At 45.4% G+C, this 72089-nt stretch overlaps 1 protein-coding gene across 1 annotated transcript; it reads right to left on the bottom strand.

The window, feature by feature from the left end:
- Positions 1-15752: 15752 nt before the first annotated feature.
- On the bottom strand, positions 15753-65379 carry LOC146799904 (uncharacterized). The gene is made up of 2 exons (XM_085620832.1): positions 65225-65379; positions 15753-21118 (listed from the first exon to the last, which is right to left on the bottom strand). Exon 2 carries the CDS (start codon positions 19867-19869, stop codon positions 18895-18897), a length of 975 nt encoding a protein of 324 aa, XP_085476958.1. The 5' UTR covers positions 19870-21118; positions 65225-65379; the 3' UTR covers positions 15753-18894.
- Positions 65380-72089: the final 6710 nt, after the last annotated feature.

Genomic DNA, 72089 nt, shown 5'->3' with positions numbered 1-72089 from the left:
TAAGTGACGAAACCGAGCTGCACATTATATTTTTTTGTCCGGGCTATAGTGAGGCGCGCAGAAAATGGATCATTCCCATTTGTAGGAATTTGGGTTTTACTAGGTGTCATGAAGCCTTCAGAATTCTCAAGAGTGAAATGGCTGCTCATATTGTGTTTGCTGTGGCCAAATTTCTGGGGGCTTTCTGGCATACGAGAAGACGGTACCTGAAAACGCTTACCTGATTTAATTTGTACCGGGTTAAATTGTACATGACTTCTGTAACTAGCGGACATATAGATGTCCTGGTGTTTTTAATGTTGTAACCATTTTTACCACTTTTTAACTATCAAATGTATGTTTTAAACGTTCTTTTATATTTTTATCTTATGTACCTTTTATGGAGACCCTCTCCGAAATAAAGTTCTTTTGACTTGACTTGACTTGAAAAAAGCAAGTCCAGGACCGAAAAGTGGAGCTGGTGTGATATGGAGTCATCTGGTCCCTCTACATGCATGGATTACTACAATAGAAAAAATATTTTTAAAAAGATTGGTTCTATTAACCTTAAAATACTACACTCTATAATTTACAAGCATACATAATATCCAAATCTGACTCATGACACAACAAACCATAGTATAAAAATATGCAACAGGTGATATGATCTGAAACTTCCTTCTCAGTGCTGATGCGGACATTTACAATTCTCTCCGCCTTTGACCATGTGGTTAATCTTGGCACAAGAACTCCTTGATGGCAATATAGGGCCATATTAAGCAGAGACTGAATATATATATTTCGTATATATTACAGATGATTGCTTTTATTACACAAATGCAGCAGTATTAAAACCCATAATTCATGAAAACCTACAGAAAATGGTTTTTGTTACAATAATGACAGCAGGGTACCCCGCTCTTCTAATCAGGGCATCTTGTCTATTCCCAGGGTCCGCAAATCTAGATCAGGTGGAAAATCCTTTTCTCTTTGAGTGGCCATGGTGTGGAATTCCATTTCGGGATATGAAATAGGAATCTGCATTTAAATCCTGGCTAAAGATGTTCCTCTTTTAGAGAGGTGTATTCAGGCTCCTTCAGGATGTTAGTTTAACGCCAGGACACTTCCTTTGGAAGTAGCTGCTTGCGCTCCAAAAACAGATTTTTAATTTTTGTATTCTTTTATTCCAAATCACTATGCAGGGCTTTAATATTACCCATGGTTTAATCAATCTTCTATTCATGAAAGGTATTCAAAAACTAAACATTCTAATTGCAATCAGTAGCCACTGTTAAGTGCAATTGTTTAAACCATTGCTACCTTCTAAAGACAGAATTTGTTTTTTTACCTAGAATTGTATTTTATTAAACTACACAATTACATATTTTTCTCCTGTTTATATTACAGACAGTCAAAAGAAACCCATAAAATATGGAAGCTAGTTCACTGTGCCTGTGAAATATGTAAAATATTTCATGGGTCCCTGTCAAATATGGTTTGATCAACACAATGAAAGCCACAATCCATTTGCAGAGCTTAAATCTTGCCCTTGGTTGATTCAATATTCTATCCATGAATGTTAAACAAAACATGTACATTCTTATTCTAATCAATGCCCATTCATGTCAGACCTTGGAGATAACAGCTGTAAAAATATGTCCTTTCTGCAGACTTCATTTACTGTTTTTTTTGTTTTTTTTAAAGTCCTCATTTGAGCAACAAAAGTTCAGTTCCCGACTTTGCATTCTACATGGGATAAAAAAAATCAACAATGATTATACGATGAAATATCCTTGAACCATAATACTTACCCAATTCATTAATTCATCTACTACACTAATGTGCATAGAAAGAACAGAAAAAAGTGCAGACAGTCAACAGGGTTATATCTTAGGGGCTCGAGAGAGCACGGGTCGCTGAAGTGATGGAAGGACAGTGGGCCCCTTCCCCTGACCAGAGATACTGGTGGCTCCAGGAGGACTGAACCTTGGGGTCACAGAGGCTGTGGGTTCTAAAGTATGAGCTCTGTCCAAACCTCAGGAGGAGTGGCGCTAGAGTCGGGCTCCCGCCCCTAAGTCCTAAGAACAGTAGGGCCAAGTCGTAAGAACAGTAGGGAGGTAGTAAAAGAATCTACACAGCCTGCTGAAGTGGGCGCAGGCCTGCAAAATAGTAGAGCGGGCAGAAGTAATAGTCAAAGCGACAAACACGCCCAGATCTGGGAGTAGGGCCTAGCGCCATATGAAAGAGAAGTGCTGGCAGTCTCACCAGGAAAAAAACAGTTACTTGGCAGAATCAAGAAAGAGCACTGCAGGAAGCTAAGGCAGCACCTTACTGCCAGCCAGGAGACTTTTGGAAACATATTAGAGAGGGGCTTTGAAGTCTGATAAACCGGCTCCTGCTGTGCCATGGGTGGATAACAGTGAAGTGGGAAAGCGGGTGGACAACAAGTGAGTTGGGGGTCCCCAAGAGAATAACATGAGGGAGGTACCACCCTTAGCAATTCGAGGCTTACACTGATGTCAAGAAGCTGACTGCCACCCACCCTCAGTGCGGTATTGGCAAACCAAGACCTCGTCATCAGTATACCAATTACTCCCCAAAAGCGCTTGGCAGCTCAAGTGAGTGGTAGCAGAATATAAGAATGCAACTGTGACCGCGCACCCCAAAGGTGTTGTAGTGGGGCCTTGTCCCCGGAGCCTGGTGACCTGACGTTATAAGCATGCACAGATATCCTTGAAAGCCAAGCACCTGATGAAGAGATGGAGGGAAGATGATCATCTCACAGTAGCAGCAAAGACGCATTAGCTTTGAGGTGCCTGGAGAGCCCGCAGACTTACCTGACTGCACTTGCAGCGAAGTGGTGACTGGAGAATGCTGGGCCTACTATGTGCCAAAAAAGCATTTATCAGAGGGTGAGTGATGACGAGTGTCCCCACTAACGGCAATAATATTAACGGCCAAGGAGAAGGCTCTCCCCAAGCAAGGGAAGTTGGACAAGTTTTCTGAAGTCCGACCTTAGAATGGAAATGGCACAGCGATCTCCTTGATGGTCCCATTCTAGCATGGATGGCATCCTTCAAGCAGTACATTCTTCCCAGCAAGCACTCAAAATCGACTAAGTCTGAGCAGAAGTAGCTCTACGTAAACAGGATCTCCGCAACACCATAGGCCGCGTCCTTGACGTCTAGAGCCACATTGCAGCCCTGGAAGGCACTGTCAACGTCCTCTGCAGGGCAGCTCAAAAACTGAAAAGCTTAAATGGGGATATGATGGTGAGAGAAGAAGACGCTAACAGCTGCTAGAGACGCAACATCGTCTGCTTCGTGGGACTTCAGGAGGGTTTTAAGTGCACAAATCTGGAGAAGTTCCCGAAAACCTGGATCCAAAACTTCCTACCAGCAGACCGGATCTCGTCCCGCTTCTTGAGTGCGCCCACCCGTGGGACACTCATGCAAAAGCCTCTGCCAGGAGGCTCTTCTAGGCCCCTAATCGGCTGCTTCTTTATCTACAGGAACCTCCTCCTCCAGACAGTGAAAAGCCTGGGAGGAGTAATGCAGATTTCGCAGAAGATACTAATCTTCCCAGTCTACACTAAGCTTGCACAAAAGCAAAGAAAATCCTACGCACTGGTAAAGCAGAAGCTCTGCGGAATGAAGATAAAATATATCCCACTGTACCTGACAAAACTGAAGGTCATTCACCAGGGGAAAGCACAACTGTTTGACTACCGAGACCAAGTCTGGTAGTGGGTGGAGGAGCATGCCCACTGCCATCCGGACAAGACCAGAAATTTCAGTCATCTGAGAAGCAGGACAGGTCAATGTATGACCCGAAAGACAGGAAAGGCCTGCACTGCCAGAGATCAAAATGCACACCAAAGGCACTGATGACAGCGATGACACTGGAATGCAGCAATGAAGTGCCAAGCGTCGAAAGCACAAACTCAGGCTCTGACTGGCATCCAGCCAGGGTATTGAACACCAGCGCAAGGCAGACTGTATCCAACCAAGGTGCCACCCTATGCACTTGCTTAAATAGTGCTTTAGTTCTATTGCAAAGCAAGCGGGCGAGGGGAGTAAGTGTCTCTCCTGTTCACTAACAGGGAGTTTATAAAAGTTAGGGCAACATATGCTTCTAGATAGGAATTATGGTGTGGCGGGCTGTTAAGAAAGTAATTCGGTTGAGCTCAGATGGATTTAATAAGGCAGAAGAGGGGCCCTAGACTAGACGATGAGGCAGACACACATTACTCTGTTAGGAAAGAAGCAACAAGCAGAGGCATAATAAAATTGTGATGTGAAAATTAAATGGGACCGTGGAGATGATCAAATGAAGGACTGTCAATCTGTATACACAACACAAGCCCCACATTCTATTACAGGAAATGCACCTTCAGGCACCAAGCGAGACTTCTTTGGGAGGCATGGATCTAAACACAGAGCACCACACAGGGTCCGCAAAGGTTCTCACGAGGTGGCAATCCTACTGCACAGATCATTACCACAGGTGGTCTAAAAAAGATCAATGTGGTAAAATAGGTTGGTCTGTAGCAATACAGGGGATATCATTGTCAATATGCAGTGTTCACGTTCCTCCTACCCTGATCAACAGCGTGGTTCAGATAGTCTCTCAGTTCTACTCCACAATCTGTTGGTGATGATATTGGTCAGATAGGACTTTAATGCTATCATGAATAAAGCCCTTGACATAGACACCCACTCACAATCTGTCAGATCAACACCCTATACAAATAGGTGATCTCCTAGGGGCTAGGCGACGCTCGGCATAAGTGTCACCACGGAATTAAACAGTAAGCGCATTATTCAGCAACCCATGAACGCTTTTCCTGACTAGATTATTTATTGATCCCAGCTGCCAACCTCATTGTCATCCTAGGCACCTGCATATTAACCATACGGTTTTCTGATTATGCCCTGGTAGAGTTACTGCTATGCCACCCACAACCTGGTCCTAGGGGCACTTGGAAACTCAGTGCTTGGTGGCTAAAAGACGAGGCATCCATAGACTTTCTCCCAGATGCAACTGAAGATTACTGTAACCAAAACAGTTCATCAGTATCCTCCCAGGTCACCCTATTTTGAGGCTCTTAAGACAGTAATCAAAGAAATGGCATTCTCCTACGTTCGGGGTAAATAAAGAGACAGTGAGCAAGACATTGTTGAACTCAAGGACATGTTTTTTTACAATGACAATTTTTATTGTTTTTTAATATGCTTGCACCCGTCTTAGACAAGAGCTGTCTGCTAGTCAAAGTCTAAGCGTAAATTGTTGAGGAGGAAATAACAGATACATTGCAAGGTGTTCCTTGGTAATACTATAGAACTGTCCGCTCATTATCTTAATGCAGCTTGCACAAATACTTTTAAGTGAGTAAGTAACGTCCCTTCTGGTTCCCCACGCACACATCCCACCACACCGGATATGCCAATGATGTATAGCTACACTACACAAAGTATCTTATAGCCCATTGCCCCATCAAGGAGTAGCAATTTAAAGGAAGAGTGATCAGCACTGCCACAGGTTTCTCCCATCACATTCATCTACATTTCACAGTATAGAATTAAGCACACAGGGGATTGCATGTATAAATAGAAAACAGTAAGTAGGTTCAGTTTCCTCATCACACTCTTAGACAGATGGAAGCTTGATCCCCTTTACCCATTTCCATGATGGGTTGAGTTGCTGTTTATAAAATGATTACGTTGTCAGGCTTCCTATACATACTACAGAAGTAGCCCTTCATTATCCTCCAACCTTCTTCTCAGACCTGCAATCAATGAACACAAAATACTGGTGCTCAGCAAATATCCTAGAGTATCCTAGCTAAAGAGTATCCTGTTGGCATAAGACAGGGGACTAGAGGTTCGCAACCTTCGTCTTAACTACAGGGCAGCACAGATGGTCACGATTGTGGACTGGGTGTTTCAGGATAGGCAGGACCCGATCCTGCAGCTGGAATGGAAGCTCTTAAAAAACTAGGTACTTTCAATTTTCTATATGATGCCTCCCTCTCCCGTACACACTCCCCACAACCCTCCTACCCCCTGCCCCTCCAGCAGTCATGTCCAACAAACTATGAGACTCCCATTCTTGAGCTGGCGAGAGTTCCTCAAACACATCAAAGGGATCGATATGAGAGCTGGAAGACATCTATATACAACAATGGGCATTTACGTGGTTTGGTGCACCCATTGGATCAGGCCTGGGCTGAAACAGTGAAAATTATTGCCCCAAACACCCTTGAGGATTATGATTTACCTGGTCAGATGTTAGGGGTCTTTAATTATTAGTGCGGAAAATGATGGAGTTATTACGGGGATGGACGGGCACTTAGATAGTGGTAGAAAGGTAGATCCAGCAATGGCAAGTAACTCAGATCTTAACAACAGGGAGTTGAGTCTACCGAGTTGAAATGCTGCTGGGACGAGAACAAAGATTGTTGCACCTTCATTTTCATGTAGTGTGCTTTCAGGAAACTTGGATGACGATTCCCTTCCATATGGAGGGTTACAGTATCATCTGTACCTCAGCTACTGCATCCAATAAAAGGAGGGCAAGGGGCGGCTTGGCATTTCTCATCTAGAACAGTATGCTGGGCAGACTAAGCCATAAATGTACCAAGCTTCCAAATTTTCTGTTATGATTGGAAAGGGGGAAGGCAGTTCATGATCATCTATTTTTATAATAATATTTTTGATAGCTCTCGCATTGATTTGGTCTTTGAATTGGAAATGGAACTGAAAATATTTTTTAAATATCGTTGTTCAGATATTTATATAGTTTGGGTGGGTGATTTTAATATGCATTGTTGCACTTTAAATGCCAGGGGGTCTGCAGTATGTTTAGCAGCAATGATGAGGAAATTTCACACTTTATCCACTCAAGGTATGGGGAGGCTTTAAACAATCTTTTATTAAGTATAATGATCTTTTTGCTTCGGATATTTCCAGCACCTTAAAGGTGAGGTGTCCTTTGTTTTTCTGAATGGTAAATGTAGTACCATTGACTTTATAATAGTATCACACAGCTTAAGCTGTCATGTTACAGGTTTCAGGTTCTCTGTGATCACAATCCCCTTGGTGTGGACTTTGACAGTCCAGTTGGGAAGGACGGGCTGTCATTATTGGGGAAAGATCTAATACTTAGCAGAAGTAATGGTGTTACTGTGTAAGAGAAAAAGATTGACACAGAGACATTTTTAATTGACTAGGTGAGCTAGCATAAGGTAGAGACGTCTCTGGATAATAATACCCAGGGTGTACTAAGTTACAGCCTTTTACCTCTTTAACATCAAATATAAAGGCAGGACTAATGGGAAGCCCACAGACACTAGTAAAGTGGAGCAGGGGTATTGGTTTGATCCAGAATTAGAAAAGTACATAAGGCCTTCAGACAAATGCTTAACATCGTTCTGAGAGCAGATCCCATTATAAGAAAACACTAACACAAAGGAAACAACAAAATAGGAATGAGGCCTTGGATGCTGTAATAGAAGCAAGTAGGCAATCTGCTAAAGTTGCATTCTGGAAAATTATCAATAATCCTTCTTTTCAGAAGGCATCAGGTCATACACTAGAATCTATTATCCCACCGAAGAGCGGGTGACTCATTTCTGTGCTACTTTTAATTCAGAGTTGGATACTTTGGCATGTAGGTCAGTCAAGCAGGAAGAGGGTGGGGGGGTCTGGTATTGCCTTTAAAGTTGAAGGACTTAGTACTGCATTTTATATTTGTTGTAGGGGCAAACCCCAGGGCCAGGTGGGGTGCCCTTAGATTTGTTTCTAGGCTATATGGACTTGTGCTCCCCGCTTACTAACGTTTTAAATGTGTACGCGAAAGTGGGTCCTCCTACGTCTTGGAAAAAGTCGGCGCTTTGTCCCCTTATTTAAAAAAATGGAAAAAAACTGACCTGTTCTCATACAGGCCAATATCCCCCCTAGATTCCTCCATTAAGGTGGCAGAAAGGATACTTTTACTAAGACTGGGCAATGGAAAAGAATATAGTGTGTAATGTTCAATATGACTTAAGAAAAAACATTGATAACACCTGATTTATATATTTGGTGCGGTTCTGTGGTGCTACAATAACCAGTCGTTCACATTCAGTGCTGGTGCATTGAACTATGTTCACTCGGGTCACCCGTGGGTGTGAAACAAAACCTTGTAGAGCTGAGGCATTCGGATTTTCTGGACTTTTTAGTAGTTTCTGATTCCACGCTCAAAAGTCCAATTTTATGCTTAAAAACTGATGTACGGACCATCCACCAAAATATTGGTGTTACCTCCTACTTGTTATATAGGGAGCAATATTTAACATCGATTTATTAAGCACTTGACTGATAAAAGGTTATTCCCCATCAGACTACAGAGTATGAATCTCATGTTTATTGAATCTGTTTGCCAACATGGCACAAACAGCTTCTACTGTGATAGCATTTATTTCAGGGCACACATAACACTTCGCTAAATGAATTCCTAACAGGAAAAGATGCTGAATGAACATATTGAATACCTCTTTGAAATATTTGTAAATTCATATTCTATTGCAAATATTTTCACTAGTGGGTGGAGTTTTGGAGTTTGATTATATAGTTCCCAACACTGGTAGCTTTTAAATGTACAGACTTACACAGTTCTTTGTTGAATAGGTAGTCTACTGAGACCTAGAAGTCTCTTTGAAATATCAAGTACACCAGACATGGTTTGGTGGTCAATTGCCCCATACAGCACAGAATGCTAGAAGGAGTTTGCTAAATAATGACAGTCACCTGTTACGTGTTTGTTGGGTTTTAACCATGTGCTGACATACACATTTTTACACTTCCACAAGTAACACACTTACTGAACTAAGTAATATTAGTCTATAGGCAACTTAGACAATAGGTCATACAAATGGCTTTCATAGGACTAGTTCCTAGACCTTCACAACATGTGCACACATGCAATACATACAATACATGTAAGTAATCCATAAATAGCGCTTTGAGCTAACACAACAGAGTGACAACAAGTCAATGAATCTTGTAAGATTGTAAGAACATTTGGTGGTAAATTGAACTAAACCATATACAGACTGAAATGGGCATACCACTCAAAATTTAAGCAGCACTCTAGCTGCATTTATCTGATGTTTGTAACATCTTTTTTTAAATAATTCTTTTCAGAGGTGGACTGGCATCCAGTCTTTATAAAGAGATGGATCTCAAAGTGAGGTTGTAATAATATTGCCATTTATTCCTCCTTACTACCTGAAGAACTCAGGGGAAACTATTCAAGCAAGTGGGTTTTTAACATAGGCTCCTGCCCATACAAATCAGGGTAGGATTAAAAAAAAAAAAAAAACACACAGTGCCACATGACATTCCTTTAAGGTGTAAGCCCCAAGGGAAGGCTTAATATTTTCAGAAGACTGAAGCTAAACATGACATAAAAGCGGTTTTAAACTAGCTACAATGTCAAGGCATTAGTCTTGCAGATCTATAATGAACACTTCTCCTTTTTTCTAGTTTTAATAAACCTGACAGACCCTATAAAATAGTATTGGACTATAAAAAATTAGACATGCATGTACATAGGTATGCTAAATCACAACACAATTAAAAATCAACCTAATAGGAAATGTACATTTAAAATAACCCTGGATATTTATTTCCATTGGGTTTTACAGCTAAAACAAGGCACCCAAAAAACAGTTTCTAACCGCGTTTCTTGTTCAAATAGGTTTTGGTATAAATATATTCCTATATAAAATAATGTATGGGCTAGTAGTAGTCCTAATTTGTTTGCAGTGAAACAATGGATATCTCACAGGAAGATCCATACTTTAAAATATTTACATAACAAATGATAACTGGCTTTTCTAAATGCCTGACTAGGGGAAAACATTGCTGACTACACAGTTACAAAATTAACTCTTACAAAATACAAATGTGGGCATTTTTAGATAATTTCACAAAGCGGTGATCTATCCAGCACCGGACTATGTGATTATTTCATAGTCTATGCTAAAAAATATATATAATCCCGGCTGTGGATTTCATACTACATTAGATTGACCAAGGGAAGCCTTTTGTAATGGTTTATTTTTTTTCATGTTTTCTGAAATACATTGAACGAAAATGCGTGCAGTAATCTCACATGAACTGTAAATGGACATGTTAGAGACCAAAATAAACCGAGAATTGTTTTTCTTTCTCAGCACTTTTAGGCTACATGCACATCATTCACACTATTGTTGTAAAGAAATTCCATTCCAGTACTAATCACATTTCCACAGCTGAAAGCAATCTTCACTCCCACACAGAGAATTCTGTGGTGTAGTAAATTCCTTCTTTTAAACGCTGTTTGAAGTTTGCAACTCAACTCACGCAGTGCAAGCAGCAATTTTTTATGCAATGTCTTTACAACCCTAATATTAATAAATCATTACATATAATTAACAACTCCTAAAAGTTTAACCATAAAAGTACTACAGAGCTGTTGTATTTGAATGGCTCCACAGTAAGTTGCGGCTAGTTTTGCAGTGCAGGAAATGTTTGGTGCCAGCAACTGCGAGACAGGCAGACACACACTTTTTTGTGTCTCCCCTGGCACAGCAATACCCAATCCCAGCTACTTTCATTATGTAAAGCTGACCCTTTCAGTTCCCAAACTACAGCAGAGTAGGATTCAGTTGTAATGCCCTTTGCAGATTACAATGTACATTGCTTACATTAGCACCTAAACAAATTCAGAGATTCAGAAGAGAAGTCAATAAAGGAATAGAAGTTCTGGGGAAGGTGGCTGTCTTTCAGAGACAAGCTTCCAATGGTCTATGCCACACAACATAAACCATGAACGCAAAGAAATTCACATTTAAGGGAAATGTGTGGCAAACTTTGCTTTGCTGCAGATGATACCTTTCTAAGGAATCTGCAGGTACCCCGATCTCACGCCAAGATCAGCACAGATATTTTAGAAGTGACTTAAGTACCTTCAAAAGGAGACAAGTCTTCAGTTCACTCCTACACCCTCAATTCAAATAACACTTTACTATTTTTATGAACCGGAAGTGAAAGAGAAACATGCTCTCAGATGAGCAAACTACGTTATATTGAATCACTGCAGCTCAGGCATATAATCTGCAGTGTCTAAACTAATACACCGAAATGGGTGTCTAAGGTAGCCATCCTCAATTAAACACACTAGAGGAAAAAGAAATATGTGATGTAATGTTTTTGCCAATAAATGACACCATTTATTTTTTTCAAGACCCGTGAAGACTCCCTACACTATTTTGATTGCCCTTTACGGTGATCTTTTCCTTGACAATTTCAGGGTTAATCATAGATGTAACTATTATTATTTTATATTAGGTTCTGTTGATTCAGGCTCCAGCATCTTATGGGCTCGGGCCACAAAGAAATACTGATATGGTTAGGCGGTCAAAAGGACTTCTAATATCAAAGCCACTGGAGCAGTTTTTGTTCTTCTCATTCAGACAGTGGCCCTGCAGTCGCTTCAATGTTACGTCTGCTATGGGTGTTTATCTGTAATTCCCAATATATTCAAACTAGTAAGCAAATGCTTAGGTGTACGAGCTTTGATATATTCAACAAGTCCTGAGCGCTGGGGTATTTAATGCAGGACTGAGATGGTTGAATGAGCTGTAGGCAGTCTAGAGAGCATTAAATAGTCTGCCTAGAGGAGCAACCAGTGGTTGTACTTTATATTATATGCTCTCTGGAGTATATACCTGTTCAGGACCTCCAGGGGAAGGAGGCAGAAGCAGAACTGTCTGACCCAGAAACTGAACAAACGCGGTTGCCAAACATTCAAGAAGTCAGAACTTAAATATCCAAGGTGATGCATTGCACCTCTACCACCTGTGAAGTTATGGTTTCCAAATCTGCAGCTGGTTGTCTCAAAGTTTGAGAAATGATTCCTGATAAACATGTATTTGAGTTCCTACAGACCGGTCGTTCCAGTTCTTGGGTAGGACTCAGATGGACTGTAATCCTGCTTTCACTGCCTGATTCAAAGTAAAAGAAGTAGTCCATCGCTCACAAGAAAAGCATCATATGCCCGATTCAGTTCAACAGATTCAACAGACCCCTTTTGACAGCAAAGAGTACAACCTCCCAGTCTCTCCCTGCTCTGGAAAAACGACCCCAGGAAAACTACAGTGATACTGGTATCCTGAGTCCCAATCCAGGAACTACAGAGCCTACTATGTCTCCAGCTTTACACCAAGTTCCAGAGGAACCTGTGGCTGCAATTTCTGCAATTCTACGCTCTCAACTACCACTCTGGTTTACCATGAACCCCAACACAAGTCAACATCGATATTCTTAATGCCTTTTGAGCAACAACACTTTCACAATTGAAAGTCTTGAAAGTCACTCAACAGCAATTTCTTCTTGCATATCATTGGTTTTGTGAGAGGCACCTGATACCTCCGTGGTCCTGTGTTTGGATTACTACAACAGTGTTTCTTTTTCATCATGTGGCTGAGAACACTGGCCGTTGTTCTACTGCTACTGAATGGACACTTAACGAACTGTTCCACAACCTGTGGTTCTAGAACTTCAACTGAATCTGTCATGCCATAGAGCTCAACAAGATCTCTAAGCAGGCCCGCATTACCGCATACCCTGTGCTTGAGGGCATAGTCTGGGAAAGGATTCCTTATTAAGGTAAGGGACCCACTGAGACACTGCAATTGCCATATGTGTTGAAAATGTTGATGAATTATATGATTACTACTCATTCCTTTTCAGGTCCATGGGACCCAGATACTGTACAATAAGTTACTGATTGATTTCTCTGTTAATGCTACCGTTGTTAATAAAAGTTCATGTTTTCATGTTCTAAATTATAAAGAAATGTACTGTTTTTAAAATTGTGGTTATTATGAAATTTACAAAATCACTGAATCCTGAGAAATGTACAATTATACACACTATACACGATAGGAACACTGCAAGGCCTTGCACATAAATAAAACTTTCAGAGAAAGTTTTGTTGCTGACGTGTCGAGGACATCTGCTTTTTACTACTCCGCAAAAAACAGAGAAACTTCAGAGAATTTTGATTAAACTTAATTGACACTCACCGACTGCACATTTTCGTTGAAACTCTTACTGTTCAAGGCTACAAACAGTGGAAAGATAACATTACTGATAATAATTTAACTGAAACTATTTACTATGGCATTTTCAATGTGGTTGTATTTGGAATGGTATTTTCCTATTAGACCGTATTTAATGTAAAGCCTTATGGCTTCAACATACATACATATGCTTCAAGGCAATGATTCATGGCTTATTATGCCTATATGCTAACTGTTGCAAACACAAACGAAAAAGTGTGATATTATTTTATTTTTGCTTGTGAAAAAGATTATTTTGAAAGTGTGCCTTGGCACAAAACTAGATTTGATCGATTATGCGCATTAAGTAAAAAATAGCTTGTTAAGACCTGAATTCAAAAAGACATATTTTAACCTCAAGCGGCAAGAAGATCATTTTTTTCCTGCAAAGAGCTTATTTTTCATCTGAGCATGGCGGACTTTCAAAGACAGGATTTCCTACTGATTTGGGTGCCCTGTTGCACAACAACAACCATTTTTTAAACCTGCAACATGGAATACAGTTATCTACAGAGAAGCAGTGCCATAAAGGTGGAATTCTGGTTTTGGGGCAACTATCTGTGAGCACTTGACTTTTGTACAAGCAAAGCAACTGTTTCTAACAAATAGGTTGCACTAACCTGTTGCACAGCACTGCAGTTGCCAATCCTGAAGCATGCAGAAGTTGATGGGTCACCAAAATCACCAAATACTAATCCAAAACCTGCTCTTGCCAGAGAAATGCCACAGACTTCTCTTCTTCATTGGATTCCATCAACAGCAAGGTTGTGCTTCGTCTGCTCCAGCAACATCGGAAAATGATGTGCTTTCTCTGCTCCTTTCAAATCAAGAGCTGTGCTGTCTAATCCAGCAGCTCCTGTTCTATTTGCTCCACTGTGTTTTCACAAACCATCACCGAAGACTAAACAAGGTCAACCTTCGAATTCAGTGAAGAGTGGACATCCACATCACCAATGGAAAGAAACATAGGTGACCCGGATTGCATCCCTATGAATGAAGAAAGTAACTGTACCTGGATTTTTTTTATAAACAGAGTTTTAAATAAGACTGGTTAAACTTTCTTTGCTTTCTTTATATTTTTCTTTCTTTTTGACCCCAATTGCCAAAATCCGAAAATGAAAAAACTTGTCTAGTTCTCTTTTATTGTTCATTATGCATAAACCCCTTGTTTATATTCCTTGCATTTGATGTTGCACATATTAGTGAAAAAAATGTAATGCATATTTCTTATCGAATGTGGGCTGGTGTAAGTATCATGTCTTGCAGACCACTTTTTCACTTCAGTTTGAAGACGTATTATTAAACATGTAACAAGTGATGAATTGCTATCTTTTTAAATGCACATTTCTGGCCTGTGCTTTTATTCTGTAAGTGTATAATAAATATGTCCGATAAGCAAGATCAATCAAAATTGCATTCATTGATCATTTTGACACAATTTGCTTAGAAATTATTCCAGGAATGTCCTAAATCGTATGACTCTTTCCCTTCACAATTCTATTCGATCTATTTCAATCAGTTGCTTTTAGGCTTCTTGTAGTTTTAGGTTCTTAAGCACATACAGGAGAGTTTCATTTTAGGTATAGTCTCCATTTCAGTTAGCCTGTTGAGTTGGTTTGCCTTTGGCCCAGAATCCATCCAAAGTACCATGTTAGACCACAGAGGCTGCCATCTTTGACAATGGAGGCTGCCATTTTTCCTCAAATTGTACAGAATCTTCAACTTGTCTCACTTCGATGCAGATGTCCCCTGTGCCTATCTTTTTAGGAACTGTTATTCAGACACAGACAATAACACAATCCCAAGTGTGATATCAGTCTGGGGCTGGTGCCTTTTTAAAGTCAAATAAGAACAAATTCAGACATATAGCCAAAATAGTGTAGTCTGAATTGACATTCTCTCACCTAATATGTCCATAAGAAAAATCTGGGACACACATCTTGAAGCACATAATCTAGATCAGACATTCCTCACCTTATGTCAGGAATTTCAATCGATGATAAGATTCAGTATATAAGGACTGTCACTTGACCACTTAAGTGAGAAACGTCACCCAGGTCGTAGAAGCAGATCCAGATAAGCACGGCACCCAATTCCATCTAGACTGAATAAGCCTCCAGGTGGACCCCCTGAAGCTCTGAGAAGCATTCCATTCTGCCTTCACATACTGATGCCGGCATTGTGTTTTCTCGTAGACACAATATCCTAGTGCTTGGCCTTGTGCTCGAAATAGCTGAGAAGCTATTCCAAGCAGACAACAAACTCTGTTGTCTGGGTATGTACACTACCTCTGAAACTCAGGCTTATTATTTATTCATCTGCTTGAACTAACACAGCGCTTACAGATGATGCGGTGCTGGTGTAAGGGCTATAAATTGGAACGTTACGATTTTTCCCTGTTTTCATTGTTATTGAAACGTTCAGCTACGTTTTATTATTTTCGTGTGATGTTATCAATATTATTTGCCCAGCATGTACCCTTTCTTGTGATCTTGAGTGTGTAAATCATTAATGAACGATTATTTTGATTATTCTTGTGAGAGGAGGAGCGGCAATGTTTGATTAAGTAACTCTCTAAGACAAAAAAGTTCTTGTAGTAATCAGTCCTCAAACAATAAAGTTCAGGTTTCTTCTTTATTTGGATTTCCAACAACAGTTCATAAGAAGTATAATCCAGTAGATTTTGAACAACCAAATTTTAAATTAATTTCACAGTCCCCCATTTTTTTTTTTATATCAGCCTAATTATTTGGATTGCCATTGCTCCACGTTATATTTTGGATGGAGTTCTGTGGGGCTACAATAACAAGTCTTTCACATTCAGCATTGGTGCATTGAACTAAGTTCACTCGTTTTACCGTAGGTGCGAAACCAAACCTTCTACAGCTGACCAGGAGACTCAGGTTCCACAACAATCCGAGTCTGATTTTGTTTGCTTTAATGGGTCTGTCCACTTTACCACTGCTAACCATTGCCAAAGTGCATCGTTTCAACATGATGAAATAGGCTTACACCCAATTGCCACATTTAATTTACTTGTAAGTCACTAGTAAAGTGGCTCTTTATGTACCCAGGGCCTGTAAATTATATGCTACTAGTGGGCTTGCAGCACTGATATCGCCACTCACTTAAGTAGCCATTTAAACCGGTCTCAGGCCTTCCATTGCAGCCCATGTTTAATGTATAAAACTGCCATTTGAGCTGGCAAAATAAACCTTTTGCTAGCCCTAAACCTTCCTTTTTAATACTTTCAGTCAACTCCTAGGATAGCTCCTAAACGGCCCCCAAGGCTTGAGAGCAAAAAGGAAAGTCATGTTTGGTGTCTAGAGAATTGTAATTTAAGACCTCCTCTAGTGGTAAAGTCAGACTTGAAGTCACAATTCTGAAAACACTTTTGGAAAGTTGGCATTTTTTCGTCCTAAACATTTAGTGCATGCAGCCTGTTCCTGGGTCACATGACTAGGTGTAGTTAGCAGTTGGCCTTTGTGTATTCCTCCAGACAGTATCCCAATAGAGGGTCTGGGTGTTGGCAGGATGGGCCATCTAGGCTCAATGGGGTCAAGGGGGCGGGTGACACCTACCATACCTGCAATGCAAATGCAAATGCTCTGACCCAGCACACCCACTAAGGGTTTTACACTAGTCTAATGTAACCCCAGACAATTAGAAGCCAGGGTAAGGAGGACAGAAATTCGACATATCTGTGTTGGGAAAACTCTAGAACCTTCTCCCACTTCAATGTGGGCACCAGGTATAAATATTGGACCCTCGGACCCAACTCATCGATACACTCCTGGACCTCTGTATACTACAGAAGAAGGATGCCCTGCTGCTTGACGCTTACCCTACATGCTGAGAAGGAAAGCTGGGCCTGCACCCAGGCTGAATGACTCTAAAGGTCAGCTAACTGGACTTCTGTTCTGAGCTACAGGGACACAACACGCTCCAGAGCCTCCCCGCAACTGCCCAGCTGACCTGCTGCCTTGGACTAGAGGGACAAACACAGGTTAATTTAGTGATGTTTGTGTTTCATCCCAACAAGGACTGTGGCTGGCCATTTACTACCTCCTTGAAGCTGGTTGCAAAACCTGTGGGCCTTTTTTTTATGAGCAATGGCTGGGTCAATGGGGTATGGGAAATGTCAAGGGGGAACAGCTTCTTTTACTTCAGCTGGGGGCCAGAAGTATGAGAGAAGACTGTGGCCTGGCACAGAAACATCCTGCAGCCTCCACAGCTCCTCTTAGGTCTTGCGGTCCGGTGGCTCTGGGCCCAGAACCATCGGGTCCAGAGTTTGAGGGTGCAATAACTCAGGGTCTGGAGGCACCTGAGAACTTGTAGTTGCCTGGAACTGTATCACCTGTGGAGATACAGTGACAGGCAAATCATGAGGGCATTAATGTGTGCATAATGTACATTTGAGATATTGGAGGGGTTGGTGGCAGGCTACTATGTATAACTCATCTTATATTAAATACAGGTGTCCTTGGTTGTTTAGCATTTAAATTTGAGAATTCAGGCCTGTCCTTCCATTTTCTTAGAGATCATTCAAAGTCTTGAAGGTACTACTTCAAACAGACACTACCACTGTAACTGCAGGGGAGAAATGGTCTTCACTGAAAGTACATCTCTAAAACAAGCAAAGTATGCATGAGGTGAAAGCTGGCATCCTGAAAACCATGCTTTGGATATACAGTGAATGATCAGTATGCTCGTGGAAAACCCGCAGAGTATCTATCAAAGAAACATCTAAATCTGTAACAACCTCATCTCTAGAATATGCGTCTTCGCTGGTCGTTGACTAGGTACTTCAAAGGTTCCTCTTTGCAGTCTGGCATGATGTAACATGGTAAGAACATGGCTCATGTGCTACATCTCTAAACTCTCAGGTGGACTGTAAGTTCTGTTTTTAGTTCTGGTGTGGGCAAATATAACATCTTTCCAGAGTTCATAAGGAGACTTATACAGCTCGCTCATCTAGGGGTGGATAAGCAGGGTAGCACTGGATAGGAATAACCAAATATCTTTGTTTTTTATTCCATATTTGTCAACATCTTGTGGTACTCCAAAACAGCATACACTGGGATCTGTGCGAAGATTACCTGTTTTTGTTGTTTCTTCACAACTATTATGTCTATGAATGCTAAGAAACAAATAAAAAGTATGCCACATTTGCTATGCATGAAATCATTTTTTTGCTTAAAGTTTGTCTTTGCTGATGGCAAGTTATTGATGACAAACTGCAACTCACTCTATATATGTTTCATATATGTGCTTTCCCCTGTGTATACTCTCTGATGCCCAATTAGATTTGAAAACTCACAGAGGCTCTTTCCACAGCCACTGAAAAAGTATGTTTGTCTCCTTTGTGTGTTTGCTAATGTGCCAGGAGGATAATAAATCAGAGAAGTCCTTACTATATTACTATCTGTGTGGATTTACAGATCAGAGCAAGGGATGACAAACTTATCCTACATGTTTTACTCCCCGCACCCCAGCATGTTTGTGTTGGGCTAATGGCATTTTAGATGTAATGAAGGCTAAAACTATTTTCACATTCACTGCAAGTTTATGCCTTTTCTCCTGCATGCTTTCACTGGTGGCCCTTAAGCCAATAAAGCCCTTTCCACATTTACTGCAGGAGCACTGTTTTATTCCTGTGTTTTCACTGTTCGATCTTTAATTTTCATGAGTCAATAAATATTTTGCCACATTCACTGGAAGGCGGAGTTCTTCTCCAGTCTGCATTTGCTGAAGGGTATTTAGCTTCACTGGTTCAATAAAGCTTTTTCCGCATTCACTGCTGGTGTATGGTTTTTTCCATGTGTTTGCTGATGGATCTTTAGATGCGCTAGTTGACTAAAGCTCTTTCCACATTCACATCTGTATGGTTTTTCTTCTGAATGTGTTCGTTGATGGATCTTTAGGGTTCCTGATTGCATAAAAGTCTTTCCACATTCACTACATGTGTATGGTTTTTCTCCTGTATGGATTCGCTGGTGGGTCTTTAGGTTTCCTGAGTGATGAAAACTCTTTCCACATTCACTGCATGTGTATGGTTCTTCCCCTGTGTGAGTTCGCCAATGTAATTTTAGATTGAATGACTTATGAAAGCTCCTGCCACATTCAGTGCAACTATACAGTTTTTCACCAGTGTGCATTCGTTGGTGGTATTTTAAGGTTGTTGGTTGATAAAAGCTCTTTCCGCATTCCTTGCAGGTGTATGGTTTTTCCCCCGTGTGTATTCGGCAATGTAGTTTTAGATTGAATGACTTATTAAAGCTCCTGCCACATTCAGTGCAGCTGTACAGTTTTTCACCTGTGTGCATTCGTTGGTGGTATTTTAAGGTTGTTAACTGCTTAAGGTTCTTTCCACATTCACTGCAACTGTATGGTTTTTCTCCTGAGTGTGTTCGTTGGTGGTATTTTAAGGTTGATGAGTGAGCAAAGTTCTTTCCACATTCACTGCATGTGTAGGGCTTTTCTCCTGTATGTGTTCGCTCATGGGTCTTTAGGTGTGCTGATTGAATAAAGCATTTTCCACATTCGCTGCATATGTATGGTTTTTCACCTGTGTGTGTTCTTTGGTGGTATTTTAAGGTTGCTGAATGAGCAAAACACTTTCCACATACACTGCATATGTATGTTTTTTCACCTGTGTGTATTTCCTGGTGCAACTTTAGCTTGTATGACTTACTAAAGCTCTTGCCACATTCAATGCAACTGTATGGTTTCTCATCCATATGTGTTTGTTGGTGGTATTTTAATGTTGATGCGCGAGCAGAGTGTTTATCGCATTCACTGCATGTATGTAGTTTTTCTATTGTGTGTGTTCACTGGTGGTTCTTTAAGACTGGCGAATGAGTAAATCTCTATCCACATTCACTGCATTTAAATGGGTTTCCCCCCTGTGTGTGTTCTCTGATGGCTCTTATGACTTACTGACTCAGTAAAGCTCTTTCCACATTCGCTGCATGTCTATGTGTTTTGTGCTGCATGAATTGACTGATGGCACAATCAACCTGTTTCTGCATTCACTCTATATGAATGAGGTTTCCCTGTGTGTGTTTGCTTATAGATCTTTAGGTTTGATGAAGCTGTTTCCACATTCCCTGCATGTGTATGGTTTGTCTTCTGCGTGTGTTCATGGAAGCAGTTTTAGATGAACTAAATGAATACAACTCTCTTCACATTTACTGCATTTGTAGGTCTTTCTCCTGTATGTACTCGCTGATGGCTATTTAGATTTGATGAGTGACTAAAGCTTTTTTCACATTCATTACAGGTGTATGATTTATTCTGTGTTTGGTGATGGCTTTTTAGGTGTGAAGAGTGGGTAAAGCTCATTCCACATTCACTGCATGTGTTTGCTTTATCTCCTGTATGAGTCTTTTAAAGCACCCTGTTGAACTGATTACTCATTAGAAATCTTTTTACATGATTTAAAACTGAATGTTTTTTGATCATGTGATTTGCTGAAAATAGTGTAGCATTAATAGGTGATTAAAATCCTTCTTTCAAGTACTGCACAGGAAAGGTTTTTCTTCTCTCTTTGTTTGCGAGAGGACTCTTGGTTGTGATGGTTGATCAACAGTCTTGTCACATTCATGTGGCCTTTAAAGGTCTGCTCTTTTCCAGTAGTTTGTATGGTAGAGCCAAAATAGCATTTATGATGGACTAACAACACAGCAAGGTTGTTTTTAGCCGAAGGGTGTTATGTGGTATCTCTTATTATCTTGCCCTGGTGTTAACGTTGTAACTTTATTTTATTCAAATGTTATCGATCTAGTAGCATGGGGATCCTTAGCCCCTTGAAACCACGATTGTTCTTGATGTTTCTTCATGTAAGAGATTCTCTGCCTCCCAATTCATATTCTATTTCCTTATTGCTGTTTGCAATCAGTTCTGGCTCTTCTTGAATATAGGATTTATTTCCGGTACTAAAGTATTTTCTTCATGATTTTCCCTCTTATGTATTCATGAATCTGGTTTCTGTGGGTTTAAAGAAATTAGTAATCACTTAATGTACATGTTACGTCATAGCTACATAACTTTTAGTAAATGCAGACTTTGACCCGGATGTCTTAGCCATTAATTACTCTGGGCCACAATTCAGTTCATCATTTTGCTCACTGTACAACTTGATAAAGGAACCATCCTTATGCAAATCCACATTGTTTTGCTCCAAAAGAAATAGTCTAATCTGAACTAACAGGCCAGGTTTCCTCTGAACAGGCACAAAGCAACACCAGAGAGGGTTTTACCTTCTCGTCTAGTCAGTGAGATGCAGCTTATGGCCTTTAGCAGAGCACGCCAATTATTAAAAATGCCTCTACTTCAACACATGTATATGCGAGCAAAGAATAAGCAGTAAACTAAATGAATAAAATAAATCTATTTACGACAAGAGTGTCTGAACAGTAGAATCATTTTCAAGACAGAAGTCAAAATGCAGGGACTAAATAGGAATTAATTGGTATAATTTTGTGGTTTAGGATATTGTAATATTCATCATCTAAGACAGCGACCAGATATTGCCCATTTCACCCCAAGGCACTGTTAGGAAGACCGACATACTTTAGTGTGTTACTAACAGATGCTGCTATGATCATGCAGATACAAAACGGATGTACAGAGTTTGAACATATATGTGATAATGGTCAGTTTATTAGGTGCACGATAGCACACAAATAGTTTAGGATTCAGGGTGGGATCTTCTTGATATCAACTGCTTGTGCCCTACTGGGAAACAGTAAACTGAATCATGGTATTAGATGGATGGGTGGATGTTTTAATAGGAACTGTGTGCTGAGCCGGATTAAAACACCTAGCAAGGGAAAGATGAGACTCAAACGTGGTGTAATGAGCCTGCAATTAGCCAGAAATTGAAGTGTCCCTGAAAAGATTCACAAGCAGCTCACAAAAAGGGTGCTAAACTAAATGAGGACCTGGGAAGAGGACACAAAATGTGGCGTAATGTGCTGTATTCCTCAGATATGTTGCCCTCTAAAACATGACAGAATTTGATTATGTAACTGTCACTCTTGTCGGTGCTTAATTTGTAAAACAATAGCTAGAGCTCTTCTCAGGAGGCCACTGCAGCTTGCACCACACATTGCTCCTGCCATGCTGCCAATGATCGTACCAACTCAACTGCTAGCCATCACACTCCTATAAGTGTAATAATTCAGACCATTCCAGGCCCCCAGTGCTATAAGAATGGCTTTGGTGGCAAGTAATAGTCTTTTTTAATGTATATTGAGTTACTAATTAACTGTTGTTGTGGTCATCTCTAAATTAAGCAGACTGTCACATGGGCCGGTGTTGACAGTCAAGTGTCAGTGCTAAGCAGCCAAAACCACCAGCTCAAATTAAGCACTGGTCTTGCTGCAGAGTACCCTAGTAGATGTTGGTGTAAATGACTGAGAAGTATTGCAATTTTCAAATATGTATTAATATGTAATTGATGCTTTGCAGAGTCAGAATATTGCCTTACTTTAAAAATAAAAGCATATTTTTATTTTAAAATAAAATCTGTACATTCACTGACACATCTCTTGAAAGTAGGAGCTCACTGTTCAACACAAAAAATGGAGAATAAATAAACCACAACAATAAAAAGAATCTCAAAAAGAGTAGGGGGTCTACGGGATATAAGTTTAAAGACTCAAACAGAAAAGATCCCAATCCACAATATAAGTACAAAACTAACTGTGAGTCTATAGGGCAAGGTGAACTTCATACAACAGCACTATCAAAATACGTTCCTACCAAGATATCACTATAGATATGTGCATGCATTATGAGATCGCATGAATGCATCAAAGGTTCCCATCACCCACATAGAGTGGCTTGCCTCATCATTTGGGAAACCAGGGACTTTTATCTAAGAACCGGATGCCACCAGGTTGTCATGAGGCAAGGTTCAGGATACGTCCCGGATGCTCGTATGGCAATGTTGTAAAAAATGAGAGGATCACTCTAGGACATTGTGTGGGGTGATGTGTGCAGTGCAATAAAGTGAATGTGTATAATAAAATTGGGAGCAAGGCACAAAGATAAGTTTAATAAAGTGCTGCCTTGATACCAAATTAAAACAGTGCTAATGACAGCTTTAACAAATAACTGTGATGGAAGTGGTCGACATGTTTCAGCCTTGGGTAAATATGCCCTGGCTTTCGTCAGGACCAAGTAAGCTACTGCAACTATAATTGTGAAAAAAAGGTAAAACATACAACCTGCACCTGAAATAGGTGTGGAAGAAATTACCTGTGAAATGAGGACAAACATAATGAATAATGCTGTTTAAAAGTGAACCCTTATGAATGATAGGTCACACAATGCATCAAATTAATGCTCAATTATGCCCAATACATATTAGTAGAGACACCTTTTCAGCAGGATAAAGGTACAAAAAGTTTTATTCACTTACCCGAATAAATCTGGGTATTAGCCTCACCTCACCTGGCAACTGCTCAGGAAATAGGAGGCCCCGCTCTGAAATAATAAATGAGAGGCATGGTCCATCGTATAATGTGGCACACTACCTTCAAAAAGTGGGAGACGCTTATCCTTAAAAACCAAGGGCAGAAACACATGGGCGTAGTCCTGTGGCCGAGGTAGAGCCCTACCTGGGCCAAATGTTACTAACGGTTATCTTGAAGTAAGTACAGAAAAAGCGTGGCGTTGTTGCCTAGTGTACTTGCATTCAGCAATGATGTTCAACTGCGCTCATCTCTACTGATAAATCTAGTTTTATCTCTCGTGATAAATGCATGTACACAAAGTGCCAAAGGAAACAAAATAAGGATCGAAATCTCGTTTGAGAAGGAGCTAGCTTAAAGCCCTTCTCATGTGACCGCAGCGGCATGACCAAATAGAAAAAGTATCATATGCATGACATCGCTAGCGTGCAACTCAATTCACGCATGCAGCCCCTCTCGTTATATTTCGACAGTATTGCAAAATAGTGCACCGATCTTACCTCTCCGTCGGTACCTCGGGCAACTGCTGAGCCGGAGGGGAGGTAAGCGGTCTTCATGCCTCTAGGCACTCTAGGTAGCGAATTGTATAAGAAACCTCAGACAAAAAATTCCCTTCTGAGTTTTCAAAGCTACCATCCTAAATCACTCCGACAGAATTTACCAATAGGACAGTTCCTTAGAATTCGCAGGAATTGTTCTACGAAAGACAGTTTCTTGTCCCATGCTGACCAACTCTCAAAACAATTGAAAGCCAGACATTATCCATCCCACCTGGTGAAAAAAGCTTATAAACGAGCGTCCAACAACAACAGAGACGCCTTACTTGAACCTCCAGTTCCTAAGGAACCATTGTCTAGAATGACAATAGTTACCACTTTTAGCACATTTTCCAACAGTGTCCAAAAGTCGGTACGTAGACACTGGCATATTTTGAATGTTGCAAACGAGAAGATTCCACCTCCTTTGTTCTCTTTTAAGCGAGGGATGAGTTTGCGCGATAACCTCGTGCACACAAGACCCAAAAGTAAGCCACCCTCAGTAGTGTCAACACTGTGGGACCTTCCACCAGTACAGGGCCACTACCCTTGTGGTTCCTGTTCTGTATGTCCCCAGACACAACAAGCGAAATCAATTGATCTAGGGTTGGCAAAACCTTGGATCTTACGAAAACATACAAACTGCAATTCTGACAGGGTGATTTATCAGATAACATGCCCTTGCTCACTTCGATACATTGGTATGACCACACGTAAGATCAAGACTCGTATCAGTGAGCATAAGAGCACTATAAGGCGCAACAAACAAGCCACCAGATTGACTAGTCACTTCCTTGCTCTTAATCACAAACCTGAGGACTTGAGATGGACCATTTTGGAACAACCTTTCATTCCATCGCATATTAGTGACATTACGCAATTTCTTTTCCTCAAAGAGCAGAAATGGGTGTTTAAATTGAAGAGCGATGTCCAAGGTTTGAATGACCAGATACCTTGGACATCTTTGTGATGACCAGTAATCTAAGTACCAGTGTGGTTGGTCGGGAGTTTCCCTATATAACATGTGTAGATATTCTTGCTAATATTCAGTAGTCTGGAGTGTCAGCGCGATTCCCTGTGAGACTTATACCAACACTGTTACATTATTGTTTATACAACGGCCTCAGAACTGCTGGCAGAAAGTACTAGTTTTCTTTATGCACTCATGTGCCACAAAAGTATAAGCGCGCACCACTTGGTATACTCCCACAATCAAGCTGTAAGCGTCCCTACACGTTATTACACTCTGGGGTCGAACCTTCACTGACTAGGCTACTGGATTGCTTGGCACTCTAACTACATTTCCCAGGATGCCCAGATCACGTGTGCCCTTGTGTAATTCTGATCTAGGGCGATTTCCCCTCAGTTCTAGAAAATTATGTGTATACCTCCTGCTGTTGGTCACCGGGTCATTATAGTCGGGTAATTTTTAAGCAGACCATGTTACCTCTCCGGTACATCTACACGCGTATTTAAAACACTATACGCGCGTTTTACTGAGCACACTTTGATCAGTTTTAATGTCTTGTACAATTATAATTAGGGATCTGGTGTTCGAACAAGACATGTTAGTATTCCGTAATACTAATTTTAGTTCTAGAGACAGACTATTACTGATCAGGTTTTTGCACAGTTCTATATCTGAACTACAACCCCCATGATGCCTGGATCACGTGCTATCGCGTCATCAGTAGGTGCCCACTGTGGACGCTGTTCCGGCATTTTTGGCATCCGGAGAGGTTAAATGACTGAAGGCATGAAGACCGCTTACCTCCCCTCCGGCTCAGCAGTTGCCCGAGGTACCGACGGAGAGGTAAGATCGGTGCACTATTTTGCAATACTGTCGAAATATAACGAGAGGGGCTGCATGCGTGAATTGAGTTGCACGCTAGCGATGTCATGCATATGATACTTTTTCTATTTGGTCATGCCGCTGCGGTCACATGAGAAGGGCTTTAAGCTAGCTCCTTCTCAAACGAGATTTCGATCCTTATTTTGTTTCCTTTGGCACTTTGTGTACATGCATTTATCACGAGAGATAAAACTAGATTTATCAGTAGAGATGAGCGCAGTTGAACATCATTGCTGAATGCAAGTACACTAGGCAACAACGCCACGCTTTTTCTGTACTTACTTCAAGATAACCGTTAGTAACATTTGGCCCAGGTAGGGCTCTACCTCGGCCACAGGACTACGCCCATGTGTTTCTGCCCTTGGTTTTTAAGGATAAGCGTCTCCCACTTTTTGAAGGTAGTGTGCCACATTATACGATGGACCATGCCTCTCATTTATTATTTCAGAGCGGGGCCTCCTATTTCCTGAGCAGTTGCCAGGTGAGGTGAGGCTAATACCCAGATTTATTCGGGTAAGTGAATAAAACTTTTTGTACCTTTATCCTGCTGAAAAGGTGTCTCTACTAATATGTATTGGGCATAATTGAGCATTAATTTGATGCATTGTGTGACCTATCATTCATAAGGGTTCACTTTTAAACAGCATTATTCATTATGTTTGTCCTCATTTCACAGGTAATTTCTTCCACACCTATTTCAGGTGCAGGTTGTATGTTTTACCTTTTTTTCACAATTATAGTTGCAGTAGCTTACTTGGTCCTGACGAAAGCCAGGGCATATTTACCCAAGGCTGAAACATGTCGACCACTTCCATCACAGTTATTTGTTAAAACTGTCATTAGCACTGTTTTAATTTGGTATCAAGGCAGCACTTTATTAAACTTATCTTTGTGCCTTGCTCCCAATTTTATTATACACATTCACTTTATTGCACTGCACACATCACCCCACACAATGTCCTAGAGTGATCCTCTCATTTTTTACAACATTGCCATACGAGCATCCGGGACGTATCCTGAACCTTGCCTCATGACAACCTGGTGGCATCCGGTTCTTAGATAAAAGTCCCTGGTTTCCCAAATGATGAGGCAAGCCACTCTATGTGGGTGATGGGAACCTTTGATGCATTCATGCGATCTCATAATGCATGCACATATCTATAGTGATATCTTGGTAGGAACGTATTTTGATAGTGCTGTTGTATGAAGTTCACCTTGCCCTATAGACTCACAGTTAGTTTTGTATGAATAAATAAACCAGCCACTGAGTACAGTTGGCGTCAAATGTTGTGTTGAATCAATCAATCAAGAAAGCTTTGGAAAAAAAAAAAGACTCAAACCTCTTAATTGTGCAATTCTTACTGTTTTCCATCGCTTTGGTGATTATCTAGAGTTTTTTTTCCTACCTTTATTTTAACTTTCAACATCTTTGCGGCAGATGTACACAGACATTTGGCAAGATAAGCAGCAATCAACAGAGCACTCATTAGTAAGTTGACTAGCATGGCATAGAACTTTACTGTTCACAGCAGCACACTGGGATGCTTCACCCCAGCCAGTATCACTCATTGTCCCTATTTGGCCCACTCCTGCTAATATCGGAGTCATGTGAGTCACTCTCATCCTGATTGTCGTTCAAAAACACCTCACACATTTCCCTCCATTCCCTGAGGCTGTCTAGCAATTTCTCATCCCTTCGGCTGGTGATTATCTACAGTTGATCTGAAACCTGAACATAACAAAATTAGCATTGCTTTAAGAGAACCTTCTGAGGAGTACAAAGCACCTGCTTCCTAGTTCATTCTGTGCATTTAAATTTGTGAAATAGAAAACCTATAGTGAATTATGCTGGTAACTGGACAGAATACTTTACACAAATATTTAGCTAACAATTGTGTTTAACATGGTGCATCTCATTTACTTTAGAATCATGATTACTACAGTGTATGAGTAGAGTGCACGGCTATAGGATATACAAAAGTTCAAAAGTTTTTTAAATTTTATTCCCCAACTATAACGTCCCTGTAACCTTTGTCTTTTTCAGTGAATTTCTATGGTTTTAAAAAATGTATTTCCTAACTATAACATCTCAGTATGTAACCTTTGTTTTTTTCAGTGAATTTCTCAGTTTAAAAAAAATATGTATTTCTTCACTGTAACCTTTGAGTGCGAGTGGCTGCATAGGTCAGTTAGCGGGGGTGTGAATGTTTGAGTAGGTCTGTGAGAGGGTGCATGAGTTAGAGTGGGTCTGTGAATGGTAACTAGGGCTGGGAGTAAAATTCTGCTTCACTCGCAGGGTTTGCAGAATTCGGCAGAACGCGGAGTTACCGATAATCTCCGCACTGGAGCACAGTTTTTTTGTGCCACAATTAAGCACGAGCGACTGCGGCTGCAACCTGTAATGTCCGGGAGGCCTGGGCCCTTTGCAGACTGGTTGAGAAAGGGGGCGGACCTTTGACGTCCATGCAATCTGGCTGTGGGTGACTTACCTATGGCAACAACAGGGGTTCTTGGTACCCAATAACCCTCAGCAGCCACGGGGACTTCATCTCCCAACCAGTAGAGCACCAGGAGGACCATGTTTAGAGTGGGTGAGATAGAGGGCGGGCCTCTGACGGCACCTCAACAATCTCGCTGTGGGGGACTTACTTGTTGCAACAATAGGGGTTCTTGGCCCCCAACGAACATCAGCAGCCAAGGGGTCTTTATCCCCCTACCAGTAGAGTGGTTAAAAAAGGAGCCGGCTTCTAATGACATTTCAGCAATCTGGCTGTGGGGGACCTACTTGTGGCAACAATCGGGGTTCTTGGCCACCAACGACCCTCAGCAACCAAGGGGACTTCATTCCTCAACTACTAGTGCGCTAGGAGGCCCCTGTGCAGAGATCTCTATTCTACCTCTTTCTGCTCGTTTGTCACCTTTGACTTGCCTCTTTCTGCTCGTTTCTGACCTTCATTTTGATGCTTTGTGCTTGTTTCTGACCTTTATTCTGCCTCTTGCTGCTCGTGTCAGACCTCTATTTTGCCTCTTTCTCTTAGTTTCTTACCTTCATTCTGCTTGTTGCTGACCTTTCTTCACCCTCTTTCTGCTCACTTCCCACCTTTTTTTAAATACTTTTTCTGCTCATTTGTCACCTTTATTCACCCTCTTCTGCTCGTTTCCTACCTCTATTTTGCCTCTTTCTGCTTGTTTCTCAACTTTATCTTGCCTCTTTCTTCTCGTCGCTACCTTTATTCTGCCTCTTTCTGCTTCTTTCTCACCTTTATTCTGCCTCTTTCTGCTGGTTGCTGACCTTTGTTCTGCTTCTTTCTGCTCACTGCTAATCTCTAATTTCCCGCTCTCTGCTTGTTGCTAACCTTTATTCTGCCTCTTTCTGCTTGTTTTGTTTCTCACCTTCATCTTGCCTCTTTCTGCTTGTTTGTCACCTTTATGCGGCCTCTTTCAGCTAGTTTCTGACCTTTATTCTGCCTCTTTCTACTCCCTTCTCTGGGACCGCAGGGACATTCAGGCTTCCCCTGCGGTCCCTGCCAGCTCCCGATCTCCTGCTCTCACAGACAGGAAGCTGCTAAACATGCAGCTCCCTGTCTGGGAGAACAATCCTTTCATCTGTTTCCCTGCCTGCTTGATAGTGGGAAGGGAAACAGATGAAACCTCCACTTCCAGTAAGCAAGAGCATTTTCTCAGAAATGGAGTGCTTGCTCTGGCTTGGTTGGTGCTGTCAAAGCTCCTGCAAAGTCACAGCAAACAGCTATGTCCCAGGGGTGGGCACCCTGGGACAAAGGAGGGGTGACGGTCCCCAGGGCCATGTTTGGCCCCCTTCCTTCTCTTTGCATGGGCCGCCCTGGGGAGATGGTGGTCTCCGTGGGCCGAGAACGGCCCAGGATGGGGCTGCGCGTCCCCCCCTTTCTTAACAAAACAAAAAAAAAAAAAGCCCTGCAGCTACGAATAGGATTGCAAGAGTTCTGTAGTATAATCCCATTACACAGCAAAAATCATTTTTAATAAGGTGAGAACATATATCTATATAGTATTTTACAGGTAAGTATACGCCCTGTATGTATAAATCAAGGGTTTATACTTACCTGTACAATATAAATAAAGGGTGTGTACTTACCTGTAAAATCCTTAAATTTTTGTGGTGAAGGCATGCATGGTAAAGGCATATGCGTTTTAAAAAAATTCATGGTAAAGATGCATGCGTTGTTATAGACGCATTGTAAAGGCATGTGTGTTCCGCCATACATCCCTGAAAGAACCTGACAATAACTAACCAATCAATCAAAAAAGACAAAAAAAAATTGTGATGCTGAAAATGTCTAGTTGCCCACTAAATATGGCTGCTTTTATAGGGAAAACTGGGCACAGCATATTTCTGAGTTTTGTACACAACAACATATTAAATTAGGAGCAGGAACTCAAGATAAAGAGAAGAGTGATATTCTAGTTATAAATAGATTTGTGCCCATTTCTAAAACGATTAATATGTCTTATTACAATCACCTTCACTCAAGCACGAAGAAAAAGGGACTAAAAACGTGCATATTATTCTAACCATAAATGCAAATTGATGACAGTAAGCTCATGAACATAAAAAAAAAAAAAAAAAAAAGGAGGTAGATTTAGATAGTTCCTTATGAATAATAATCCTCTCGATTTCGGAGCACTGATTAACAATATAAAGATGAACTTACTTCCTCAAACCTTCTACATAGTCAGTGCGCTGTAATTACATTTACAATCTTTCAGAACAACTACTTTGACAATTTGCACACAAAAAAATAAATAATAATAATAATATCCAGGAACAAATTCAAAATTGCTAGAAGACTGTATGGTTGTGGGTTCCGTAGCATCATGATTCATAACAGTGAGGCATACTGTTGTGTGAGTGCTCAGAACTCGGAAACTCCATGTTGGGTATCTGCAGCAACTTATTTCCTCAAAACTACTTTTAATAGGAGGCTTCGGTCTCGTTATCAACTGCTAGGTATTTATAACGAGTCCATGTTTTGTTCTCACATGTATGTCTTAAATGTGCTGTAAAACCCAGCGACTCTACATATCAACATCAGGAATAACTCGGAAATTAAATCCCAGGGTAAATGCGTCACCTTGCTATCGTGGATGTCCTGTAGAATTTAACTGCCCAGTTTTCTCATTGCAATTACTTTGTGCCCTTCAGTACTCAACAACCACACTATTCACTACTTGAATAGGAACTTAGAAACCTATCTCTGTGGACACTCAGTTATTCAGGCTTTTAAAGGACACTAGTACCATATAGCACCACAATATTAAAATTGTATTTAACCAATTGATCCACCTACACCGTGGCTGGACAGTCGATTGTAGTCTTTTACTGCTTGACACTCTTACGTTCACATAAGACAAAACTGCTAAGGGGCGTGCCCATCACCCAGTACTGTACCAGTCCACAGCAACAAACTACTGATCACCAGCTAAACAGGCAATATATACCTGAAGAGATCTGTTACATTCTGCTGGAAAATTAGGATTTTCATTTAGTCCACCACTGCAGATCCTAACTAGCTACATACTACATCCCCTTTTTGTCATCTAACAGTGACAAACATATATGGGAAGATATTAAAACCTATTCCCGTTAAGTCACTGGTCAGAGGTTGACCAAATCACTGCAATTCTGGAATACACTGCTGCTATCTATGACAGGGAGAATAGCGATGGCAAAGATAGTATTCCTCCCCCTGTATCTCTAAGTAGTCCAGAACTTGCTTTATACATTGCAGTGTAGTTTCTTTAAGACCCGTGACAGCCTCATGGTCTCATTGGCGTGGGCTGAAAAGAGGAGCTGACTAGTGTTGCCAATACTTAAGCGGAACCTTGTGGAGGGAGGCATGGGCCTCCCTGACTTGAAGTTTTACTATTATGCCTCTAAACTGCAGCATGCAGAGCTATGGGAACTGGGAGAAAAGGCTACTGCAAGGCACCTATTGCGAGCATTTTCTGATGGCACTGCAGATGTGTGGCTCATGTACACTGAGGGATGTGCCCTACCTGATCCGACAATTGGCAGAATTGTGGGAACAAATGGTCACCAGAGTCTTGAAGAGTTCACCCTTTGCTAGAGACCTTGTCCTTTGGACGTTGTTGCCCTTTAGTCGCATTAGTGAATCTATGTCACAGGCTTGGTGGAAAGAGGGGGATGTGAGACGCTTGGGGATCTCTACTCGGGTGAGCAGTTCCTTACATGCGCAGAAGCACAGGACATATTTGCGGTTGGAGGTGAACTATTTTTGCAGTACCCCAACTAGTCTAGCACATCCCAGCAGATCTGGGCAGACATCCCGCACACGTCTGGCAGACAGACACCCTACAATTTTTGTTGATGGCTGGGTCAATGAGACTTTTGGGGACGCATTTAAATAAAGCGCTCAAGGTGGACAGATTTATGGTTGAGCCTGCGTACTGACGAGAATGAGGGGAAAGGAGCTGGTGGTGCCCCTGTTGGATGCAGACTGGAAAGTGACTTGTGAGGTAGTGAAGAGGGTCTCATGTAACGCTAGATTTAACTTAGCCCACTTTAACTATGTGCATCGCACATATCTTATGCCTATTAAGCTTAAACGAATTCATGATGGCAGAAGTGCTGATTGCCGTAGATGTGGGGAGGGGGGAGCCTCGATTGCCCTAGATGTGGGGGAGAGAGCCTCCTTTCGGCATAGAGCCTGAGCATGTCTTAGGGTGCTGTGTATTGGACGGCAGTGCTCACGCAGCTACAAGCGGTGACAGGTTTGACGATCAAGGAATCAACACAGGTTTGCTTGTTAAGTGTTGTCAAACAAACCAGTGGGGGAAAACGCACTGATGTTGATGTGGAATACACACATCTTGGTCTGGAACTTGAGCCTAGATGTATCCATGTTTAGGAACCGCTGATTTATTACTGGTTGCGCTGAGTATGGGGGATGCCAGAGTTGAGACAGAGCACTGGCTTGGAATACCTTGATACATGCTGTTGGTAATTATGTGTACCTCCACTTGATATTTCGCTGATTATTGTTAATTTTTTATGTTTTTTATTTTGCTGTTCTAGTTTTCCTCTTTAATTGGTAGTGCTGTAATTGTTCTAAGCAGAATTAATGCTTATTGTTGCCCTGATTGAGGGCCTGCTTTTCACAAATTCAAATAAAAAGAACTTGTATAGAACAAAGCCCATCCCAGCAGATCTCACATTCTTTTCTACCTTTAACTTATGCCGGCTCAGGACCATTAACTTTAAATAAAATAGCTCGGAACGGGCAACCCAGTGCAGTAGCCACCTATGTCGAGAATGAACTGAACAAATACCATAAAGGGACCTGCAGAGCTGCTCAAAGCTACTGGCCTACTGAAAACCATAAACTGCATGCCTGTCTCTTAGACTTATTTATTCCTCACACTGATAAGCGTTGTTTCCCATTACACGATACCCGCAGGTGAGTGGTCCACAGCGCACAACACAGCAAACCTTCCCACACATGATCAAAACAAAGACAACACTTATCCGACCACACCTCACATGATGTCATGTGCTACCCATCTAGGCAAGCACTTCAGCGCCCCACATAGGAGTTGGAAGTGCTATATCAATATTACAATACAATACTATTCAGAATCAAAACTGAACAAATGTATCAGCAAGGACAAGTTATCTACCCTTCAGAAAAAAGGAGATAATGGAAAAGAGCTCAATATGAGAAAATCTGAACATGCAACTGAGTTTGAAACCATCTGTACACAACATATAAAACACACAACACCTTTGCAGATGCCCAAGCTTGGTCTACAGAAAGATTCCACCTGCTGGAGATGCGAACTAACTCAGGCAAGTCCTGCTCTTATGTTAATCAGCTCTCCCATTACTAAAGTAGAAATCAGAAATTAACCTAAAATCTATGCACTTTATTTAAGGATTTGTTCTCTCTACCCCAATGTTATACTGGAAATAAGAAATTGACCTCAAAACTGTTTACTTTATTTAAGGATAGGCTCTCTCTAACACCCAACACATTCATGAAGCAATGCCTACTGGAGACTATTGATGGTATCAGCGTGGTTAAAAAACTGGAAGACATCTTAAAAACTTCAATTAATAACTGGTTCTTGCAGAAAATAGATATTTCATTTCAGACAACACTGAACACAACAACAAACAAACACAGTGTTGGCATATTTTCCAAGCTTCAGCGGCATCCTTAACGACTCCTCACTTCACTCAAGATCTCATAAATTACAACCAAATCATACGCAACACTGTTGACATGTTGTCCTCATAGTGCCAATAGCCATCATGAATAAACTCTCTGCTACCAGGTACATGAACATGGAAACCAAAAGGAACCTCAAAACCAGACAAGCCTTGCAAATGATAAAAACTCAAAGAAAAATGTATAAAACCTTGTTACCCTCACCCATGCAAATTACTTACAAATAAATCAATAAAACCACAACTCAATCAAGTACACTCAAGTAAACTGTTAAATATGACACCCATCCAAAACAAAAGCCAAGTTTAGGTTCAACTATCACTAGCATTAGCAACAGCTTTTCTGAGAAGGCTCTATCATCGTACGCCATTCTTGCATTAGTCTACCCTTACAATAACCTACCCTTTTCACCATACTGAAAGAGAAGCCAAGATTTGTATCCTTCACACCTGCTCAATCCCTTCTACAAATTATCGCCACCAACTTTCTCCCTATGCTGATTACACTTCTCCAGGAACATGTGCTCAAAACTGCGCCCCTCAATCTGAGGGGCTAAAAAGTCCTAAAGAAGTCAAACCTTGACCTTAGTTGTAGTAGATATAGTAGTACTTTTCACTATTTCTTGTAATCACAATAAAATCAACAGGACTCGACTTAGCACCTGTAAATGGTGTAAGGTGAGGGCTCCATTCCACAGGATATTAGAGCACTTTGCATGTTAGGTAATGGTGCAGGTGTGCATATCATACATGGCGTACGGGGTGATGCTACTTCAGACATAAATGAAGGCACATGTACAGTTATAGGAGGCAATACGTTGTGTATTGGGTGATGTACCATCTGACAATAAAGAAAACTTCTGATCATTAAAGAAAAGGACAGACTGAGTCGAATAAAAAGTGTTTTCATTTTTAACTCTTTTCAGGACCTATATATGCTGAATGAATTGTTGCTTTTCAGAGTGCTATGCATTCTGATGAACGATTCAGAATTCTACAAGTCAGATCAGGCAAAACGCTCTTTCCGCAGGATATTGTTATCCAGGCACGAACATGTGGACAAACATAACAGTCAGGCAGACGACATTGTGTGTCTGTGCAGCGGTAGAAGTCTTCAGTATGGTAGAATGAGATGCTTCTTCCCTAGCCCACCTTACCGCAATAGATAGCAAAAGGCCAATGAGTTGGATTCTACAAGAGCGATTGCCAGTGGTTAGACAAACAGCAAGCGTGCCTCCCATCACCTTTTGTGTGTTTTAAGTCCTGATATTCACCTGCTGGATATCATTAGGGTGCTAGAATTACAGAGTGCACAGTTCAATCTGCAAACCTTGCACCTTCGGTTCTTTTGCAGAGATCGAGGCAACAGCCTCATGTTGGAAAGGAGATCGTGAGTTGAAATTAGAATGGCAGACCTCCAGTGGCAGACGTGCTCAAATTTGGCAGTTTCATGCTCATGGACGAGTCATCCTTGGTGGTGTATCTTCAGCAGTTGCAGCCTCCGGAACAAATCAACAGTTCCATCTATGGCAATGAAACTGGTTCACTTCCTGCTATCCCCAGCAACAGGTTCTCAAGCCTATGGCAGATTGCCCAGTGAGAAGGCGGAACTTGATCATGGCTAACTCACACAATAACTCCTGAGATAGATTGAGAGGATCCCTTTACAGTAGGGGACACTACTGGCTTCTCTCTTTTATAGTTGTAGTGTCCCTCCTTGTGACAACCATAGCAAGTAATCGTTTTGGCTTTGGAGGGAATTCCTTGGCATCCTTTATTTTTTATACCTGACTAGAAACCTATTGCCATTTTTCTCAGTGTCTTTTGGATATTGCTGTGGCCTTCAACCTCTGGTTTTTAATCTATTGAGAGTTCCTCTCTGCCTTTATTATTTACTTAGAGCCATGCTGCTTCAGCTAAAGAGGCGTAGCGCATAGGTTGCTTTATCACCATCAACTGGTTAAGGGAATGTGAATCTTTAGCACCCATCTCGCTCATCCACTCAATCGAACCAAGCAGCATATATCTAAGTTTCAAACACAACACCTTCAACTCTCTTTGAATCTCCGAGGTACTGAGATGGCTTCTGAACAAACTGTCTGATTAGAACTTCTTTTATCCGCTCGTAATTCATTTGATCAGATCCAAGCATTAGTCCAATGAGTGGCACTGCTTCTAGGGCAAGTGACTTGTTCAAGTCTCTCCCCTAGACACATCAATCTGCACTCTACAAGTGATATCAAAACTCACAAACCATTCCAAACAATCCTGACCATCTACATACCTGTGCACACGCTACTTTGAAACCTTGGAAGGTACTCCTGCAGAGTTTGACTTAGAATCACTTTTACCACATTTAGCCGTCCCTGTTTCCATCCTGAGTTTTTTATTCTCTAAAGCTATCCTGTCTCTATCTAATTCATTTCCCCTTTCCCTCCTTCCTCATCTGGCCCATTCAACCTTGTTTACAATCTCCTTTCCTCTAGTTCCTAGTGGGCTCATCACAACTTCTCCCTCGCAAACTCTCCATTCTGCTCCTCTCATTCAGTCTTTGCTTTCTGGAGCACCAACAGTAAGTAGAGTCTCAGTCAGAATTTGCCCACTCAGTGAAACAACTCCTGGAGTTGGAGACAGTGATTTCTTTGGAGGTGGAGCAGGTTCCACCGCAGTAAGTTCCTGATACAAGGACAATTAATGCAAGATCTCGCTCTGAAGATACCCAACTCTTGAACAACTAAAGGCAATCTTTGGGCCCTTACAGGTATGGTAGTTGGCATGTACTGAATTGGGTACAATGACTCATGTTTTTTAGCCTGTAGTTTTTTCAAAATCTTCTGGAGGGAAGTTTTATGCGAAGTCAAGGGAATAACTTGGACCATGCTTAAGATAAAACACTTAATTTGGTTATTCATCAACAGGGTAAGAATCAAATTATCCTCTGATCACATCAAGAGGTCAAGTTTTGACACATATGTTAGTACCAAAAAGACTTACAACCACACACACCGGAAATTACCTAGAGCGCAAACAATGTTGTTAGGCTGTTTAAAGCAATGTCAACAGAACCACAAAAACCTTGTCTGTAGTAATCCGGAATTAGTGTTTTTTAACCTGCTCACCATATGCTCCATTCTGAACCCCAGCAAGAATGTGGGTCGATGTCACAAAGGCCTGGGGATTATGCCGACAGACATACAGATGGCTAATAACTGGTTCTTGCAGATTGGAAATTTGAAGACCAAGCTGCTCCTGAATCCTCAAGAATGGATTGATACTCTCTATTTTAATGTTAATACGGGTCTATACATTTTTTCCCCCTCAGCCATGATTGTATGTACCGTAGCTATATGACACATACTACCCCTTGCTGGATCATCCATAGTGAACTAATTGTGTAAAGATACTGAATTATTTTACCAGTGTACCACCAACATGTAAATAAAGTTCGAGTGTTTTGCTATGGATGGTACAGGTGCCAGCGCATGCCATCTTATGAGAATGAAATTCCATCAACTGAATTATTTTTGTCATTAAACCGCAAAAGTATTGTTCAAGACACAGTGATGGAGACATAATTGAAATAATAAATGGATCTTTTTGATTGCATGAGTGTAAATAATCGTTGTTTGCAGACTTTCCGCCTTTGAAAGTCAACCTATAGGATTTATTTATACATTTTATAGAGCGCTAACAAATATCCTAGAAAGGGTGTCCTAGTGTGAGAGAAGATAGTGCTAAAAAGGGACGGAGTCAGAAATATATGTAATGGATGCTGGTTGGAAAGCCCAGTTTTAACATGTTTTTTGAAAAACAAAAATTGGGCAAGAGTTGAATAGATGTGGCCAGGAGATTCCAATTCTTTGCAGCAAGATATAAGAAAGATTAGCTTCTAAATATGTAGCAACATTAAACTGCCACAAGCAAGAGACTGGATGAACAGAGAGATCTCTTGGGTGGGTGAAGTTTAAATCATTTGCTAAGGTGTTCAGAGTTAGTGTAATGGAAAGTCTGGTGTGGAAAGCACAGAACAGAACAATTTTTATGGTGAGCCAATGAATGTCCTCCAAATGTTGAGAAATGGGACAGCAATTTCAGAATGAGTCTTGCTGCTGAGTTTTGAATCAATTGGAATTTGTGGATTTGGTAGTCTGGCATGCCACAGTAAAAGGGTGCTGCAGTAGTCTAGATGTCATTTTAATAGTTCAGCGATATCAGATTTCCGAACAATAATAGGTACCCAGGTAACAGATTTCTGCTGCATTCTAAGAATAGACTTTATTGACCTGAGTGGTCAGGCAATCATTTACACAGAATTAGAGTATGACTGTATTTTCTCGGTGGGCACTGTGGTGTCGCAGTCTAGTCATCAGTCGATCACGTGACCTCACGGGTGCCTGACAGGATAGCGCGCGCACTGTCACTGTGTACGGGGACTTCTACCAGAGCATACAACTTATTCCACTCTCCAGAATAAACCCTAAGTCAACACACCATCTGTGTCCGTGTATCCTTTTGGGTGTGGAGCTGGACGTTACAAACTAGTGATGAGCGTACTCGCACCCGCCGCACGAGCCTACTGCCTCGTGGCGCTCACGCTGAGGAGCACCGCATATCTACTATCCGGAGGGGTGGGGGGGGGTGGAGACCCAGTGCAGCCCGTCTACGTGAAACCTGTGCCCCTCCAGAGGCACTTTGCAACAAAGCCACCCGCCCAGAGAGCACGCACCACGCCTCAGTGCCAGAGATCCATAGTGCATTTACATCTTGCAGCCTCAGCCCTGCACCATAAGAGACATCTAGGCTCACTACCGCCGCCACCCGCCTCCAACCATGCAGGAATTGAGCACCTGCATACAGTCTGAATAACCAGGGGACTCCTTTCAACGGCACACTGCCTATACAAGGTGAGCCCCACTCTGCAGCCTGCGATCCAATCCTGCTACAGCATACCCAGCGGTGTGTCCGGTGCAACGCATTCCTTGCACACGCCATCTGGCCTCATTACCTGTAGCACGCAGCACGCAGCGCCACCGGAGGGAGAACAACGTCCAACGCTACGGACCGGCCCCCAGTCATACGTCAGGGCAGACAAACACTTAACTACGGGGACATCCTCATCATGGGAACCACCAAACAGAAGCATGACATCGCACTTCGCAAGGTGTTAAGGACGCTGTCGGAAAACGGCCTCCCCGCAGAACTGGGAAAGTGCAAGTTCGGCCTACGCACCGTCACATATTTGGCGCATGAAATTGGTGAAAACGGCATCTCCCCGAAAAAGGCGAATGTGGAGGCCATCAAGTCAGCACCTGTAGGACCTGGGGTCTCCAGGCCCTATGGGGCGGTAACGTGACAGGAGCGGCTGGGGACCCAAAGGTCGGTGTAAAGCAACCATACAACACGCACCTCTCATGGACGGGTGTGAGAAGTTGGCCTGGTATATGCTGTTCACTAGTTAAAGCGACCACCTTGTACCATGCCAAGCAACCCTTATGGTGTGGTTGTAAGTCAACCTTTTCGGACTAGCTGCCCTATTGGTAGCGTAGGCTAAGCAGTCTTTCAGGCTAAACTCGTTTTGGCATGTTAAGCAGCTGTTTTACCATATGGAACCCCCCTTTATACCAATGAAAGGACACCACACAGATATATATTCAAAATATATATGTATTTATTATTCAAAGTATCCCCTAGACTCTTTATGAGCACAGGAGCACAAATCGTTAAACAAGCAAGTATCACAATATACGAAAGTTGCACTTTATAGATAGGCCCTGGTGGCCACTCGAACCATATACTAAAATAGTGGTATAAGTACCACGAACAGGAAAGGGAGAAGGCCTAGGGCCTCTAGAATCGCTGTGCCTACAAGGAGCTAACTTTAGTTAGTGACCAGGAGGTCCACGGGTCGCGTGTGCAGTAAGGAAAGTTACACGCGGGCGCCCATAGGTTTTCAATGGGTGCGTAATTGTTCAAAAGTTACTGCTAGAAGGGTCTTCTGGTTGGACTACGAACTCAAGACTTCAAACCAAGACATTAGAGATGTTACTCTACACTTGTGCACCGGAGTGCCAGCTTTACCTCACCCACAGGAAGCGGGTGCATAGGTCCCAAAGTGCGTCGGGTTTCGTCTGTCTGTTCAATGGGGCCTGCAGATGAAGATGCTGCAGGCGGTCGGTCCAGAAGAGATGCGGTGGATCCAGGGATGGATCAGAAGTGTAGAAGACCTGAAAGCAGAGGAGACAATGTTCACAGTCACTAGCCAGTGACCGGCGTGGCACCAGGTAGGTACCAGGCGATGTCGGGTGCAAACAGGTGAAGAGGTGTAGCTTGTCTCCGCAGCCACATGGTCCCTGAAGGTCGATGACGTCCAGGCGTCGAGTCACGAGCTGTCCCACGCAGGCTCTCGCTGTCGGCGGCGTTGGCGACTCGGAAGAAGCAAACAAGCCTTGGCAAAAGCAGGAGTCGCAGGAAGTGGAAGAAAGCTTGTAGCTCTGACCAGCAAGGTCAGAGGGGCTGCTCCTTTGGAGGGAAGCAGGGGCCAGTCTGGAGCAACCAGACCAGCAGTGTAGTTTTTCAAAAAGATTGCCAAGATGACCACTAGCCAACGGGCCAGTGACCGGGTAGGCGCGTCGAGTCGCAAGGTGCAGAGGGGCCCCACGCTGATCGTGGAGATGCTGGAGGGCTCACCTTTGGTGCAGATGCTGCTCGGATGTTGGGCTTCTCAGGACCCAAAGCACAACTCGGAGGGAGCCTCTGTTGTCGCGCTTGCAGCTTGTCGAGTGTCTTCCAAGATGGCTGGCTCCACGTGTCTCGATGCCTCCACGGGTTCCTTCTTGGCAGGGACTGTGGATCGGGCTGTGAGAGGTCTGGAGGTCCAGGTCTTATCGGTCTCTGGGCTCGGGCTCCAGCGGGAGGCGGCGGCAAAGCAGACGTCGATTCGCTGGTTGGTGCTTGCGTTAGCAAGATGGTCACTCCCTGACCATAGGGGAGATTTTACTCAGTCTTCTGTGCAGCAGAACGTCGAAGTTCCCGTCTTCTTCTTAGTTGTAAGTTGATTCCAGGATGTCTAAAGTCTTGGGACACAGCTCCTACCTTTAAGCGGATTCTAGGGGCCGGACTACCTGCTAGGTCCCTCCCTAAGGGTGGGACCAGGAAGGGGGGTGGTTACATCCCCAATCCTTTGTCCAGCTCGCCCCAGGTCTGGGGCTGGTGTGCCCCAGGACCGGATTGAACTGGCATATGCACCGAGGCTCCTTGTGAGCCTCAGGCATGTCTGGTTTCTTTCAAGCCCTACCTGACCAATACACAAAATCCTGTCTGGGGTGGTGCTCGCACCTCCCCTGGCAGGAAACCCTTTGTCCACGTCTCCCAAGCTGGAAGGACTCCCAGCAGCAGGAGGGCAGACTTGTGTCTGTGGTGGCAGCGTCCATTTTGTGGAGCTCAGGCTATGTCTGATTTTACCCGGGTTTCAGGTTCCGTACATGTCGTGTCCCTCTAGAAGGGTGGAATGCTAACCCCGTCGCCAGAATTGGCGAGGGGTTAGTATCCCAATTCGTATGACACCTTACTCGACATGTTTTGATAAAGCCAAACCAAAATTAGCATTTAACCACGAGGTTCATAATGCACTTAAGAGTATATGGTATGGCGATATCTGGAAACGGTAGAAGGAAGTTGTTCCGACCACTGCAGACAGGCTCAGCTCATGCCAGAGCACCGTCTCACATATAACCAAGCACTCTGCCTTCAGGATTGTTAAGGCCTGCCATAGGAGTGACTTATAGGTTAACATGTGTCCCATTTAAGGTTAAATATAGGTATACTACACCTAAGTAAGAGGTGGTTACACCAACTTACCCCAGCTGAGTGATCAGCCAGTTGTGTCAAATTGCTAGGCCAGGCCAGGGGTGGCATACTACATGCTTCAGCCCCGGGTAGGCCTCAGATACACCAATGCCCTGGGTACCTAGGGTACACTGGTACAGGGGCTCACAGGGTGATCCAGTTCCAATGGGCTATGCACCTAAAGTGCATAGTGTCAATTTAGTAGAGAGAACAGCAGGCTGGAAGTCTGATTAGCAGGCCCACAGCCTCAATATGTCGAAAACCAGTGAAGCAAAAAGCAAAAATTTGGGGTGACCATAGGATAGCAGACCCTACTCTCCTACACAACCCCCCCCCCCCCCCCCAAACGCAGGGACATTAAACTAGCCTTGACCAGTCGAGTCTTCATGTCCTAAGTGGAAGTACCTGGAGAGACCATCTGCATTCCCATGGTCCGTACCTGGCCGGTGCTCCACTGTAAAGTCCATCCCCTGTAGGGAAATGGACCACCTAAGCAGTTTGGGGTTTTCACCTTTCATCTGATTTAGCCACAAGAGGGGCTTATGGTCGGTCTGAATCTTGAAGTGAGTGCCAAATAAGTATGGCCTCAGCTTCTTCAGGGCCCACACCACAGCAAAGGCCTCCCTCTCAATAGCTGACCAATTCTTCTCTCTGGGGGTCAACCTTCTGCTAATAAAAGCAATGGGTTGGTCTTGACCATCTACATTAAGTTGTGACAGCACAGCTCCCACACCCAACTCAGAAGCATCTGTTTGGCAATAAACTCTTTGGAGTAGTCAGGACTTTTCAGGATAGGTGCAGAGCACATGGCCTCCTTCAGGTCATCAAATGCCTTTGACAGCTTACTGTCCACTGAACCTTTTTGGGCATCTTCTTGGATGTCAGATCATTAAGACCCATAGTTCTTAACAAGCTTCCTGTAGTACCCAGTCAAGCCCAAGAAAGCTCGGACTTGAGTCTGGGTGATTGGAGGAGACCAGTCCTTGATGGATTGTATCTTACTCTCCAGTGGTTAAACTTGGCTTCCACCTACAAGGTGGCCCAAGTACACAACCTTACTCTGCCCTATCTGGCACTTAGTAGCCTTGATAGTGAGGCCTGCCTTTTGCAGGGCCTCAAGTACCTTCTTCAGGTGGATCAGGTGATCCTCCCAGGCGGAACTAAAGACAGTGATGTCATCGAGATATGCTGCGCCAAAGTCATCCAACCCAGTAAGGACTTGATTCACCAACCTTTGGAAGGTGGCAGGTGCATTTTTCAGACCAAAGGGCATTACCACAAATTGGTAGTGTCCTCCTGGGGTTGAAAATGCTGTTTTGGCCTTAGACTCCTCAGCTAACCGGATTTGCCAATAGCCAGCTGTCAAATCAAATGTGCTCAAAAACTTAGCAGAAGCCAGTTTATCTATGAGCTCATCTGCCCTTGGAATAGGATGTGCATCTGTCCTAGTGACAGCGTTGAGACCCCTGTAATCCACACAGAACCTCATCTCTCTCTTGCCATCTTTGGTGTGAGGTTTGGGGACCAGAACCACTGGGCTAGCCCAGGGGCTCTCTGAGGGCTCAATGACACCCAATTCCAGCATCTTTTGTACCTCAGTCTTTATACAGTCCCTGACGTGGTCAGGTTGCCTGTAAAGCTTGCTCTTCACAGGAAGACTGTCACCGGTGTCCACCACATGGGTACACCAGTCAGTTTGACTAGGTATCAGGGAGAATATATGCTGAAATGATTGTAGAACCTGTCTACATTCAATCTGCTGATGCCCAGTAAGGTTGCCTCCAAGGGTCACTCCTTCAACTGAACCATCTTCAGGGTTCTGAGACAACAGGTCTGGGAGAGGGTCACTCTCTTCCTCCTGTCCCTCGTCTGTAGCCATGAGCAAGCCCATGTCTGCCCTATCAACATATGCTTTTAACCTGTTAACATGGAGTACCCTATGGGGACTCCTGGGAGTGCCTAGGTCCACCAAGTAGGTAACCTCTCCCTTCTTTTCCAGGATTGTATGGGGTCCAGACCATTTGTCTTGGAGTGCTGCTGGGGCCACGGGCTCCAACACCCATACCTTCTGTTCTGGCCGAAACTCAACCAAGACAGCCTTTTGGTCATGCCAAGCTTTCTGTAGGGCCTTGCTTGCCTCAAGGTTTTTAGAAGCCTTCTCCATGTATTCAGCCATCCTGGAGCGGAGACCAAGTACATAATCCACTATGTCTAGCTTAGGCTTTTTGAGAGGTAACTCCCATCCTTCCTTCACTAAACACAGTGGGCCTCTTACAGGGTGCCCAAACAACAATTCAAAGGCGCTGAACCCAACTCCTTTTTGTGGGACCTCTCTGTAAGCAAACAGAAGGCAGGGCAGAAGGATATCCCATCTTCGCCTGAGTTTCTCAGGTAATGCTTTGATCATGCCCTTTAGAGTCTTGTTGAATCTCTCAACAAGCCCCTTACATTGTGGATGATAAGGGGTGGTGAACTTGTAGTTGACACCACACTCCTTCCACATTGCTGTCAGATATCCTGACGTGAAGTTTGCACCTCTGTCAGAAATCACCTCCTTAGGAAAGCCCACTCTGGAGAAGACTCCAAGCAGGGCCCTGGCCACAGCAGGAGCTGTGGTTTTCCTTAGGGGAATTGCCTCTGGATACCTGGTGGCATGATCCACTACCACCAGTATAAATCTGTTCCCAGATGCAGTTTGGGGGTCCATTGGTCCTACAATGTCTATCCCCACTCTCTCAAAGGGCACTCCCACCACCGGTAGTGGTATTAGGGTGCCGTTGTAGTGCCACCTGCTTTGCCACTGGCTTGGCAGGTCTCACAGGAGCGACAAAACTCCTTGGCATCTTCTGACATATGGGGCCAGTGAAAGTGTGGAACAAGTCTGTCCCAAGTCTTATTCTGGCCTAGGTGTCCTGCTAAAGGAATTTCGTGGGCCAAGGTGAGAAGGAAGCCCCTAAACTGCAGAGGTATAACCAACCTCCTGGTCGCGCCAGGCTTGGGGTCTCTAGCCTCTGAGTAAAGGAGCCCATCATCCCAATATACTTTATGGGTACCTTGAGCATTCCCAGCAGCCTCAGCAGCAGCCAGCTGTCTGAGGGGTTCAAGAGATGGACAGGATAACTGAGCCTGCCCCAAGTCTGCCCTAGAAGTTCTCCCTGTCCCCAGAAACTCAACGTGGTCAGGTTCAAGCTCTTCAGGGACAGTTCCTTCAAGGGTCTCGAGATCATCCTCCTGAGAAGACTGATCATCACTTGGAGGCAGGGGGGAAGGTACAGCCTTAACCCTCCTGTCCTTGGAAGGTGCTTGGTCCATTGTTCCAGGATCCAAGACCTGAGGTTCAGTGAGGCACTTTTTGGCCTGTGACCTGGTCACAGCAAGGACATGTGGTGCTATACCTAACATCTCTGCATGCGTCCTGTACTCCACTTCTGACCATAAAGAACTCTCTAGGTCATTGCCCAACAAACATTCTACTGGGAGGTCTGCACTAACCACAACCCTTTTGAGGCCAGTTACCCCTCCCCATGAGAAGTTAACAACAGCCACACTATGTGAAGTAGTGGCATTGCTGGCATTGGTCACCAGGTAATTCTCACCTGGTATGTACTGTCCAGGGTCTACAAAGCCTGGTGTCACCATAGTGACACTGGCACATGTGTCCCTGTAGGCTTGAGCCACTTTCGTATTAATCAATGGAGTCTGTCTGTACTTGCCCAAGTTACTGGGGCTCACAGTCAGGGACAAATCCATGTCCCCATCACAGATCAAGACTGCCTATGTAAGGGTTCTGTCTAGGTCAGAATCTCCTTCAGTTCCCATAGTGATTCCCACTACACCCTTTGTCTGGGGGCCAACACTGCTAACAGTACTACTGGGAGCAGGTGCCTTAGGGGCAACAGTGTTGGGGGCTCCACCCTTCTTACAATCACTAGTCCAGTGAGTTGTATTCTTGCAAGACTTGCACCAGGGTTTCTTTGGACCTTCTTTCTTCTTCCCTTTAGGTTGTTGGGACCCACCCTCGTTAGTACTAGTTTGGGGCCCTGTTGAAGACTTCTGGTCTTTGGATTTCTGATCATTACCCTTTTGGTCTGTTTTCTTCTGATTACCCCCTTGGCCCTGGTTCTGGTTCTTTTGCTTAACCCTGGTTCTGACCCATTTGTCTGCCTTCTTTCCCAATTCTTGGGGAGAGGTCAGATCCGAGTCAACCAAGTGTTGATGCAGTTGCTGGTTTTGACAGTTATTTAAAATCTGTTCTCTCATCATCAAATTGTACAATCCTGTATAATCTGAAACCTTACTTCCCAGCAACCAACCCTCCAAAGCCTTAGTGGCACATTCAACATATTCAGACCAGTCCTGAGTCTGCGCCTTTTGGGTATCTCTGAACATTAACCTGTACTGCTCAGTGGTTAAGCCTAACCCATCAACCAGGACACTCTTCAGGACTCTGTAGTTTCTGACATCCTCCTCTCCTACAGCGAGGAGTCTATCTCGGCCTCTACCTTCAAAGGAGAGCCATAAGATTGCTGCCCACTGGTCCTCAGGAACCTGCTGTACTTTGCAGGCTCTCTCAAGAGCAGTCATCCACTTGTGGATATCATCCCCACTTTTGTAGGGAGGCACAACCTTGGACAGGTTCCTATTATCAAAGACCCTATCTTTGTCCCTCGGGACAATGCTGCCACCAGTGGGTATAGACCCACCCTCTCTAGGTTGCCTAGCCTTGTTCAGTTTCTCTTCCATCAGAGCTACTTCTAACTCCTGTTTCCTGATCCTCAGCTGAGCTTCCTGCATTCTGGCCTCATACTCCCTCCTCTGAGGGCTGGTCATCCTTTTCCGGGACTGACCTGAGAGCCTCTAGAGGCATGAGAGGCATTGGAGTCACCTGAGTGATTTCTCTGTCTCCCAGACCCCTGGTTAAGTCCACTGGGGAGGCCCAATGGGGGGAACCCATTGTCCTTCCCCAATAGTCTTAAGTTAGCCTTGCTAAGTATAACACTTGGCACTGGGCTAGTTCTCCCATCAGAATCACTACTACTATCAGACTCGTCACCCTCGTCACTCTCGTCCCTATGCTGATCCTCATCATCTTTATTCTGATTCTGATCTAAGGGGCGACTGTTAGGAAGGGGTGCTTCAGTAGCATCTTCAGAAGGAGGGCCTCCTGTTCCAGTCCCTGAGGGGCCTAACTGGGGGGCTTTCTTGAGAGCTCTCTGATCTTCATCAGCTTGTAAGAGTTCTCTGAGTTCAGCAGAGGTAGGGTTCTTGGGCTGTTTAAGGCCCCTGGAATTAGCCAACTGCCTGAGCTCTTTCTGGTTTAGGGTAGCAAAGATGGATGGTGCCCTCTGGGGGTCACTCTCAACAGAGACGGGTACCTTGGACCCTTCTGTCCCAGCCATTTGCTCTTAAGTGTGAGTGGAAGTGTTGCAACTACCTACACTTGGGTTTTCCTACTAAACCTATCTAGTGGTTGTAGTCAGGGTGTGCTACTCCCTTTGCTCTACAACAACTAAGTTCAGTAGAACTTAAGTATATCTAATCTTGTTTTATATGTACCTACAGGTACCTATGTGATCTTTCAATTGGTAACCAAGAGATTACAATGGTAAAACACAGCAAGCTCAAATCCAACCGCTGCTCACCAATGTGAGAAGTTGGCCTGGTATATGCTGTTCACTAGTTAAAGCGACCACCTTGTACCATGCCAAGCAACCCTTATGGTGTGGTTGTAAGTCAACCTTTTCGGACTAGCTGCCCTAGTGGTAGCGTAGGCTAAGCAGTCTTTCAGGCTAAACTCGTTTTGGCATGTTAAGCAGCTGTTTTACCATATGGAACCCCCCTTTATACCAATGAAAGGACACCACACAGATATATATTCAAAATATATATGTATTTATTATTCAAAGTATCCCCTAGAATCTTTATGAGCACAGGAGCACAAATCGTTAAACAAGCAAGTATCACAATATATGAAAGTTGCACTTTATATGGATAGGCCCTGGTGGCCACTCGAACCATATACTAAAATAGTGGTATAAGTACCACGAACAGGAAAGGGAGAAGGCCTAGGGCCTCTAGAATCGCTGGGCCTACAAGGAGCTAACTTTAGTTAGTGACCAGGAGGTCCACGGGTCGCGTGTGCAGTAAGGAAAGTTACACGCGGGCGCCCATAGGTTTTTAATGGGTGCGTAATTGTTCAAAAGTTACTGCTAGAAGGGTCTTCTGGTTGCACTACGAACTCAAGACTTCAAACCTAGACATTAGAGATGTTACTCTACACTTGTGCACCGGAGTGCCAGCTTTACCTCACCCACAGGAAGCGGGTGCATAGGGCCCAAAGTGCGTCGGGTTTCGTCTGTCTGTTCAATGGGGCCTGCAGATGAAGATGCTGCAGGCGGTCGGTCCAGAAGAGATGCGGTGGATCCAGGGATGGATCGGAAGTGTAGAAGACCTGAAAGCAGAGGAGACAATGTTCACAGTCACTAGCCAGTGACCGGCGTGGCACCAGGTAGGTACCAGGCGATGTCGGGTGCAAACAGGTGAAGAGGTGTAGCTTGTCTCCGCAGCCACGTGGTCCCTGAAGGTCGATAACGTCCAGGCGTTGAGTCACGAGCTGTCCCACGCAGGCTCTCGCTGTCGGCGGCGTTGGCGACTCGGAAGAAGCAAACAAGCCTTGGCAAAAGCAGGAGTCGCAGGAAGTGGAAGAAAGCTTGTAGCTCTGACCAGCAAGGTCAGAGGGGCTGCTCCTTTGGAGGGAAGCAGGGGCCAGTCTGGAGCAACCAGACCAGCAGTGTAGTTTTTCAAAAAGATCGCCAAGATGAGCAATAGCCAACGGGCCAGTGACCGGGTAGGCGCGTCGAGTCACAAGGTGCAGAGGGGTCCAACGCTGATCGTGGAGATGCTGGAGGGCTCACCTTTGGTGCAGATGCTGCTCGGATGTTGGGCTTCTCAGGACCCAAAGCACAACTCGGAGGGAGCCTCTGTTGTCGCGCTTGCAGCTTGTCGAGTGTCTTCCAAGATGGCTGGCACCACGTGTCTCGATGCCTCCACGGGTTCCTTCTTGGCAGGGACTGTGGATCGGGCTGTGAGAGGTCTGGAGGTCCAGGTCTTATCGGTCTCTGGGCTCGGGCTCCGGCGGGAGGCGGTGGCAAAGCAGACGTCGATTCGCTGGTTGGTGCTTGCGTTAGCAAGATGGTCACTCCCTGACCATAGGGGAGATTTTACTTCAGTCTTCTGTGCAGCAGAACGTCGAAGTTCCCGTCTTCTTCTTAGTTGTAAGTTGATTCCAGGATGTCTAAAGTCTTGGGACACAGCTCCTACCTTTAAGCGGATCCTAGGGGCCGGACTACCTGCTAGGTCCCTCCCTAAGGGTGGGACCAGGAAGGGGGGTGTTTACACCCCCAATCCTTTGTCCAGCTCGCCCCAGGTCTGGGGCTGGTGTGCCCCAGGACCGAATTGAACTGGCATATGCACCGAGGCTCCTTGTGAGCCACAGGCATGTCTGGTTTCTTTCAAGCCCTACCTGAATACACAAAATCCTGTCTGGGGTGGTGCTCGCACCTCCCCTGGCAGGAAACCCTTTGTCCACGTCTCCCAAGCTGGAAGGACTCCCAGCAGCAGGAGGGCAGACTTGTATCTGTGGTGGCAGCGTCCATTTTGTGGAGCTGAGGCTATGTCTGATTTTACCCGGGTTTCAGGTTCCGTACATGTTGTGTCCCTCTAGAAGGGTGGAATGCTAACCCCGTCGCCAGAATTGGCGAGGGGTTAGTATCCCAATTCGTATGACACCTTACTCGACATGTTTTGATAAAGCCAAACCAAAATTAGCATTTAACCGCAAGGTTCATAATGCACTTAAGAGTATATGGTATGGCGATATCTGGAAACGGTAGAAGGAAGTTGTTCCGACCACTGCAGACAGGCTCAGCTCATGCCAGAGCACCGTCTCACATATAACCAAGCACTCTGCCTTCAGGATTGTTAAGGCCTGCCATAGGAGTGACTTATAGGTTAACATGTGTCCCATTTAAGGTTAGGTATAAGTATACTACACCTAAGTAAGAGGTGGTTACACCAACTTACCCCAGCTGAGTGATCAGCCAGTTGTGTCAAATTGCTAGGCCAGGCCAGGGGTGGCATAATACATGCTTCAGCCCTGGGTAGGCCTCAGATACACCAATGCCCTGGGTACCTAGGGTACACGGGCTCACAGGGTGATCCAGTTCCAATGGGCTATGCACCTAAAGTGCATAGTGTCAATTTAGTAGAGAGAACAGCAGGCTGGGGGTCTGATTAGCAGGCCCACAGCCTCAATATGTAGAAAACCAGTGAAGCAAAAAGCAAACATTTGGGGTGACCATAGGATAGCAGACCCTACTCTCCTACACACCTCTCATGGACGGGGAACACACACAATAAGTGACGCCACACGGTATAAATTATGCAATTATTTCAAGTTTATCCAAGTAGAGCTAGATAGATGCAGTTCATGAGATATCAGTGCAATGCATGCGTTATAATACATTCCATCGAGATATACATGCCAGACATGAGATGTAAATGCAGGTCATAATCTATAAATGCAATTCCTGAAATATACTGGCACTGCAGGACATGTACATGCAATTCAAGGAGGTGTATATGCACGCTTCACTTTCACCAGCGCGTTATTCACTAGTAGGTTCAGCTACCTGTAGCGCCCTAGGGGTGATTACAGCGTTATGCGTGCTAAGCGGTGACTACCTCAGAATGTGGCATCTAGCACAGAGCACTACTCGTATTTGATGACAATGGATACTTCAAACCGGAGCAGGTAGAACAAAGCGCTCCTCGTAATCAATGACACTTAAACCTTCAAAGCGGAGCATGTAGAACAAAGCGCTCCTCGTAATCAATGACACTTAATACTTCAAAGCGGAGCATGTAGAACAAAGCGCCACTCGTAATCAATGACACTTAATACTTCGGAACGGAGCATGTAAAACAACGCGCTACTCGTAATCAATGACATTCAATATTGCAAAACGGGGCATGAAGAGCAGAGCGCTACTCGTAATCAATAGCATTCAATACTTCAAAACGGAACATGAAGGACAGAGCGCTGCTCGTAATCAATAGCATTCAGTACTTCAGAACGGAGCATTTAGCGGGGACATGAAGGACAGAGCGCCGCTCGTAATCAATAGCATTCAGTACTTCAGAACGGAGCATTCAGCGGGGAGCGCAACGGGACTTGAGGAGCGAGTCTCTCGGGCTCCGGTGCAGTTCGTAGGGCACCACGCTTCAGTACCGTTCACGGGGGCACAAGGAAAGGATCCCTCGGCGGGGTCTCTCCGTCGTGGTGACCAGGGGGACTCCCACGGAGGGGGAACCCGGGCTCAGGGTGCGGTGTGGCTCCCAACCAGTAGGGGGCGCACCGGGGTCAATCCCAGCCTCCGGACTTACCTTGCTCTCGACGTTGGAAGGCGTCTGCTCCAGCGGCGATGGCTCGCGCACCTTCTCTCACAGCTGCGACGGCAGCGATGGGGCCCCGGGCTGCTCCACGGGCCTCGTGGCACTGCAGGGCACTTCTTCCGGCCTCCGGGCTGCCGCGGTGAGCGTGCTGGCTTCCATGTCACAGGGGGGGGGCTCAAATTAAGGAGGGGAGCTCCGCGCTCAGCGGAGCACGCTGCCGGGGGTCCCAGGCCAGGTCAGGGAGCGCAGGGGTCACAGCGCTAATACCTGGTCGATCCCCGGGGGTTCTTCAATCTTGGCATATGATTTCAGAGTTCAGTCTGGACACGCAGTCTCAGCATTCAGGTTCTATTCTCAGATGTTGTATGAAGTCTTGATGGCGCAGATGTATCTGGCGCCCTTAAGAGGTTCTGTTACAAAAAGGGGGGTAGGGAGTGAGTTGGCGACTAGGTCCTTCCTAGTCAGGCTGGGCAGAGGTGCTCTGGGTCCTCCTACTGCTGGGCAAGATCAGTGGGTTTCACAGGGTCCCTCACTCACTTAAGAGGCAGCACCTAAATCCTGTCACTCTCAGAGGCATAAGTCCCTGGCTAGGCCCTACCGCCTACACTCCTGCGTGGATTCTTCCAGCTCTGCTTTACCCCACTGGCCAACTAACTACAAAAAGTTCCCTCCCTCACTTAAGTAGCCCTAGGTCAGGTGACCTCTAGCCAAGGCGGCAAAAGTAAAACCCCACCTCTCTTCTAGAATGTTCCAGCACATTCCAGGAGCTTCCCCATTCTACCTATGGGACAAAAAGGCGGGCTGGTGTCGCAACATTGTTGTGGGGTCCCAGCCAGCTCCTGGCAGCTAGGGTGCTACTATGAAAGACCACTCTGCAGTAGCAGGGGTCTGTGGCAGCCATCTTGGGAGAAGGGAGCACCTGCACCTTAACACTGATTGGCAATGAAAAGGCGCCCGGAGACCTAGTCCAACATAAAAATGAGGGTGGAAAAAATGAGGCACGATCAAAAATAGAAGGGGAGACCACCCTAGGGCTGACAGGTCCAACACGCGTCCCCCCCAGCCGAAAGAGGGGAGAGCTACCCAACCTCTAGGGAGTTCTCATTGCTAAGGCGGAAAAACCTGGAGAGACCGTCAGCATTGGCGTGGTCAACTCCGGGCCGATGTTCCACCCGAAAATCCATCCCCTGTAGGGAAATGGACCACCTCAACAACTTGGGGTTTTCGCCTCTCATCTGCATGAGCCAGCGAAGGGGGCGGTGATCGGTCTGAATAAGGAAGTGAGTTCCAAAGAGATATGGCCTCAACTTCTTCAGAGCCCAGACCACCGCGAAGGCTTCTCTCTCAATGGTGCTCCATCGCCGTTCCCGAGGGAGTAGTCTTCTGGATATGAAGGCCACTGGTTGATCTTGGCCCTCGGTATTGAGTTGCGAGAGCACCGCACCTATGCCGTGCTCGGAGGCATCTGTCTGTACAATAAATTCCTTGCTGAAATCTGGTGTTGCTAGTACTGGAGCAGTACACATCGCATGTTTCAGCGTGTCAAAGGCTTTTTGGCATGCAGCTGTCCATATGACCTTGCGAGGTTGCTTCTTTGAGGTCAATTCCGTCAAGGGGGCTACGATGGTACCATATCCCTTGACGAACCGGCGGTAATACCCAGTGAGGCCGAGGAAAGCTCGGACCTCTGTTTGGGTCTTGGGGGGCTCCCAAGCCAAGATGGTTTCTATTTTGGCCTGGAGGGGTTGCACCTTACCTCCGCCCACCAGGTGTCCCAGGTACACGACAGATCCCTGTCCAATCTGGCACTTGCTGGCTTTAATGGTTAAGCCAGCGCGTTGCAGCGCCTGCAATACCTCCTGGAGGTGTTGCAGATGGTCCTCCCAGGTGCTACTGAAGACAGCTATGTCATCCAGGTAGGCCGCTGTGAAGGACTCCAGGCCAGACAGTACCTGATTCACTAACCGCTGGAATGTGGCCGGAGCATTTTTGAGCCCAAAGGGCATCACTCGGAACTGGTAGTGGCCCTCGGGGATGCAGAATGCTGTCTTCTTCCTTGCTCCATCGGCCATGGCAATCTGCCAATATCCGGATGTCAGATCAATGGTGCTGAGGTACCGGGCTGCTCCCAGCCGGTCCACCAGCTAGTCTGCATGTGGGATGGGGTGAGCATCTGTCTTCGTGACAGAGTTCAACCCCCGGTAGTCCACACAGAACCGAAGCTCTGGCGTCGTACCCGGTGGGGCCGCTTTCGGCACCAACACCACTGGACTAGCCCACGGGCTGCTGGAAGGTTCTATCACCCCCAGCTCCAGCATTTTTGCTACCTCACGCTGGATGCTATCCTTCACTCGGTCAGAGAGCCGGTAAGACTTGTTCTTCACCCGGGGGCTGTCCCCTGTGCCCACATCATGGGTACACAGATGAGTGATTCCAGGCGTGAGGGAGAACAACGAGCCGAACTGTCTCAGGACATGGTGACACTCCCTCTGTTGCTCTGGGGTCAAGGATGGGGAGAGGACTACACCTTCCACCGAACCATCCTTCTCTTGTACCGCTAGCAGGTCAGGAAGAGCTTCACTCTCTTCCTCTTCGCTCCCATCCGTCACCATAAGGAGAGCAAGCTCTGATCGCTCATGGTACGGCTTCAGGCGGTTGACGTGGAGCACCCTGAGGGGCTGACGGGGGGTTTTCACATCTACAACATACGTGGTCTGGCCTCGCCGCTCCACAATGTCGTACGGGCCAGTCCACCGGTCCTGGAGGGCACAAATCTCCCCAGGTTCCATAACCCACACCTTCTGTCCAACGTCCAACTCGACCGTCCGAGCGTTGCGGTCATACCACTCCTTCATCACGGTCTGGCTAGCCTCCAGGTTCTCTGTGGCCGCCTTCCACAGCTTGGCCATCTGGCTGCGGAACGCCAGCATGTAGCTGACAATGTCACGGGGAAGCTTCTGCGAAGTTTTCTCCCACCCCTCCTTCACTAAACTGAGGGGACCCTTAACGGGATGGCCATAGAGCAACTCAAACGGGCTGAACCCGACTCCCTTCTGCGGTACCTCCCGGTAGGAGAATAACAAGCAGGGGAGGAGGACGTCCCATTTACGCCTCAAGCCCTCTGGCAGGCTTCGGATAATCCCCTTCAATGTCTTATTGAAGCGCTCTACAAGTCCGTTAGTCTGGGGGTGGTAAGGAGTGGAGAACCGGTAGGTCACCCCACACTCCTTCCACATGGCCTGCATGTAGGCCGACATGAAATTCGTGCCCCTGTCCGACACCACGACGTTGGGGAATCCCACTCGGGTAAAAATTCCTAACAGTGCCCGCGCCACCACCGGTGCAGTGATGGTCCTCAGAGGAATAGCCTCTGGGTACCTTGTGGCGTGGTCCACCAAAACCAAGATGAACCGGTGTCCCGCTGCGGTCGGAGGGTCCAATGGCCCAACAATATCAATCCCGACCCTCTCAAAAGGGGTCCCGACCACGGGGAGCGGTTCCAACGGGACCTTCAACTTAGTCCCAGTCTTGCCACTGGCCTGACAAGACTTGCAGGTCTTACAAAAGGTGTCTGAGGCAATCCTCATCCTGGGCCAATAAAAATGGGGGACCAACCGTGCAAAGGTTTTGTCCTGACCCAGATGTCCGGCTAAGGGTATCTTGTGCGCTAACTCCAGCAGGAAGGCCCGGTAACATTGGGGGACCACTATGGCCCTCGAAGATCCATGTACCGGCACCCTGGGCTCACTGTATAGGAGACCATCCTCCCAATACACATGATAACCTCCCAGCTCCTGACTGGCCACTTGGGATCCGGCCTGTCGCCGCATGCCTTCAAGCGTGGGGCACGTCCTTTGTGCCTGACAAAATTCCTGCCGGGTAGGCCCTCCTTCCACATGCCAGTCAGCAAGGGTCGGCAAGTCCTCCACCGGAACGACATCTACCTCCGCGGACTCCGGGGGCACCTCTGCGGCCTCCCCATCCATCTCACGGGGCATGTCCTCTACCACCTTCTTCTTTCCATGTTTGGCTTTGGGTTGGGCCCTGATTCCAGGCTCCAACCCAGGGTGAGTTCCAGGCCGGGCAGCCATGGACCGCGTGACTACGCAAGCCCACCCTGGTACTCCCAGCATCTCGGTGTGCGCGTGAAACTCGACATCTTTCCACTTGGTGTGCTCCAGGTCGTTCCCTAGCAAGCACCCCACAGGCAAGGCAGGGCTCACAGCAACTCTCAGTAGGCCTTTGACTCCTCCCCACTCAAATGGAACACGAGCCACTGGATAGTGACTCAAACTGCCGTCAGCCAATACGGCCGGATGGAACTCCACGGGGACTACTTGGTCTGGGGACACCAGCCGCCGCACGACAGTGGTCATGCTGGCCCCTGTGTCCCTCAGAGCCTCCACCTCCTCCACATTAATTCTCACCCTCTGCTGATACTTAGCAGTGTTTTGGGGCAGGGACACTACGGGGACCACCTCTCTATCCCAGAGTGAAACCAGCGTCAGGCCTGTCCACTCCCCTTCCCTATCTAAGGGCAGCTCCACCCCAAGCGCTATACTACTCACCCCAGGACTTTTCCCGCCCGTTGGGGCTGGGGGTCGCTTGCGACACTTGGGATCTCCCCTGTAGTGTCCAATCTCCCCACATTCGTAGCACCGCACAATCCTTGGCTGCTGACTCCTGTCAGGGTAAGTGGGTCTTGTGGAATTGGACGGGGGTGGGGTTCCTACTCCCTTCCCAAACTTATTTTGGGGACCTTTCGAGAACTCCACCTTTTTATCTCCCCCCTCTTTCTTCTGGGGGAAACCCTGTCCGCCTTTCGAGCCATCTCCCCCAGGGCCCTTGTGAGACACCTAGGTGCTCACCCAAATATCTGCCTCCTCCGCAAGCTCACGGGGATCCATCAACTTGCGGTCCACCAGATGTTGGCGCAGCTCCGGAAAGCTCTTATCTAAGAGGTGCTCCCTTAAAAAAAGATCGTACAACCCTTGGTAGTCCTGCACCTCACTGCCACGCACCCAACCATCTAGTGCCTTTCTCGCATAATCAAAAAAATCTACCCATGTCTGTGTGGACAGCTTATGGCTGCCACGAAACTTCTGCCTGTACCTCTCGGGGTTAAGACCAAACTTTTTTAACAAGGCCTCTTTCATGGGGCATACCTGACCTGATCCGCCTTGGCCAAATATAGCAGGGTGTCCCTGACATTGGGAGGTATGTACCGGTATAAACCACCTCCCCAATTACTCTCGGGTACCCCATGGGCAGTCAAGGCTACCTCGTATGCCTCCAACCATTTCATGATGTCGTTCCCCCACTGTGTAATTGGCAATTACTTCCTTAGGTAGGTAGAATTTTGACTCGTGAGGTTCCTTAGGTATGCTGCCACCATTGTCCTTATTAGACACGTTCAATTGGAGGGCGCGTAGCTCCAGCTCTTTTAGCTGAAGCTCGTGCGCCAGCTTCTTTTCCTCCATTGCCCATCTCTTGTTTTCCCTTTCTTGTTCCAATTTGGCCAATTCCCTTTCTTGTTCCAATTTGGCCAATCCCTTTTCTTGTTCCAATCTGGCCAACTCCCACTTTAACTGCCTCTCCTCCCTCCTGTCCTCGTACTCCTCTGGAGACGCGCTCCTCCTCGACCCTGTCCTACTACTGGCCCCAGAACGTCTCCCTGGGGGCACATTTTCAGACACATCTACATTTAATATGTCGATCACTTCTTGGGCGCTCTCCTTCTGAGGTGCATCTGGCGCCTCCTGTCCCTCATCCCCTCTCCCTTCTGGGTGGGCCTCTACCCATGCCCTAATGGCGGTGCGGAGTTCCGGTCCTTTGGCCTTCCGCATCCCAGGCACCCCCATCCCCTGCCCAAACTCCCTCAGTTGCTTTACAGTGTAACCCTCGAGGTCAGCTAACCGGAATTCCATTCTGGCAGGTGGGGACCTAGATACTAAGGAGAACATTTCCTAGGGTATAGGTGACAGTACCAGCTAACCAGGACTCTTGCACTCTCAGCCTGGACAGTGGAAATAAGAATGCAGCAATCAACGGTTTCAGAGCTTTGGAACAATTAGGCGTTTAATTGTGGCGTCCTCCGCTTCACGGAAGGGTGCTGTATGGTCACAGGTCCTAAGATCCCACCGCTCGCCAACAATGTAGGACCTGGGGTCTCCAGGCCATATGGGGCGGTAACGTGACACGAGCGGCTGGGCACCCAAAGGTCTGTGTGTAAAGCAACCATACCACATGCACCTCTCATGGACGGGGAACACACACAATAAGTGACGCCACACGGTATAAATTATGCAATTATTTCAAGTTTATCCAAGTAGAGCTAGATAGATGCAGTTCATGAGATATCAGTGCAATGCATGCGTTATAATACAATCCATCGAGATATACATGCCAGACATGAGATGTAAATGCAGGTCATGATCTATAAATGCAATTCCTGAAATATACTGGCACTGCAGGAGATGTACATGCAATTCAAGGAGGTGTATATGCACGCTTCACTTTTACCAGCGCGTTATTCACTAGTAGGTTCAGCTCCTGTAGCGCCCTAGGGGTGATTACAGCGCTATGCGCGCTAAGCGGTGACTACCTCAGAATGTGGCATCTAGCACAGAGCACTACTCGTATTTGATGACAATGGATACTTCAAACCGGAGCAGGTAGAACAAAGCGCTCCTCGTAATCAATGACACTTAATACTTCAAAGCGGAGCATGTAGAACAAAGCGCTCCTCGTAATCAATGACACTTAATACTTCAAAGCGGAGCATGTAGAACAAAGCGCCACTCGTAATCAATGACACTTAATACTTCGGAACGGAGCATGTAAAACAACGCGCTACTCGTAATCAATGACATTCAATATTGCAAAACGGGGCATGAAGAGCAGAGCGCTACTCGTAATCAATAGCATTCAATACTTCAAAACGGAACATGAAGGACAGAGCGCTGCTCGTAATCAATAGCATTCAGTACTTCAGAATGGAGCATTTAGCGGGGACATGAAGGAGAGAGCGCCGCTCGTAATCAATAGCATTCAGTACTTCAGAACGGAGCATTCAGCGGGGAGCGCAACGGGACTTGAGGAGCGAGTCTCTCGGGCTCCGGTGCAGTTCGTAGGGCACCACGCTTCAGTACTTTTCACGGGGGCACAAGGAAAGGATCCCTTGGCGGGGTCTCTCCGTCGTGGTGACCAGGGGGACTCCCACGGAGGGGGAACCCGAGCTCAGGGTGCGGTGTGGCTCCCAACCAGTAGGGGGCGCACCGGGGTCAATCCCAGCCTCCGGGCTTACCTTGCTCTCGACGTCGGAAGGCGTCCGCTCCAGCGGCGATGGGGGGGGGTGGGGGGGGGGATCTCGTCCACGGCCTCGCGCACCTTCTCTCACAGCTGCGACGACAGCGACGGGGCCCCGGGCTTCTCCACGGGCATCGTGGCACTGCAGGGCACTTCTTCCGGCCTCCGGGCCGCCACGGTGAGCGCGCTGGCTTCCACGTCACGGGGGGGGGGGCTCAAATTAAGGAGGGGAGCTCCGCGCTCAGCGGAGCACGCTGCCGGGGGTCCCAGGCCAGGTCAGGGAGCGCAGGGGTCACAGCGCTAATACCTGGTCGATTCCCGGGGGTTCTTCAATCTGCTTTGCATAGGGTTTCAGGGCTCAGTCTGGACACGCAGTCTCAGCGCTTGGCATATGATTTCAGAGTTCAGTCTGGACACGCAGTCTCATCATTCAGGTTCTATTCTCAGATGTTGTATGAAGTCTTGATGGCGCAGATGTATCTGGCGCCCTTAAGAGGTTCTGTTACAAAAAGGGGGGTAGGGAGTGAGTTGGCGACTAGGTCCTTCCTAGTCAGGCTGGGCAGAGGTGCTCTGGGTCCTCCTACTGCTGGGCAAGATCAGTGGGTTTCACAGGGTCCCTCACTCACTTAGGAGGCAGCACCTAAATCCTGTCACTCTCAGAGGCATAAGTCCCTGGCTAGGCCCTACCGCCTACACTCCTGCGTGGATTCTTCCAGCTCTGCTTTACCCCACTGGCTAACTAACTACAAAAAGTTCCCTCCCTCACTTAAGTAGCCCTAGGTCAGGTGACCTCTAGCCAAGGCAGCAAAAGTAAAACCCCACCTCTCTTCTAGAAGGTTCCAGCACATTCCAGGAGCTTCCCCATTCTACCTATGGGACAAAAAGGCGGGCTGGTGTCGCAACATTGTTGTGGGGTCCTAGCCAGCTCCTGGCAGCTAGGGTGCTACTATGAAAGACCACTCTGCAGTAGCAGGGGTCTGTGGCAGCCATCTTGGGAGAAGGGAGCACCTGCACCTTAACACTGATTGGCAATGAAAAGGCACCCGGAGACCTAGTCCAACATAAAAATGAGGGTGTAAAAAATGAGGCACGATCAAAAATAGAAGGGGAGACCACCCTAGGGCTGACAGGTCCAACAGCACCCAAGCCACGAACCAAGAAAGATGTCCGTTCCTTCCTGGGGTTAGCGGAATTTTACAGCAAATTCCTCAGAAATTTTGCAACCAAAACACACAGCATGCGCCAGCTCCTGAAGGAAAAGACCACCTTCTGTTGGACACCGGAGGCGGACCGAGAGTTCGAGACCATAAAAAGAGATATGTGCGACGCCATCCTCTTGCACAGTTTTGACAGCTTTGCCACCAGCATAATTGACGACAGACGCCAGTGACAAAGGACTAGGGGCGGTCTTATCACAACGTGCAGGCGACGGCATGGAAACCACGATCGGCTTCGCCTCCCGCTCTCTTGCACCCAACGAAGAGAAATTCAGTACCATTGAGAAAGAGATGTTGGCATCCACATGGCGAAATTTCGGCAGTATCTCTGAGGTTCCCGCTTTACCCTCAGAACGGACCACAAGCCGCTAATCAAGGTCTTAATTTCCAGTGGCCATGCGACAGCAACCCCACGCATAGCCAAAATGTTGCTTAAACTCCTCGACTTCGTGCATGACGTAGAATATCTACCAGGCCAAAAGAACAAAGTGGCGGATTTCCTCAGCCATTCCGCCGCCGTGGACAGTGCTCCTGACCCCAGCGATCGAGATGAATTCCAGATCGCCCTCACTGCAGACCATGAACTCATTATCAGTGCACAGGACTGGATCTCAGCCTACGATGCCGACCCCGCACTGTCACAGTTGAAATCCTTCATCACACAGGGATGGCCTGCTAACAAGCACTTAACAGAGGAAACCAAGAAATATTGGGAAGTCCGGGACGAATTGTCTCTCAGCGACGCCGCCGTATATTTACTCAGAAAAGACAAAGTAGTACCCCCCAGAGTGCTGGTAGACTGCATTCTGGACAACATGCATGACGGCCATCTGGGCATCGTGAAATCCAAACGGAGGCTAAAACAGTCATACTGGTGGCCGGCCATCGACGCTTCAGTGGAAACCTACGTATGGGCATGCACACACTGCGCCAACACGGACAAGTCGTTGACACTACAGAGGCCTCCCATGGGCGAATTGACCACTCCTGTCAACCCCTGGGACGCGTGATCTCTTGACATATTGGGTCCCATCCTCGACTCCTGGGGCGTGCCCAAATATGTCATTGTCTTAGTCGACCGGTACTCCAAATGGCCGGAGATCCATTTCTGCAAAAAGTGGACACTGATGCGTTCATCGCTTTCCTCACTGGCGCCTTCCTGAGAGAAGGGATTCCGAGAGTCATCACATGCGTCAACTGGCCCCAGTTCAACTCTGAGAAATGAACAGCGTTGACACGCAGAAATGGCATCAAGACCAACCACACGCCTGTGTACACCCTCGCCGGTAATGGCCTAGCCGAAAGGTTCAACCGTGTCATCATGGGATTTGTTCAAGCGGCCATTAGCGCGGGCAAGAACTGGGAAACAGAGCCCCAGAACACGCTATGGGCATATTGCATCATGCCCATAGTGACGGGCTACAGTCCGTTCTTGATACTGCGAGGAAGAGAACCATTCACGAAGGACAACCTAGCATGGATGAATATGAAGCTCCAGAGCAAATGGTCTCCGGACGTGGTTCGAAGCAACATTGAAAAGGCTCAAAAAGTTTACAAGGACAACTACGACAAGAAGCACGGTGTGCGAGAAGTCTCATTAGCCCGGGAAGGCTGGGTTTGTGTAAAGCTTGGCCATCGGCGCAGGAAAGGAGACAGCAAGTTCAGCAAGCCCTTACAGGTCAAGGAACTCTACTCTCGCTCGGCTCTACTGAGTGACGGCAAAGTGTGGTTCCACTGCCAGATGGCGAAATGCAACAAGGTACTACAGCGGCACAAAGCCAGATTTCCCACAAGTAATGGATACGATGGTGAGGATGCAGACGCATTAGTGGACCCGCCGCCGGTGTACCCCAGAGCTGCTGGTGCTGGAGCGGGTAATTCAGAAAAATTTCGTATACCCTCTTAATTCTGCATGTTTACATTAATCAGAATAATTGACTAATAGTAATTGTACTAATTGATTAGCTGTGAATACTTACCACCCTTACTAATATATGAAATATACGTGGGATTCGCATTTGCATGGCCTTATTAATAAGTAAACTAAATTATGTACGCATATTAATGACAGATAATTAGAATATTGCATGTTATATGTTGCTTTTGTGGTGTATTTGTGATCAGTGCTATATAAAGTGAGTATAATCCGCATTGAGTGTTGCTTTTGCTAGATAAATACACACACATATGGGTATTAGCGAGGGAATAACATTTTATTAGTCATTTCAATGTATTAATTATGTTTTTATGTTTCTTTGCTTAAGTTGTCCATTTGGGCCTATTGTAAAATGGCCGCCCTCTATATTAGACGTGACATGAACCGCTTCATGAGGCTCTGGGTGAAGTGCGCCTGCGCTAACATCAGCAACAGTGGCCTCGGCGTGACCCTAACCCGACTGTACCCACCAAGAACACCCCGGGAAACAAGCCAAATTTGTTGAGGAACAATGAGATGCCTTTTAAAACCAGAACGATCAAGACCAATGACCTAAGAGACATTATTTGGTGTGAACCTTGTCATGCGATGATGAACTATCCAATCAGGAGAAGCGGAAACCGATATTTGTTACAATGATGTGTTAATTTTCCTATAAAATACCATAGAATAGAGAGGTTAAAAAGCGTGTTTTCCATTTTCCTGACGTTATGCTGACGGAGAGGACGGTGACACTGCAGGACAGCTGTTTCCCTGAATCTTTGACGGACTGATCAGATGCCCAATTTCCTGATGAACTGAACTCTTACATTTAATGGGCATAGAGTGACAGAACGACTGAATTTGACTTAGAGGACGACAATTAGTCAGAATAGGTAAATATGATGGCCAGCTGCTTGAAATAACCAATGATTTATTTTGCATTAATTAGATAAAGATTGATTTGATTCATTACAGAAATGAGTTGGATTGTTTATTTATGAAAATGTATTAATGCCAAGGGAATAGAGAATTAAAAAAGTCACTAAAACCAGTAAATAGCTGATCCATGGCCAACCTATGAGAGGAATATCAAAGGTGGAATTTAGGGCCAAATGAGTTAAAGAAGGTCAGGTGGATAAATTGCTCATTAGGGTCAAAAGGGCATTTCCTTTTATTTCAGCGGATGGAACAACCGCCTCCCTCGGAAGCAGACCGATAGAGAGTGAATGTTGGTGTTATGGGCCCCACCAGCGAAAGTAGTGATTGAGTGTGATTGTGAAATCTATGGTCTGTGACGGAGGGAGGGGTTTTGTATTCCACGCTGCATCACTGGCACCATCAGGGGGACAGGGGTTGATACAGAGACCACAGTAGGAAGGAACATCGGAGTTCCTATCCAGCAACCACCTCCTCAGGTACCCAATGACAACCCAGACACAAGGCAGGGCATCCCCACAGCATACAAAGAGAAGCAGGCACAGACCAACATACAGACCTCATCACAGACAAGAGAAACAGGTGAGGAGGAAACCTCCTCCTCAGGTACACGCACAGGCAGGATAGTGGTGCGCCCCAAGAGATACAACGAGTTTGAAATGTAACCCCACTACCGTGCACCCCCTGCTCCCTCTGTGTAGGACATTATATATATATATATATATATATTCTCTCTCTCTCCCACCCTCCCCCTCCCCCGGGGAAGCACTACACATAGGGCCATCCGTGACACACGGCCTACGCAATATGCGCTGTTGCGACCGATGCAAGTTCACTATGTTCTCCTTTTGTTGTTATTGTAAAGGAGGGAGATGTGTGGTGTCGCAGTCTAGTCGTCAGGCAGTCAGGCAGTCATGTGACCTCACGGGTGCCTGACGGGATAGCACGTGCACCGTCACTGTGTACGGGGACTTCTACCAGAGCGTACAACTTATTGCCCTCTCGGGAATAAACCCTAAGTCAACACACCACTTGTGTCCATATATCCTTTTGGGTGTGGAGCTGGACGTTACAGGCACCAGCTGGAAAATTGTTTGTCGTACAGAAGGACATCAGTTTTGTCACTGTTTGATTACAAGTATTTAGTTTCTTTTCATGGCACAATGTATGAATAAAAGATAGAAAGCTGGCTTGGATGAAAAAAGAGTTATCACTAGAGGAGACAATAATTTGTATTTCGTTCATATCTCAGTGGTGGATGAAATGAGATACTTTAAGGTCGTGGAAAGGTCAAGCGGGATGACAATGGTGGGGGCACCGTGGTAAAAAATGATGTAAAGGTCAGCTCTGCCTTCCGGCGACTGTGGTGTATTTTTCCTGGAAACCAAACTGGGAAGAGCCACAGAGATAACTGTATTCAAGATACTTCATAAGCTGTTTGTTAAATACTTTCTCTGCAAATTTAGAGGTCAGAGGAAGGAGCAACATAGCCCAATAATTAGAAGGATCCAAAATATCGGCAAGAGGTGTTTTCAAGGTGTAGGGCTAGAGCGTGCCTCCGAGGTTTTATTAGTTCTGTCAAAGGAGAATCACAGCTAAAAATAGTGAAACTGGGTGCAAAAGTATGCACTCAATCAATATCATGGGACATGTCAAAGAGGGACATTTTGACTGTTTCTACAAGCACTGGGTACGTTTTAAATCTCCTACTTCTTGCAAAAGTATCCAATGTTTGGAGCCTCTGCAGCCAATCTGAGATTTCCTCTGCAACCCTCAGAGCCCAGTCTGTTGCTGTGTTAAAGCAGTTTAGGGCACCCAGACGTAATTAAAGTGGGCCACATTCAAACGCAGTATGCGCCTGAAAATCTGCTTGAATACTGCAGCTTGTTGTTGCTGAGGTTGTGTTGGAAGTGCAGTTCGCTGTTTTCCAAGGGGTGATTGCATTTGTACTGTTTCGTTTTCCCTCAATGCTTTGGCAATCTTAGCAGGTTATAGCTTCTTAGCTAGTCCCGTCTCTTCCCTCCAAACCCTTGTTTCTGAGGCCCAAACTAAATACTTTGTCCAGTGTATTCTGGGCTCTCCCCTCCTTTTTACTACCCTTCCTCACCTCAATCCCCTCCTCCCTTTTCTACACAGCTTCTCCCTCCCATATGGCACCCAGGTAAAGAGTGGAGAGAGTAGATGTGTCTGTCTGATTGACCTAATTAGAACTTGGAAAGGGCCAGGGACAGTAAGAGGATGGGGTGAGGAGGAGAGGCGGGGTGAGGAGGAGAGGCGGGGTGAGGAGGAGAGGCAGGACGGGGGGGACAAGAAGACTCTTACCTGAGCAGGTCCGTGTGCAGAGATGTCCAGACCCTTTCCTTCGGACTGGTACGGTGAAGATGACAATCTGAGGCCGGGGGTGATGTCTGGGGTCAGAGGGTGAAGGTCACCGCACAGACCGAGGATCCTTCCACCCCTACAGCTGCTGAAGCTGGAGGAAGAGGCCGGAAGTGACTGCATTCACTGCTGGTGCTGTCTCTGCCCTCACTGACCCGAAAGATGAAATCACGGGCCTGTCGGGTGAGTGCAATTGAAAAGGAGAACGGACTAAACTGAGAGAGACCACGGCCCAAGAAGCGACAAATAAACTGTAATGAAACCAAAGAAAAACAAGCATTGAAAATGCAATAGCTCTCGCCTTTGATTAATTTAAAGCCATCTGCTTTGCTAATGGTATTGTATAGCAAAGCAAATGGCTTTAACTTAATCAAAGGCGAGACCTATTGCATTGTTAATGCTTGTTGTGTGTGTTTTGGGCTCAGGTAGGGCAGCCAGCTGTTTTGCGAGCATGCAAATGAGCCTCAGTTAGGGGCTGGCCCTAGTCTACAGCATCAGGCAGAGACCCCTTCTATGCAAGCCAATCCAGCACATGTTCTAGGCTGAAGGGGCTGCTGCATTTAAGGGGTGTGAGCATACATGCCAACATTTCAGAATAGCAAAGTGGGAGATTTTTAAAAAGAAATCGAGAGAAAGGGGCCTTGAATCGGGTTACTGGCATGTATGGGCTTTGGAAGCGTGCTGCTGCAGAATTGGACATTTGAAACGCATATGCACATTTTTTTCTTACCTTTCAGAAGCATGGAGCACAATGGCAGGAAGAGAGAGGGTGATGCAAGTGTTGTGCACTCGCCTGGCAGGTTGTTGGCAGTGTATACCCCCCCCCCCCCTCGTGTGTAGCAACCCGGGCTGAAACAGCATCCCAGGCACACACACAGCCGCCCCTGAGTACTTCACAGGTCTTTAAAAGACCATTCGCTTGTTAATGAGGCTTTGTTGGTTTGTCACACCTTCTGAGACCCTGCATCGCCACTCTGACTATTGCTGGAATAATTAGCACGTTAAACAATACCAAGCCCTGTCAGCTGAGGAATCGGGTTTTTGCTTGCAGGAATCGGGAGGCGGGAGACTAGCCTTGAAATCGGTAGTCTCCCGCCGGAATCGGGATGGTTGGCATGTCTGGGTGTGAGGGCCCTTTATCTCCTCAGAAGCAGCGTATTGAGCGTTCCACTTGTGCAGAGGCTGAAGGAGAGGAGGATGTTCTCAGGAGCCGATAGATGCAGGGACAGGAACTTCAGGAGGTTCGGCAGCATTGATCCACACGGCACGCAGATACAATCACACATACACACACAGACTCACCGATCCAGACACACCCCATCAGACAGACGCAGACACACTCACAGATCCAGATACATGCCATCAGACAAACACACAGAGACCCACACATGCGCGCACACACACAAATACAGACCCAGCCACACAATCAGACAGAAGTTCCAGTAGTGAAATAATAGAGGCTAAGTCAAAAGACACGGTCAAAGTAGTAAAATGGCTAACATAGAGAATAATAAAAGTAGATGTGCCTTCTTTAAAAGATGGTGTAGAATATGCTGCTGCTGTACTGGATTATTAATGCTATTATGGGGTGTGTTAGCTTTATTAGTTACTTTTAGAGTTACAATAGGTACATTTGAAATGCATACTGAGAATGTGACTAATGCAGAGAAGGGTTCGCATAAAGTAGTTCCAACTAGAATTAGTAACACTTACATACATAAAGATAGGTCAATTAATGATTTTTCTAGCAATGTTTTTTCAAAGTTATTGTATGAATACGTGAAGACGATGGAAGTTAGGGATTGCTACGTATGTATGCAATTACCTGCATCCGTTTCAGAGGGTGTTACTTATCATCATTTACCAGCTACGTATGGAATTTCATGTAGTGTGTTGAGTAGTGTTTTTTATTTGTTAGGGAAAATAGATTATGAGATGTCTAACAAGGATAACATTTTTGGGCAATTGCCTATGAATAAAAAGCTGAATCCAGCTAAAGAAGCTAACATTTTTGGTGAAATTTTTATTGAGAAAGAAGAATTAACATTAGATTACATTTTTAAGAACAATTTAACTTGCAGTTTGAAAGAAGAGGAGAAGGCTTTCCTAAACATGGTAGAGGAAAGGAGAATGAGCATGCATGAAAAGGCAGGGAAATATGGAGTGAGTGAGACTATTTGGGACATTGAGATGGGAAAAGAGTTGAGGAATGGGGTTAGTCCAACTTTAGCTTTCGATGCACCACAGAAGGGTAAACTATGCATTACAAGGAAGAAATCCCAATATGATACATATTTTGTTGGGACTAGTGAGTGTCATGATACATACTTCATTGCAACAGGATGGGGTTTCAAGGGAGGAGAGGATCCAGTTTTCCCAGGAGTGTATTATGTTTGTGGGAACAAGGCTTATTACAGGTTGCCTGACCATTGGTATGGCACGTGTTATGTGGGCCTGGTCTTTCCAAAGATCTTTCATATAGATAAGATAGAAGATGTAGAACATATTAATTTACTAACACGTTTTAAGAGAGAAACTTGGTCAGAAATTGTAGGTGATATCTTTGGAGCTTTAATTCCAGCAGTGGGAATTTCTTTGAATGCATATGGGATACGGAAACTGTCAACAGTGGTGGATCGCTTATCGACAAGTACCGCTGGAGGGTTTCTTTTGGTGAATACGGAGATGATTGCCGTACGTGCCATGTCTATGCAAAATCGACTTGCCCTTGATATTCTATTGGCCAAGGAGGGTGGAGTCTGTGGAATGCTGAAGGTTCAACATTGTTGCACTTACATTCCTGACGAAAGTAAAGACCTGAAGGTCTATATCAAAAATATTACTGATTTGCATGAAGAATTAGTACCACTGGAAACTGAAAGTATCTGGACTAAATTAGTTAATAAAGTGAAAGCTGTTAAAAGTTTTATTGTTAAGATAGGTAGTACTATTATAGGTAAGATATTGTTTCCTTTGACATGTGTAATTGTTGCTTTATTGATACTAAGATTGGTGTGTTTGTGTTGTAAAAACAGGGGAGGGAAAAAGAGATTAATTAGAAGCAATGCTGAAAAGAGACAAAAGAGGTCAAGGAGAGATCCACAAGAGATAGAATTAGAAGAGTTGAGGGAGAGTGTGTACTTGGAGACGAAGTGGGATGATGAAAGGGAGTCTGGTGTGTAGTGTTGTGGAAAAGAAAAAAGACATTTCCAATTTCTCCTAAAATGGGCCAAAATTTTTTTTTTGGGTTGTTTATTTGGTGATGATATCACCAAAGGGGGGATTGCTGGAGCAGAGTTTTCTGTTGAAAATTTATCGGGTTTTTAAGCTCCAGTTTTGTCTATAAGTCGAGACTGAAATTATTAATTTATAATCGATAATTATTGGTTTTGTGCGAAAACTTTGACTAATCGACATAACTAACAAGAGAAACTACACGTGGGATGCATATACGTTGCTTAATAATAATGTGCAAGTTTAATTAAATGAATGTTGCTGAGTGCTGTTTGTTTAAAAGCACAAAACGCTTTTGAAATAACGTGTACTAATGCTTTATTGTGTTGCAAAAGGCTAGATAATTACATACACATAAGGGTATTAGTGGGGTTAACACTGTTTTATCATTATGCTGTGGTAACGTTGTTTTGTGTCTCTTTTAATTAAGATGGTCTGTTTTGGCCTATAACAAGATGGCTGCCGTTTACAGCCTGCACTCGAGTGATTGAATTTTGATGAGAAGGCCTTGCTGAACGCGGTTGAAAGTCACCTGACCATGGCTTCTGTTGGAGTTTTGAAAGTTTCCGTGATGACAGCGACTCCAGGCAGGCTTCCAAATGTCCTTGGAGGAAAAGAAAGCCACAATGAACTTTGTGATTACAGCGGTGGCTTCGCTATGGTTCCAAGGAAATGCGTTTATGAAAGTAACATTTGCAAAACTCGAGTTTCCTTCTTCCGTCTTTTTATTTTTGTGATTTTCTGAGCGGGGTTTTTCCAAATGTAGCGATGCTACATCCTTTCCTGCTCGCTCTGCTCAGCGGTTCAACGGATATTCAGAACATTTTATGTTGCTTTATTTTTGCAAGATATATTATAAATATTGTTAGACTAGGGAGGGTTGGAGGCCACTTCTTCCCAAACCTGCGTTGGTGAGGATCGATGCTGTGAGGACGGCGACTCGGGAGACTTTACTGAGAGACCTGTCCTGACCCATTTATGACATTTAGCTAGAATAGGTAACTATGAGAATAATGATTTTGCTATTGATTGACTTTCATTTGAACTAATTTAGATAAAATATCATTTATGAATTACTGTGTTGGTGATTATTTCTTGTCGATTATTGAGTACTCTTATGTGATTATGGTTGTTTAAATCATGACTCAGGACAGTATCAATCTGATCACATTGGCCTTACTGTAGATACAGGGTGTTTTAGGAGTTTCCTCTCTCCATGTTTAGTGCTGATAGAGTAATCGAGCGTATGTTAGTGAAATGTGCCCAAGTGTGTGATGAGTGCATGTGCGTGTGTCTGTGAAATTACTCTATCCGTGGAAGTAGGGAGAATTTGTATGCCCTGATCTGCAGCACGCACACACGCGTGCATACACGAACGCGCGCACACATGTAATCACGTACACACTAAGATTCAGAGAAGAGTGTAGTGTAGCGCTCTAGTGTTCCTGCCGCGTCATGGCAGAGAATGCTGGGAGCACCAGCTGCCATGTTGGACAGTATGTGAAGCAGAGCCGAGGGGCGAGCGCACGTCGTTACCGGCGCTTCAATATTATATTAATAAATCATTAATAAATACACGTAGTGTCCGCCTTGTGTGTACCCAGAGCCTCCTACAAATTGGCGACGAGGCTGGGGAGGTGGACACACCCACTTCTGGCCTCGTTACGCAACGCGCATGCTGTACGCGCAGACAGTGGGACCCAGCAAATCGGAGCGTGGCAGCGGAGCGGCTGCGAGGAAGCAGATCCTTCAAGGGGGGCGGCATACTACGATACCCAGAGGCGGACAGGCGACACCTGGTGTCCATAGACAGGCGGTGCACCCATCCAGCCCTGAAGCCAGAAAGCATCTGAGCCACAGTGAGTGCAGCAGCACTCCAAACACATAGCGCACAGAGTGAGGCACCAAGGATACAGTGAGAGTGCGGGGGGAGGTCCCAGTCCCACGAGGCCTTCCTGTTATACCCCAACAGGCCAGCCCTGTCCCGGCAACACACAGCAACTACCCCAGGAGTGCAGCAGCGTCTCTCCCCGAAGGGGAAACACACACGGGCACTTAGAGGCCGAATCAAGAGCCGCATCGCTAACTCACGTTCCAAGGAGGTGGCATCCAGTCCAAGCACCAGAGGCAGCGCAGAGGAGTGCATAGTAGTAATAGGGCCTTCCACCCTAGAACATTCCAAGGACTGCCCCAGGGGCCGCACGTCACAAGCTGCACACCAAAAGTGCTAGCGCCAGGGAGTGAGTCAAAGCCCTGGAGGTGAACTGACCCTGGCGCAACAAGGACAAGCCAAGGGGGGAGAGGACCGCGCGCTTCTGAGGAGGGCGACCAGCTCTCGTGAGCTCAGTGCACCAGGGAGTCCCCCACCCAGGACGGACGAAGAGCCACAGCAACAGCGAGAGGCCATGTGCGCCCAAACCTTCTCCCTCACGAATCCGGTTCCCTTCCTGCCGAAACCGGGAGAACCGGCCATGAAATGGGAAGACTGGAAAGAATACTTCCTGAATTATCTGTCGGCGCTGGAGGACGAAGGGGACGAGGTCTTTCCGAGTAAGCGGAAAAAAAAGATTCTGCTACACAATTTAGGTCCAGAGGGCATCAGGGTGTACATGAACCTAGTAAAAAAGACAAGGCCTGTGGACAATGACGATGTATTCCAACACGCCATAGCAGACCTGTACAGCCACTATCAGCCAGTGGTGTGCACGGCGATCGATCGCTTCAACTTCTTCCAACGGAAACAGAATGCGGGGGAGTCAGTTGATGACTACGTAGCGGCACTGAAGAGGTTGGCGACGACATGTAAGTTTGGAGGACTCCATGATGACTTCATACGGGACCAAATCATCATGCACACGGTAAATACATTCATACAGGAGAAGTTGTGGGTCAGTGGTGATGCACCCCTCAAAGAGATAGTGGCGATGGTCAAAAAAGCGGAACTCTCGAAGAGGTGTGCGGAGGCCGCAAAAAGGACAGTGCCAGCAGAGCCACAGTCAGCAAGGTCGCAGAGGCCAGCACCCAGGAGCGGAGGCAGCTAGCACAGGGAGGGCCAAGACAGCCCCAGAAACTAGTCACAAGAACGGGCACGAACCAGAGACCCCAGGGAGATGAAAAAAAAAGTTGCTACAGGTGTGGAAGCGGGGCACAGGCGGCCAACGACAAACGATGTCCCGCCTTCAGAGCCAAATGCTTATACTGTGGGATAATGGGGCACTTTGAGAAAGTCTGTAGGCGAAAACCCCAGAAGACGTCAGTCAAATACGTAGCACACGACTCAGAAATCAAGGAAGGAGGGGGTGAAGAAGAGGAGGACTGTGTGCTGTGCATCGATGATCAAGTCCTAGGCATCAATGGGGTCAGGACGCGCAAGCCGCTGTGTGAACTTTCCATAGGCGGGATCCAAGTCTCTATGGTTGCTGACTCAGGGTCCCCGTACACCATCATACAACACAGTGTTTGGGACAGAGACTTTGCAAGGATCATAGATACGCATCTTCTCCCTCCGGACATCTATCCGGTCACCTTCACAGGAGAACCCATTCCCATGGTGGGGTATTGCCGGCTGCAGTTT

The sequence above is a fragment of the Triturus cristatus genome, chromosome 8 (assembly GCF_964204655.1).
Source record: "Triturus cristatus chromosome 8, aTriCri1.1, whole genome shotgun sequence".
Taxonomy (NCBI): Eukaryota; Metazoa; Chordata; class Amphibia; order Caudata; family Salamandridae; genus Triturus; species Triturus cristatus.
The sequence above is the reverse complement of the archived record's forward strand: the minus strand, read 5'-3'. Positions and strand labels throughout refer to the sequence as shown.

Coding starts and splice junctions, on each gene's coding strand:
- LOC146799904 (XM_085620832.1), bottom strand. CDS start 19,869: ATGGATGAGAAACCATACAGTTGCATTGAATGTGGCAAGAGCTTTAGT.